Raw genomic sequence first — 62142 nt, 5'->3', positions numbered from 1 at the left:
GCTGAAGAGCCCCAGCCTGGCGAAAACTCTGTCAGACCGATTATACTGACGCAGTATTATAGTATAATAGCATTACAACATTGATAGCATTTGATATTGATTACCCTGACGCAAACGCACACTATTCCACTCCTTTGACGCCGATATCTACGTCCGTGAAGAACAAACTGCTGCTCTAGACGACATTATTATTAAAAAACACACGAATTGAAACGTGTTCAAATCGCGGTTGACCTGTGGCTTCAGCTAGGCGACGCAGAGACATGAGGGCGGGAAAGAAGAAAGCTTGTATATTCTAATAAAAAGCTGACTAAAACCAATTATTAATGATAAAATAAGGTCAAACTCGGGAAACCGCGGCGGGGCAGGAGCCCTCACGGCGGGAAAGGCGGGAAGCGCGACCGTTAGGAATTCAAACTTCAAACGAGACGCGCACCTGCCCCGAGTTCTCGCAGGGACCGCCCCCCTGTCCCCTCTCAGCCAATGGGCTTCCACCTCGGTGGAGTGACGTCCCGCCTCTGCCCTCTCCTCCAATGGACATAAGGGACACTCGAGTGACGCTCTCGTTAGCCCTCCTCCCCGGGCAGGGTTGTTATAAGCCCTCTGAGTGACTGACCCGGGGTTCACAAGCTGCCCAGGAGGCTCTACTGTACACAGAGAGGGGTAGGAGGGGGGAACAAGCCGATACCCTGGCTCCTCTCAGGAAACTGCTGATGAAGCCGGGATGAATTAACAACCGACTAATTAACGAGCGAGTTGAACCCTGTGGGTGTCATTCCCAGCATGTCCCAACAGCAGAGTGAAGGGCTGCAGGTGACGGCACCCCATATCCCCCCTCAGTAAAATGACACCTGACCCCCCCGTCTCTGCCCACCTACTGTGTGTGCTTTCAGGAACAGTGACCCAGTTCTGACCCGGTTTAAATCTGGCCGATCCAGCTCGTGGCTCCCTGGTTCGATACCGACAGAGTGGACCGGGTCGAGACAGCAGGACCGTCAGGCTGCGCTGTTGATCTCAAACCGTCAGGAAGGATAGCGGTCATTTCACACAGACTCCACACACACAGACACCAGCACCAGCAACTGCCAACAGAAACACGCAGACTCCACACACACAGACACCAGCACCAGCGACCCCCCAACCTACTGTTCGCTTCTTTAGAATGATACAGAAACGCTGTTGGAAAACAAAGGTGATTATGAGAGAAGTAGTTGAATAAAAATCGGAATCAAGCCCTGCAGGACTAAAGGGATCCTGCCTGTTGTAACAGAGCTGACTGACAGGAGCTGGTATTTCATACCAGACTGAGAGGATTATACTGGGGAGAATAACAGACAGTCAGGAGATCAAATATTGTAGGGTTACACGTTACAGGACTCCCGTCTCCTGTGGAGACACACCTGTGGGGTCGTGTCAGGGCAGAAGTCCCACATTGTAAACCAGTGTAAACTGGGACTGGGACCAACCCGGATCAAGACCAGACCTGAGAGCTTCAGGACTCTCTCCCACTGGTGTCCTTTTCTCTCTCTCTGTCCTGTGTCCTAACAAACCCCACTAATCCCCCGTGTGGGAAAGAGGACCCGCTCGTCCCTCTGTCCTGTCCCGGTGTCGCCGTCACTGGGACTGGAGCAGCCGGAGAGGAGACGCACTTCCAGAACTTTCCTTCCCGCTCGGCTCTTCCCCTCCTGAGGAAAGAGCATCTTCCCACACAAACAGCCCGTTTCTCTCGGAGACGCCCGCAGCACAGGGGGCCTTTTCCCAGGACACCAGGACTCCCCTCGTCTGCGGAAACACCCGGGAAGAGCCTCCCAGCCCACAGGAGGGGAGTCCCAGTCCTTCCCGGGATTTCCAGGACAGGAGCGGCTCCTCAGCTGGGAATAAAACCGCCCCGAGAGGAGCTCGAGCGCTCGGGCTCGGAGCGTCGCTTAGCAACCGGCGCCGCAGCGGCACCCGGAGGACGAGCCGGAAGCGGGTTTTGGCGCCAGTTCTGCTCTTTGATTACCGGCTCAGGAGAATAAAGTCGATATAAAAACATTAAAGTCCATTTCTCTCCCTCCTCTGTGGAAGCCGTGTCCGCCAGGGAGTGGAAAGAAAAAAAAACGCGCCGCGGTTTCTCGCCGTTTCGGCTTTAGATCTCGAAATTATGACTTTTCTGACTCGGAATTGCGAGATATAAAGTCCCAATGACCAGAAATAAAGTCGCGATTCTGAGATTGTAAGTCGCCGTTACGAGATATAAAGTCCCAGTTGCCGGACGAGCCGGTTCTGCTCTTTGATTATGGGCTCAGGAGAATAAAGTACACATATACACAGATACACATACTGTACTGTAATGGTACGGAGGAGGAAGCGCCCCTAGGCGCTCATAGTACCGCTGGGCATGCTGGGAGTTGTAGCCAGGGAGAGTCTGAGGGTCAGCACGATGACCAGCGGCTGACCCTACCTGTGTAAATAATGTCATAGTAGTGTCTTATAAGTGTACTGTATAGCTTGTTGTTAAGTCGTTAAGTAATTACCACCCTAAAGATGTGTGTGTGTTCCGTCATGTGTGTGTATATTCTGTGGTTGATAAAGAATAAAGCCTGGTTCGTTTATTGCGTCTCCACTGGTCCTTTGTCCTGAGAAGAACCTGTAAATGCTACAATATATTCTGTTACATACAAATATACAATGTCAGAATTATATCCAAAAGTATTCATGACATTTATATAGATACACAAAGAATAGCAAAATACAAACATGATCAAAATAGAACATTATTTAAAATTAGTTTTCTTCACATGGGACACTAAGGGCTGGTTTTCAGTGAGTCGGATCTCTTACGAGGAAGAGATCAGTGTTTCAGTGGAAAGTCCTCACTCTGTGTCCAGGAAGTATCTTCCTCTCCCGCTGGGAAAGACTGTGTGGATCAGTGACTGACCTGCGGCAGTGTCTCTGTGTCTCTCTGTCACTCGGATAACACTGCCTGAGCTCCTCCTCTCCCTCTCCTGCTCCTGTCTCAGTGTCTTCAGCTCTCTCTCAGCTCCTCGATCTCCTGTCTGTTTCTCTCTCCTGTCTGTGGGCTGTGTGTGTCTGCTCATTGTGTCTGTGGGCTGTGTGTGTCTGCTCATTGTGTCTGTGGGCTGTGTGTGTCTGCGGGCTGTGTGTGTCTGCTCATTGTGTGTGTTCTCTATGTGTCTGAGGGTTTTGTATTCTTGAGTGCCTTCAGGTTGTGTGTGAGACTATGTTGTGACTTCTTCTCGATGTGCTGCTTGTGGTCCTCAATCACTCTCCTGTATCTCCTGTGTGTCTCTGATGCCACACAGTGAGTCTGTCTATCACTGTGTTTTGTCTCTCTATTGTCTCTCTGTATCTCTCTACTGTCTCTCTCAGCTCCTCGATCTCCCTCCTGCAGCTCCTGTGCTCCTGTCCTGCTGGAGTGAACTGTGTTGTCAACACACTGACCTGCTGGAGAGTCTCTCTGTCTCTCTCTGCCTCCTCTCTGGCCTTTTCCTCATGGTGCTGCCTGAGCCCCTCCATCTCCCTTCTGTGTGTCTCCTCCCTCTCTCTCCTCTCCCTCTCCTGCTCCTCTCTCAGTTCCTCTACCTCTCTCTGCAGCCTCTCTCTCTCCACTCTCTCTCTCCTCAGCTCCTCCTCCAGCTCTCTCCTCCTCCCCTCATCCCTCTCCTCCCTCAGCCTCTCCTCCAGCTCTGCTATCTGCTCCTCCAGCGCTCTGATCTTCTCCTCTCGTGTCTGGATCTCCTCCTCCATCCTGCGGAGGTGGTTCTGCAGCTCCTTCTGGTGCTTCTCCCTCAGTCTCTCCTCCTCCCTCTGTTTGCTCTCCTCTCTGTCCCTCAGGATCTGCAGTTGCCTCTGTCTGATCTGGGACTCGGCCTCCTGGTACGTCTCAGTGCTGTAGTAGCTGCCCTTGTTTCCTGCTACCAGCTCCTCTATCTTCTCCAGCAGCTCTGTGACCTGAGTGCTGCCCCTGTCCTTGTTGTTGAGGGCGTGATACCTGTTCCCACACTTCTCCAGCAGCCACTGGAGCTCCCTGCTGCCTGTGTGCACAGACTCCTTCAGCGTCCTGCTAGTCAGCTCATCAGCGTGGGTGAACAGGACCATGGTGTGTCCCAGGGCCCTCTCCCCGAATATCTCCAGGACTGTCTCCAGTGTCCTCTTCTCCTCCCCTGAGGATCGGCCCAGCGGGGTCACCAGGAGATAGGCGTGGGGTCCCGGGGCAGACAGGTTAACACAGAGCCCCACATCCCGTCTCCTGTCCCCCTCAGACAGTCCGGCGTGGAGCCAGTCTGGAGTGTCCACCACAGTCACCCGTCTCCCGGACACTTGTCCTGTCCTCTTCCGGCTCTCCTGAGTGACCGCGGAGCTGCTGGCTTCAGAGGGAAACTCCTCTGAGCCCAGGATGGTGTTTCCTGCTGCGCTCTTCCCAGCACCAGTCCTGCCCAGCAGCACCAGTCTCAGCTCAGAGGGGTGGGGCTGGAGTCTGGGTTCGACTTCACTCACTGCAACAGGAGAAGAGACAGGAGCATCAGGGAGGTTACGCATGAGAGGAGACCAACCTCTCCACAGGTAAGAGGGGTTCAGTTTGCTCAAGAGACAAAACTTAAAAGTCATTATGAAGGAATCTTACAGAATGAACATCTGGGAATTAACCTTGAGTATCAGCTAACTACAGTTTTACCTGATGATCATGATTTTTCCTTGTGTCAGATCTATTTTTTCAAAGTGACTCAAGTTTCATCTGAAAAGTCTGTGTTTATATACTGGCCTCAAGCAACAACAGTCATGCTGCAGTACTGTACTGTTACAGGGGCAGAGTGTAGAAAGACATTAATTGAAGAAGGAGAGATAATCTCTTCACCCCAGTGAAGAACAGCACTCTAGGAGAGTGTGCAGTCCAGTGCAATCATCCTGCTGGTATTTCACTCTGTTCAGTAATTCTCCATCTCACCCTGTTTGACACAGATTCTACAACAGGCTGCTGCTGTTCAGTCACAGACTCGCTGATCTGTAGACAAGCTGTGACGAGTCCTTCAGACTGATGTACAGAAACAGCTCTTGTCTGGGGTTCTAATGATCTGCTGATGGGCTCTTTCACCCACTCCTGTCCTGCTGGACTTCAGAGCTGCCTTTGACACTAACAGATCATCTGAGGAGGCCATCGCCCCTGGTCTACACACTGCCCTCTCCCACCTGGACGAAAGAGAAACGTATGTGAGAATGTTGTTGTTGATTACAGCTCAGCATTCAACACCATCGTACCCTCAAGGTTCATCACCAAGCTCAGGGTCCTCCAGAGGGTGGTGACACTGGCTCAGAACACTAACGGCTGCGCTACTGAACACAGAGGATATCTACTGTGTTAATGCCTCAAGAAGGCCAGGTCCATCCTCAGGGACCCCAGTCACCCTAAACACAACTTGCTCTCTCTACTACCATCTGGAAAACGGTACTGAAGTATCAGACCAAGACCACCAGGTGTCAGAACAGCTTCTTCCCCCAGGCAGTAAGACTGCTGAACAGCCAACCACAGCAGACACCTGCAGTTACCTCCTTGAACTGACAGGGGGCACTGGCACTCTCAGGACACCTACGAAGAGCACTAAATACCTTCTGCCCTGTACCCTACTACTGTCAGGACACCCAAATACCTCAATACCTCCTACCCTGAACCCTACTACTGTCGGGACACCTCAATACCTCCTACCCTGTTCCCTACCACTGTCAGGACACCCAAATACCTCCTATCCTTGTGTTACTTCCCACACAATCTGTGAATTGCAATTGTGTAATCTGTTGTATCCCAATGTTAACCCCTATAAATTCCTGTCCTCCAACTCTTCTATCCCTCTTAACGAGCCTTTAACGAGCTCGCAGATTTCAATGCTGATAACACCGCTGTGTGCTGTACTGTTCGTGCATCGATCAATAAACCTTGATTGATTGAGTGTTGGTCCCACAGTCTTGAGGAACAGATTACAGAGACTGAGCTGCTGTGTGATGGATTAAATCTAATCTCCCTGAGAGAAAAGAGTTCAATTACAGCACAGAGGATTTAAACAGACACAGATCTGTGTGCCACTGTGTTAGTAACGCAGTACAGAGCGGAGGACAGTATGATTTTAATTCCTAACAGGACACAAGATGGTTGAATCTCTCAGTTTGGTGACCAGTAAGATCAGTGACTCAGTAATACAGCATCAATCACACTCACTGGCAGGAGGGGTGATGTCCAAACTGTTCCTCCTCTTGACAGGCAGTCTGGGCTCCTCTGTCTCTTTCTCCAGCTCCTCTTCCTTCAGTATCTTTCTCATCTTCTCCTTCAGCTCCTCTTCTCTCCTCCACTCCTCCTCCAACCTCTGTCTGAGCTCCTCTTCTCTCTCTCTCTCCCTTCTTTCATACTTCTGTCTCAGCTCCTCTGTCTCTCTCTGTCTCTCCTCCAACCTCTGTCTCAGCTCCTCTGTCTCTCTCTGTCTCTCCTCCAATCTCTGTCTCAGCTCCTCTGTCTCTCTCCGTCTCTTCTCCTCCCTCTGTCTCAGCTCCTCTGTCTCTCTCTGTCTCTCCTCCTCCCTCTGTCTCAGCTCCTCCGTCTCTCTCTGTCTCTCCTCCTCCCTCTGTCTCAGCTCCTCCGTCTCTCTCTGTCTCTCCTCAATCCTCTGTCTCAGCTCCTCTGTCTCTCTCTGTCTCTCCTTCAAACTCTGTCTCAGCTCCTCCGTCTCTCTCTGTCTGTCCTCCTCCCTCTGTCTCAGCTCCTCCGTCTCTCTCTGTCTCTCCTCCTCCCTCTGTCTCAGCTCCTCCGTCTCTCTCTGTCTCTCCTCCTCCCTCTGTCTCAGGTCCTCCGTCTCTCTCCGTCTCTCCTCCTCCCTCTGTCTCAGCTCCGCTGTCTCTCTCTGTCTCTCCTCCTCCCTCTGTCTCAGCACCTCTGTCTCTCTCTGTCTCTCCTTCAAACTCTGTCTCAGCTCCTCCGTCTCTCCCTGTCTGTCCTCCTCCCTCTGTCTCAGCTCCTCCGTCTCTCTCTGTCTCTCCTCCTCCCTCTGTCTCAGGTCCTCCGTCTCTCTCCGTCTCTCCTCCTCCCTCTGTCTCAGCTCATCTGTCTCTCTCTGTCTCTCCTCCTCCCTCTGTCTCAGCTCCTCTGTCTCTCTCTGTCTCTCCTCCTCCCTCTGTCTCATCTCCTTTGTCTCTCTCTGTCTCTCCTCCTCCCTCTGTCTCAGCTCCTCCGTCTCTCTCTGTCTCTCCTCCTCCCTCTGTCTCAGCTCCTCCGTCTCTCTGTCTCTCCTCCTCCCTCTGTCTCAGCTCCTCCGTCTCTCTCTGTCTCTCCTCCTCCCTCTGTCTCAGCTCCTCCGTCTCTCTCTGTCTCTCCTCCTCCCTCTGTCTCAGCTCCTCCGTCTCTCTCTGTCTCTCCTCCTCCCTCTGTCTCAGCTCCTCCGTCTCTCTCTGTCTCTCCTCCTCCCTCTGTCTCAGCTCCTCTGTCTGTCTCTGTCTCTCCTCCTCCCTCTGTCTCAGCTCCTCCGTCTCTCTCTGTCTCTCCTCCTCCCTCTGTCTCAGCTCCTCCGTCTCTCTCTGTCTCTCCTTCTCCCTCTGTCTCAGCTCCTCTGTCTCTATCTGTCTCTCCTCCTCCCTCTGTCTCAGCTCCTCTGTCTCTCTCTGTCTCTCCTCCAACCTCTGTCTCAGCTCCTCTATCTCTCTATTGTATGTCTCCAGTTCAGTGTATACTTGGTCAATGTCAGTGGTGAAGTACAGCCCATAGTTTCCTGCCACCATGTCCTCTATCTTCTCTAGCAGCTCTGTGACCTGAGTGCCGCCCCTATCCTTGTTGTTGAGAACATGATACCTGTTCCCACACTTCTTCACCAGACACTGGAGCTCCTTCCCTCCTCCCTCAATGTGTTGCTCAATGGTTGTGTGTGTCAGTGTGTCCCCACAGGTGAACAGCACTATTGTGTGTCTCCACACTCTCTCATTGAGAAGCTCCAGATATTCCTTCACTGATCTCCAGTCTGTGTTTGAGTCGAGATCAATCACCAGGAGGAGAGTGTGGGGTCCTGGGGGACACAGAGACACGCTGTACACAATCTCCTGTCTGATCTGCTGAGGATCATTCCTCATCAGCCACACATTCCAGCCTGGAGTGTTGACCACAGTGATCTGCCTCCCAGCTACTTCACCCTGTCTCTTCTCACACTCCTGAGGTTCTCCCTCAGTGTCAAACTCCTCTCTGCCCAGGATGGTGTTTCCCGCTGAGCTCTTCTCAGACCATCTCTTCCCCAGCAGCACGATCCTGATCTCTGAGAGACGCTGTGGTGCCTCATGGGATTCAGCCCGTCTCCTCCCTGTCAGGGAGAAAGATCACAGATTATTTACATGATTAAGTTCTCATCACAGATATCTTCACTCTTCATCCCATTTAAAATTCACGATAAAAACTCCTCTATATCTTTTCTATTGTCCCTGCCCTGTGAGAGGAAAATCACAGATTATTGAGATTATATTTCTGTGTATTCTCTGTGGTATACAAAAATGTTCTGTTAATGTTAATCAGACTGTATTCTTAAAACATTCTTATTCTGTATTATTACAATTTATATTAAATATTTGTTTATTTTAACTGTTATCTCAATAGTACATGTTTATTTTTCATCAGGATTTTTTTTCTTAGAATAATTTAACCTCACTGAAAGGTTAGATTTCTCTCATCTGATAAACAACACAGACATTTTTCCAATGTCTTCCTTGCTCATCTTTACCAAGGGCGCCAATACTTCTAGAGAGCCCTGTAGAGTCCCACTAACACTCTGAGTGTCCAATGGCAGTTCAGACACATATGGGACTCCTGTGTTCAGAATGAACCTTTATACCACCTTATTTTTAGATAAATGTAAAAAACTGTAAAATCATTCAGTCTGTCCCGATTCTTCAGTAGTGAGTCTAAAATGTCACATTTCATAAAAAATTTTTGGGACTCAGCCACCTGGCTGGGAAATCTCTGTGTTGTATAGTTTCAAACCGCTTAGAAACTAGCTACTGTGATGCACACTGAAGAGAACTAGCATGATATTAGTTTAAAAACAGTTAAACTGACAAGCTGGAGGAACTGAGTCTCTTTAGTCTGAAGGGAGTGTCCCACACTGACAGGGTGAAGATAGTGAGCCATATATATACAAAATATTCAACATCCTCAGTGACAGTCAGTCATCATTAAAGACCAGTTAGATATTGACACCTCAGAGTTCCTCAGAATTTAACACTGAAGCTCAAAGCAACACTAAGACTTAAAATCAGGAGTGGGAGGCTCTACTGTACACAGAGGGGGGTGGGGGAGGGGAACAAGCTGCCCAGCCCTGTTGTTGAAGATGATACCCTGGCTTCTCTCCAGACACAGCTGGATGAGCTCCTCCAGTCAGGACATGGGGCTCTACTGTACAGAGAGGGGTTGAGGGAGGGAACAAGCTGCCCAGTCAAGACAGTACAAACAGCTGCATGAGACCCTGGAATCATTACTAATTATGGGCCAAAAAAATTCCTCTGTTGTTCATCTGTACTGATTCCCCTCTGGTATTATCAGCTGTACAATAAACACGGCCCCTGAGCAACAAACAGGAAATGTGTCTGAGCATCATGAATACTAACACTGTGAATCCAATACCATCAGCACACAGTCAGGTTTTACATCAATCATTCTACCTTAAATAAACACCTTATATTTAGTGAATTTCAAACAGCTTGAGTTGACAGAACCGATCCCTGATCTCTGACAAGAGAAAGTGAAAGTAAAACAGTTCCTGTCTCTCTCCTAGTTCAGACCCTGTGTGTCTGAGAGACAGAACACACTCTCAGCAGACAGGAAGACACTTCTCCAGCTGCTGCTGTGCTCTGTGACAGAGAAGAGACCCTCAGTGACTCCCTTACCGACACTCTGACAGGCAGAACAAGAGAAAACTCACCAGGGCTGAGCGCTGCCATCTCTCTCTCTCTCCTTCTCTTCCTGCTGATGTGAGGTGGCGGGTTTCCTGTCCTCGCTGTGACGCTGCTCTGGCGCCACCTAGTGGATTCATAAAGTTAACCACGAACTGAACAGGTTCATCAGTAAGAGCAAAATAAAACACCAGAATACCCAGATCAACTCTTGCCAGCATCCTTGGACACTGGGGTCCACACCCCTACTCTCACACACAGTGTCCTGATCTGTACTGACCAGCAGACAGGACAGGAGGGACGAGCGGGTCCTCTTTCCCACACGGGGGATTAGTGGGGTTTGTTAGGACACAGGACAGAGAGATAGTGCTTCTAGATAGAGTGCTTCTGTACGGGTAATAATAATAATAATAATAATAATAATAATAATAATAATAATAATAATAATGCTATACGTCTCTCTCACCCGTGTCCTCCGGTCCTGAGGAGTTTTAGAAACTGTCCCATTAAGACCTACAGCAGAGAACATTCTTACTGGGAAGCATCTTCCCAAATTGTCCTGTACGTGCTGGTAAATCACCGAGTCATGAATCAGTGTTACTGAAGCACATATAGAGATGTATTTGATAAGCGCCGAAGAGCGTGTGATGAAAACTAAGAGGAAACACTGAGTCTGAGACGCTGAGGTGAGAAGCGGAGAGATACGGTGTGAAGAGTGTGACTTCCAGATCCAAATGTTATAATAATAATAATAGTAATAATAATAATAATAATAATAATAAAAATAATAATACATTTGAATGATCTCGCTGCTTCGGCGGACCGGCGCGCGCCGGCTGTTCGATTCTTAACGGTCGCCTGGAGCTCCGCGCGAGCGCGCCATTAAAAAACAAATAAAATAAAAATAAAACCAACTCCAAGCCGTGAATCTGCATCGTCTTCCTCTTCCAGCTCCTCCTCTCCTGAGGGGAAAGAGCGGCCTGCTGTCGACAGGAGGGTGGACACAGACGGGCCCGCTCCCGGAGAGACTCGGAGTGAAAGACCGTCTCTCAGAGAGACTCCAACTCCCCGGACCGGTGGACACGGGTGAGAGAGACGGCCGGGGTCGTCATTATTATTATTATTATTATTATTATTATTATTAGACCAGCAGGGGAGGGCAGTCGCGGGCAGTTCGGTCGGTCCGGTTTCCATGACCACGGGGCCGCTGACGATCCGGATTCATTCCGCTTCAGCCCGACAGCAGGTTCGACAGGTCCAGTTCGTGCGGGTCTGCGGGTCGAGCTGAGGACAGGAGACAGCTGTCGGTGCAGAAGCACACGGGTGTGCAAGAGCTGACATGAAAGCGCCGGGTCGTGTTTCTGTGAGTTTTATTATTATAATAATCTACTTTATTTTATTTTATATAGCACCTTTAAAGGTGGGTTCTCAAAGCACTTTACTGAATGACAACAATAAATAAAATATATGTACTGTATACAAGATAAAACAAGTAACAGGTTTCAGGTGTGAAGAAGGCCGAAACGTTGTGTTTTCTTTCTTCTTTCAGCCTGGAATAAACCTATTACTTGTTCTTTTATGAAATCGAGACTGTATTAAATGTGAGTGAACTTCATTATTGTGAACTGTTTTCTCATGTCACTTCCAGCTTCTCAAAGCTTCTTTGAGCCTGTAGTTTATATATAAATATTTATTAATACCGTAACACAAGCACAAGGACAGAAGAACAGGGGTTAACAGCACTGAGCTGGTCTCTATCACCTGATAGTGCCCAGTGTAGAGTCTCATTGCCCCTGACACTGGAGTCCAGCCTCTCTGATGAGTCTCTATCAGGCTTTACAGACTGCTGGGGTTAACAGCACTGAGCTGGTCTGTGTCACCTGATAGTGCCCAGTGTAGAGTCTCACTGCCCATGACTCTGGAGCCCAGCTTCTCTGATGAGTCTCTATCAGGCTTTACAGACTGCTGGGGTTAACAGCCCTGAGCTGGTCTGTATCACCTGATAGTGCCAAGTGTAGAGTCTCACTGCCCCTGACACTGGAGTCCAGCCTCTCTGATGAGTCTCTTAAGAATATTGGTCCATTAAACTGATAAGGTATAAAAACAGGAGAAAGATCTTTATACACAAATACTGTTTGATACACAGTGAAACATCTCAATAGTTTCTTCCAATTACTGTATATATACACATTAAATCTCAACATTTCAATGCAGCACATAAAGTAACACTATTGTACTGTCCCTTTTCTTGGTAATGTTCATCTCCCAACAGAGGATGATAAAGCTGGAATTCAGTTGACTAAAGTTAATAGAAAAACCTTCATCTGTAAACGTTCAAGGCACTTGTCAACTCAACAATCACATGTCATTACACAATAATGCTGGCAAAAGGAGCCTTCTTCAAGAGAAGTATTGAGATAAGATACCATCTCCACCATGTTGGAGTCTCCACAGGAACAGGAAGTGGGATGAGGGAAGAAGGAGGGGCTTCAGATGGGAGGCTGCTGTGATTGGATACAAGCTGGGATGGAGCAAAGCTGCTGTTATTGTTCTCTTTAAACATAATTCATTTCATTTAGGTTAAATACATCAGTTAGATATACATTCATATGATTAGAGAATGTTTTAAGTGAGCAACACCTTCTCTCAATCATCTTCTGTGGCCTCTCTCTCTTGTGCTGCTTCAGCTTCTCATTCACACTCCTGTATCTCTTGTATGTCTCTTCTGCTTCGGGGGACTGAAATACCAAACTACTTTACTGTATCTGTCTACAACTGAATTGAGTCTCTCTATTCTCTCTCTGTATCTCTCAACTGTCTCTCTCAGTTCCTCGATCTCCCTCCTGCAGCTCCTGTGCTCCTGTCCTGCTGGAGTGAACTGTGTTGTCGACACACTGACCTGCTGGAGAGTCTCTCCGTGTCTCTCTGCCTCCTCTCTGGCCTTTTCCTCATAGTGCTGCCTGAGCTCCTCCATCTCCCTCCTGTGTGTCTCCTCTCTCTCCTCTCCCTCTCCTGCTCCTCTCTCACTCCCTCCATCTCTCTCTGCAGCCTCTCTCTCCCCTCTCTCTCTCCTCAGCTCCTCCTCCAGCTCTCTCCTCCTCCCCTCATCCCTCTCCTCCCTCAGCCTCTCCTCCAGCGCTCTGATCTTCTCCTCTCGTGTCTGGATCTCCTCCTCCATCCTGCGGAGGTGGTTCTGCAGCTCCTTCTGGTGCTTCTCCCTCAGTCTCTGCGGAGGTTCGGTACCTTTTCAAATCCAGTGATCACATCTGCTGATTGGCTGCGACATCATCGGGTGTAGCTCTTCAGGCTCCTCATTGGCTGTTCGTCTTTCAGATGTTTGATCGGTTACCCTCAGCTAGAGCTCAACTCCAGAGGAGACCCGTCACCCCACCAGCATGGGTCCACATGAGTATTTCCTGTCACGGGAGATGTCAAAATGGACCCCCTGGTTTGTGTTATGGGTCAGGACCTGATGCTCATCAGAGAAACCCACCTTGGACACACTCCCAGGGGCTGGACTCAGCAGAGCTGGACTGTTGTTCACTCAAGGGCAGAGATTATTGGTAAATGTTTATGATACGCCTTGGTGCTACAGAAGTTTCATCTGAAGTGCAGCACCTCCAACAGCACAGTGTCACAGAGCTCCAGAGGGAACAGCGCCACCTGCTGGTCCACAACCTCCACACACAGCAGCAGCGTCCTGGTTTCCTTACAGTCTCCCAGCCTTGCTGAGCTCCGAGCTCTGAGGGCATCACGCTACAGAGTGGCAGCTCTGCTGTGTTCATGGGCTGGATCAGTGCAGGCTCAGAGGAGCCTGTGTGACCTTTGTCATGGAAATATAACTATCAAGGAAGCCACAAGAGAGAGTTCTCACCTGAGTAAGGTCTTTATTTCAATATTGCAATATTGGGAGCCCTGCTGCCACTTCGCAAAGTGCAACCAGAGACTCAATTTGTTACAAGCAGTACAGGGTTTTTATAAGACGTTGCGCTGTAAAAAAGTTCAGCACTTGGTCCCTTCTAAAACTTCCCCTTTCTCTAAGAGAAAACAGATTACATCATAGAGCGAGAGAAGAAAAACTAGATTTGTTATTCAAAGCTTATCAGTTACTTTCAGCTAATTCTAATGACCCAGACAGCATATATTGTTTTGGTACATTGTCTTCTAAACTAACCTAAACAGTGTACTTTGTTGACGAACTGTTTTCTAAAATTCTGCACGTACTGTAGCACAGCAGTTACATCCTTGAAATATATTATCTAAAAGCACCAATATATTTTTTTCAAAGCTCTCTACATTTTTAAGAATCAATTTACTTATTAGATTTCCACTTCAGCTTCCTCACGCTCTCTGTGTGGCTCAGGGGCGTTGCTGTGAGCCAAGAGAGGACGACTGTGTGTCCCTCAGGAGTGACTCCCTCATGGTGAAACACTGTAGTCCTACAGGGTGTCCTTACGCTCCTTCTCTATCTCAGCTGCTCCACAAAGGGCTTCAGTAATCCTTGTATCACTGGGTCGTTCCGAGGAATGCTGGCCATGGCTTCCTTAACGACGTGAACAGACACCTCCGTTCCGAAGTGGGAGACGATCCTGTGGGCCAGGTCCTGCTTCTCGGTGTCTTCAAGTATACCCCGGGGCATCCCCTTCTGGTGCAGAATGTTCTTCAGCTTCTTGTACTCGTTTGCTTCCAGCTCCTCGATCACTTCATTCAAGGCTCCTGCCCACCCTTCGCTGCTGGTGAGCGCGATTCCTGAAACAAACACAGACACCCTTCTACTGGCTGCTCCTACACAACCAGCTGAGGAACCAGCTCTAGATACTCAAAGAGGACAGAGGGACTCACTCTGAGGGGCAGAAGTATTTGGGGTCCTGGTCTCAACAGCAGGGACTGCAGAGAGAGAAAGAGACAGAGCCATGTTCACCCTGACCAGCACAGCACCCACAGGACACAGTATAAAGACACTACTCACCCACAGGACACACAAGATGCATCTCAAGTCAGCTATTGCCTGGCATGATTGTCACACTCACTAGCAGGCCATACTGACCTCTAACCCACCATGTTCTCAGTAGATCTGTTACCTGGCAGCTGCACAATGCGGCTCCACACCCTCTTTTCTCCGTCCTTTGTGGCGCATTTCAGCAACACCAGGTCCAGTCTCATCGCACCGTGGGCCAGGAACACCTCGAATGTGGGGTGGAAATTCGGGCCATAACTGCAGTAAAAGCACTCGGACTGGAAGAACAACAGTAACGCTGTGTTAAAGAGCTAGCAGTCTGTCACACAGGCAAATCCTTTTTGAGCATGAAGTCAGCTGGACTCCCTCTACAGACTCTGTGACTCTGCTTTCTGCTTCTCTCTCCACTATCCCAATTCTCCTTGACCTCTGACATGACTGGCCACATCCTCTTCCTGTCCTGGGTATTTCAGGTGCTGCTCTTGGCTGGTTCTCTTCTTGTCCCTTGAACTGCTCTTTCCAAGTGTCCTGGTGAGGCTCTGGCCTTCTCCCCCCCTGGTGTTCTTCACGTGTCAGAACTCGGGCCCCTTCCTTTCTCTGTGTATCTGCTGGATGGGTCCACCTGTTTCATTGCTTCGATGATACTGATGATACTCAGATCATCCTTTCATGACCCGAGTCTTTCCTGCTTCTCTCTCTCTAGATCTTTCAGTCTCTCCCTCATGCTCTCTCAGCAGTTTGGGTCATAAAGGCCAGTGATCTCCGTCTGTGTCACAGGCGAACCATTACCTCAGGCTGGATTATCTCAGTCTTCTTGCTGCTGCTGGACACTCTGTACATCGCCTGCGGTGTCAGTTTACAGCTTGAGCTCGTCTGAATGAGGGTGCTGCTGCAGTCCTGCTGCTCGGTGACCTGTGGAGGAGAGGAGAGGACAGGGTGACACTGCTGGGAATGGGGGAACAGAAACATGCCACGACGTCGTGCTGGAGAAACAGACGGACAGAGACAGGAAGTGCTGGAGAGACAGACAGAGGGACAGGAAGTGCTGGAGAGGTAGACAGGCATAGAGACGGGAAGTGTTGGGAGAGAAAGACAAATAGAGACAAGAAGTGCTGGAGAGGTAGACAGGCAGAGAGACGGGAAGTGTTGGGGAGGTAGACAGACAGAGAGACAGGAAGTCCCCTGTACCTGGCTGAGAAGTACGTTCTCAGGGAGCACAAACACATTCAACTTGGGCAGCAGGTTCACGCCATCCCCCGGCCGCAGGAACAGCAGCACCTGTCCCTTGACATTGAATCTGAACACGCTCTTCACGAGGCCCCACAGGGACAGGCCGGCGATGGACACCCTCACATGGGTCTGTGTCACCTCCAGGGGCGACAGCACCTCAAGATTACCACAGCTCACATGGGCCACCGACAGGAAGTCACTCCTGCCTGCAGGAAGACACTGAGTGAGTCATGATTCCTTTGGCTGTTTGTTGTAAGACTGCTCACATCTTCACAGCTTCCATTCCAGTAGAAGAGCCCCACGATTCAGTTACACCCCTAGACTCCACCCCAGCTGTTCCCTGTTTGTTCCAAGGACTCATCCCTCTCAGCTATAAGACTTTGGGCTCAGAGCAGTGGGTGCAGCACCTTTGTGGAGTTGGACCACCTTGGTTAGTATTTGCCAGTTAGGCCTCAAGTGCCGGGTCAGTGAGATGGGTTTGTAAACCAGAGACCATCAACTCAATGCTGGAGGAGCTTGTCTTGATTAAACCTGAGGACGTTGGCTCCAGTGTGATTCGACAATCAGTCACGTCCACAGTAGAGGACTGCCGGAATGGAGAGGCTCACAAGAGCCAGCTCTGCTCCTCATTGACTTCCATTCCAGCTCATCTTTCAACCTACTGACATGACACGACACTTAGGGCTGAAGATCACTGATTATTTCTGTTAACAATGTGACATGGACTTCGGTGGCCATGAATAACTGAATTAAAGTAATGAAGCCTTTAACTGAGATTAATTAAGGGCCAGTAATGAAGCCCTGGGATTGAGGTTCAGTAATGGATTGGAACAGATTTCAGAGGCTGGAGAGAGGGATGAGTCCAGCATATCCCAGAAGCAACCTCATCTTCATTCACACTGTTACACAGAGGGCAAATTGTCACCAGACTCTGTGGTAGAGGGTAGAGTCTCCTGCTGTAGCTGAGCTGAAGCTGTACTCACTGTCAATACAGAAACTGTTAACATCGCCTGAGACTCACGGCCATCGATCTCGCAGTGAGGTAGCTGCAGTTCCGTCAGCGCCCCCTGGGGGCAGCGGATGTCAAACAGGGGTCCTGCAGGAAGCTGGCCAGTGGGGGACAGGAGCCCCATGTCCCAGTGTGTGGTCTGATACTCCAGTTCGCCCCCCGACGCCATCACAAACACCAGCCCAGTGACACGGCACCAGAACTGACCCGCGGACGGGCAGAGATACCTGCACAGAACAGGACAGCACACTGTCAACACACTGCACAGAGGCAGAGGACACCACACTTTCAACACTCCACAGAGACAGGGGACACCACAGACATCAGGGCATTGACACTGGAGACAAAATAAAGAAATTCTACGCTTGCAGTATAGTGACACAAAGAGAGAACTGAGGCAGGACTGTGTGACAAAGACACAGCACTGACACTGGAGACACAGAAATATTGAGGTTCCACACTTCCCTACTGCAGTCTGGCATGTTTATCCTTATTAATTATTATTATTATTATTATTATTGCTTACACTTATATAGCGCTTTTCTGGACACTCCACTCAAAGCACTTTACAGGTAATGGGGAGTCCCCTCCACCACCACCAATGTGCAGCCCCACCTGGATGATGCGACAGCAGCCATAGTGTGCCAGAACGCTCACCACACACCAGCTCTCAGTGGGGAGGAGAGCAGAGTGATGTACTGTAGCCAATTCATAGATTCATAGGGAATTATTAGGAGGCCATGATTGGTAAGGGCCAATGGGAAATTTGGCCAGGACACCGGGGTTACACCCCTACTCTTTTTGAGAAACACTCTGGGATTTTTAATGACCACGGAGAGTCAGGACCTCGGTTTTACGTCTCATTCGAAGGACAGCGCCCGTTTACAGTACAGTGTCCCTGTCACTATAGTTGGGCATTAGGACCCACATGGACCGCAGGGTGAGAGCGCCCCCTGCTGGCCCCACTAACCTCTTCCTTAGCTAAGAAGAAACTACTAAATTCCTCTCATTATTGTTTTAAGGACTAATGATACGTGATATGAGTGCTCCAAGTGTTTAAGTTTCAGTCTGGTGTGAAAGTACACAGGAGACCGTAGTGATGGGCGAGACTGAAGCAATGTATCTATTTTAGTGTCATTTCTCCGTGAAGCTGTCAGGTTGCAGGAGAGCGAGTCTCTGGAAAAAGAGGTGACTGTGAAAATCCCTTCTGCTGACTTTTATTCATACAGATAAACTGCGAGTCCACTGCCATGGCAACTGAGCGCTTCCGCTGAGATACTGCAAGATACTTGGCTGGACCAGGATGACATTATGATTGACGGGCAGCTTAGAGAGTCAGAGGGAGGAGTGGCACAGGAAGTAGACCAGTGGCCTTGTGGGAAATGGAGTTTACCTAGACCGCTGTCATGCAAGTGAGCAGAACAGACATCTGGCAGCTCCTCACTGGGAGCACAGGAAACTGTGCATTTAAAATAACGAGACAAACAAGGGGTCTGTATGTAGCATCGAGCAGTGTGTTCTGGAATTCTGTTTGTCCTGAAGGTCTTTCGGCCTCAAAATATGCCTTTTAGTGATGTTCAGGACTTCTTATGTTTTAATCTCATTTTTGCTTGTTAAGCAAAGGATGGCAAAAAAGACCAAAATATCAGGTACCTGTAGGTTTCCTTCCTGTTCTGAAATTTTATTTCAGGAGTGAATTCAGTCACGTTCCCTGGGACCTGAAAACGAATTGAGATGTCACAGGTGTGGAGGTAAAGATACAGGTGTGTCTCCAGTGTGGGAGAGGAGATGTCACAGGTGTGGAGGTAAAGACTCAGGTGCATCTCCAGTGTGGGAGAGGAGATGTCACAGGTGTGGAGGTAAAGATACAGGTGTCTCTCCAGTGTGGGAGAGGAGATGTCACATGTGTGGAGGTAAAGAATCAGGTGTCTCTCCAGTGTGGGAGAGGAGATGTCACAGGTGTGGAGGTAAAGATACAGGTGTGTCTCCAGTGTGGGAGAGGAGATGTCACATGTGTGGAGGTAAAGAATCAGGTGTCTCTCCAGTGTGGGAGAGGAGATGTCACAGGTGTGGAGGTAAAGAATCAGGTGTCTCTCCAGTGTGGGAGAGGAGATGTCACAGGTGTGGAGGTAAAGATACAGGCAGGTGTGTCTCCAGTGTGGGAGATGAGATCTCACAGGTGGGGAGTTAAAGACTCAGGTGTGTCTCCAGTGGGGGAGAGGAGATCTCACACGTGTGGAGGTAAAGACTCAGGTGTTTCTCCAGTGTGGGAGATGAGATGTCACAAGTGTGGAGGTAAAGACTTTTCCTGGAGGTACAAACACTTACTTTGGTTCTGCTAACTTCATCAGGCTTATCTCCCACAGACAGTGAGCCCTCAGTCTCACGTGCCCCAGGTGAATATTCCTCAGCTGCTGGACCTGTTGAAAGAAAGAGCTGGGCATCACAGAGTGACAGGCGTGAGTCTGTCTCGGTATCTCAGTTGCTACAAACTGTTGAATACAGCTGTCTGATCTTCTGAGACGACCTGGCTGCTGTTTTGACACCATCATCATGATAATGGGCTCGTTATGGATCTGGTGTGATGCTGCTCACTGTGTTTAGAGTCCACTGTGATTCTCGCGCTGTGCAGACATCTGGGTTCCTCTGCGTGTTCAGGATCCCTCTGTTTCCTGTATTTTAGAATACTTACTTCATATCGAAGTCTAATCACACTCCTAGAGAAAGTGTGGATCATCCTGGATCAGAAGGGACAGTCAGTGAATCCAAGCAAACTCTCTTCCTGTTGTGAACTCGTGACTCGCACTAATATTCTTACAGGACCTTGAGAGAGAGGGTCAGTGATGTAGGAGAGAGAGCTGTGTATCAGTGTGCCATACAGAGAGTCAGTGATGTAGGAGAGAGAGCTGTGTGTCAGTGTGTCATAGACAGAGGCTCAGTGATGTAGGAGAGAGAGCTGTGTGTCAGTGTGCTGTACAGAGAGAGTACTGTACTTCCTCTTCTCTATCTTCTGCAGAAGTTTTCTGTCCATCATGTAAGGAAAGACACTCATTTCTGCCACCATGTCCTCTATCTTCTCCAGCAGCTCTGTGACCTGAGTGCAGTCACCCCTGTTCTTGTTGTTGAGAACATGATACCTGTTCCCACACTTCTCCACCAGATACTGGAGCTTCTTCCCTCCTCTCTCAATGTGCTGCTCAATGGTTGTGTCTCCCAGTGTGTCCCCCCAGATGAACAGCACTATTGGGTCTCTCCAGACTCTCTCACTGAGGAGTTCCAGATGTTCTCTCATCTGATAAACAACACAGACATTTTTCCAATGTCTTCCTTGCTCATCTTTACCAAGGGCGCCAATACTTCAGGAGGGCCCTGTAGAGTCCCACTAACACTCTGAGTGTCCAGTGGCAGTTCAGACACATATGGGACTCCTGTGTTCAGAATGAACCTTTATACCACCTTATTTTAAAAATACATGTAAAAAACTGTAAAATCATTCAGTCCGTCCTGATTCTTCAGTAGTGAGTCTAAAATGTCACACTTCATACAGAAATGTTTGGGACTCAGCGACCTGGCTGGGAAATCTGTGTGTTGTATAGTTTCAAACCGCTTAGAAACTAACTACTGTGATGCACACTGAAGAGAACTAGCATGATGTTAGTTTAAAAACAGTGAAGCTGACAAGCTGGAGGAACTGAGTCTCTTTAGTCTGAAGGGAGTGTCCCACACTGACAGGGTGAAGATAGGGAACCACGTACAAAGAAAATATTCAACATCCTCAGTGACAGTCAGTCATCATTAAAGACCAGTTAGATATTGACACCTCAAAGTTACTCAGAATTAACACTGAGGCTCAAAGCAACACTAAGACTTAAAATCAGGAGTGGGAGGCTCTACTGTACACAGAGGGGGTGGGAGAGGGGAACAAGCTGCCCAGCCCTGTTGTTGAAGATGATACCCTGGCTTCTCTCCAGACACAGCTGGATGAGCTCCTCCAGTCAGGACATGGGACTCTACTGTACACAGAGAGGGGTTGAGGAAGGGAACAAGCTGCCCCGTCAAGACAGGAGAAACAGCTGCATGAGACCCTGGAATCATTACTAATTATGGGCCAAATAAATTCCTCTGTTGTTCATCTGTACTGATTCCTCTCTGGTATTATCAACTGTACAATAAACATAGCCTCTGAGCAACAAACAGGAATCGATCATATCCGAGCGTGTCTGAGCATCATGAATACTAACAGTGTGAATCCAATACCATCAGCACACAGTCAGGTTTAACATATATCATTCTACCTTAAATAAACACCTTATTAAAATATTTAGTGAATCCCAAACAGCTTGAGTTTACACTACCGATCTCTGATCGCTAACAAGAGAAAGTGAAAGTAAAACAGTTTCTGTCTCTCTCCTTGTTCAGAACCCGTGTGTCTGACACACAGAACACACTCTCAGCAGACAGGAAGACACTTCTCCAGCTGCTGCTGTGCTCTGTGACAGAGAAGAGACCCTCAGTGTCTCCCTTACCGACACTCTGACAGGTAGAACAAGAGAAAACTCACCAGGGCTGGGCACTAAGCACCTAAACTCTGCCATCTCTCTCTCTCCGTCTCTTCCTGGTGATCTGAAGGGCAGGACTTTGTCCTTTCAGTGGCCCTTGATAAATTTACTGGGTTCAGTTAATGATTAACTCACCAGAGCAGAATGAAGTCTTGGGCACTGCCTGATATGAACTTTTCTGGTATATCTCATCACTTAGGAATTTAAAAATACTTTTAAAATTATTTTTCATAAGCAAACTCTCTTGTTTGGGGTTCTGGAAAGTTGATCTAAAAGGATCTCCAAAGCACTTTACAGTCAGGGACCCCACTTCATCCCACCTGCAAACAACTGAGGAGAGGGAATTTGGGGAGTACAGACCGAACCCCGACTAAGCAACACCCCTGACCAGCAGTGGGGTCACTGGGGTCACACCCCTACTCTCACACCCAGTGTCCTGATCTGTAATGACCAGCAGTCGGGACACTGGGGTCCACAACCCCAACTCTCACACACAGTGTCCTGGGATCTGTACTGACCAGCAGTCGGGACACTGGGGTCCACACCCGTCTGGATCTATGAAGTCAATGAGGCGCTGCAGTACTGCACTGTCCCCGCCAGGGGGAGACAAGGCACCAGAAGTCAGAGGCCCGAGCTGAACTGCTTCAGGAGAGAGACAGATCGGGAAAACAGCAGGCCAGAGAGAGAAGGAGAGCAGACAGTAGATAACAGACCTGAGGATTTCATCGGCTTGTTCCCCCCTCCCACCCCTCTCTGTGTACAGACCCTCTCTTAACCGCAGATGCCTGAGCGCAGATTGACCCCGACCTCCCCCCACCCCCCTTGTCTGAGCTGCCCCCCCAGAGCCCGTGACTGTCTGGGGACGAGTACAGTTTGAGGACAATCTCCTCTCTTCCACCGGCTCCAACGCAGACTCTCAGTCGGCTCTTCTGCAGCGTCAATCCCTCCCCAGAACAAGCACAAACCACACCGCTGCTTCTCCGTTTTTATTCATCTGTTCACAGAACGTACAGCAACCGGGGGCTCCCTCCCTCACGAGGAACCCCAGGCCACGGCCAGGCGGAGAAAGGAGAGCGATCCGGTGGGGTCTGGGGATTTCGGACCAAGGGGCGGTCAGTCTTAGTCCTCTGGGCGTTACTGTGGCGAAATACTCCCTCCTGTCCTGCTTTTAAGGTCCAATTTCCTTTTTTATTGAAATAAATAAATTATCTTTTTTTTTAAAGCGTTTTGTTGGGGAGTTCTCTCTGCTGTCGAAATAAAGACTTAGGAAACACAAACAAAGACCTCAGTCGGTTTCAGGAGCGTGGGTGTTGTTGTTCTTGTGGGGGTGGGAGAAGGGAGTGAAACACGGATCGTTCCCCGCCCACCCCACGATCATTTCGCTCACTGTCATCGACCGATCGATTATACAACGACAAATCATAGAGAAACGTTCCAGTTCCTCACGGTGAAGGAAGAGTAGCACCACCTCCGCTCTCACTGAAATACTCTCTTAGGGAAACTTAGGGACTTAGGAAACACAAACAAAGACCTCAGTCAGTTTCAGAGGAGAAACCGCCCTCCTCCCCTCCCCTCACTCACGATGAACGCAAGAAGGTTAAAAATGAAGACGACCCGCGACCTCACAGGCGTGTCCGTGGGAGTCTGCTTGAGCCACGCAGAAACACATCCACGCCTGGGGCTCGCCTGCCATTCCCACACAAGAGAGCAACAGGAACCGGAAGTCCAGGGCTCCGTCTCTCGCCGGGGAGCGTGGGTGGTGTTGTTTTTGTGGGTGGGGGTGGGAGAAGGGAGTGAAACACGCGTCGTTCCCCACCCACCCCACGATCATTTCACTCGCTGCCATCGACCGATCGATTATACAATGACAAATCATGGAGAACCGTTCCATTTCCTCACGGTGAAGGAAGAGTAGCACCACCTCCGCTCTCACTGAAATACTCTCCATCAATAAGACACATGAGTCTCTCCGTCAATAAGATAGATAGATAAATAAGCCATGCAGGAAATCAATCAATAAACAAACAGAGCGATAAGGCGCCACGGGCGTCTCCGCCCACGAGTCCCGGACTCCCCTCTCCGGGCGCTAGCGGTCCGGGTCCGAGCTCGGGTTCGGGTCCGGCTGGCCGGTATGGGTATCGGTATCGGGCCGGACTCGAGGGCCTCTCCCGTCACGGTCGGACTCCATCCAGAAGGGGGGCGGAGGGGGTTACAGGTCACAGGTCACAGGTCGGAGCTGCAGCTGAGGTACTGAGAGACGCCAACCAGGAGCAGCACCTCCCCGGTCTTCGTCACTTCGGCCCCCGCCCCCTCTTCCACCCCCGCCCTCCCTGCCCCTGCCCCTCGGGGGGAAAGCTGGCGGCGGGCAGCGCCAGTTCGGACCTGGGCTCCTCGGAGACGTAGATCTGGAGACACAGCGCGGCCACCAGCAGCAGGAGCAGCTGCTGAGCGGAGCCGCGGGGCTCGGCCGCCGGGGGGCGCTTCTCCACCTGGGGGAGAGAGAGAGAGAGGTCAGGGTCAGGGAGTCACGCTCGATGGGGTTCGGGCTGGATGATATTAATAATAATAATACACTTCTATAGCTCTTTCCTGGACACTCCACTCAGAGCTCTTTACAGGTCATGGGGATCCCACTACCGCCACCAGTGTGCAGCTCTTTACAGGTCCTGGGGATCCCACTACCGCCACCAGTGTGCAGCTCTTTACAGGTCATGGGGATCCCACTACCGCCACCAGTGTGCAGCTCTTTATAGGACATGGGGATCCCACTACCACCACCAGTGTGCAGCCCCAACTGGATGACCCCCTAACACTAATAATACCACTGCTAACAACAGTACTACTACTAACACTAACACTAATACTGCTAACAACAGTACTACTACTAACACTAATACTACTTCTGATAACAATAGTACTACTACTAACACTAATACTACTTCTGATAACAATAGTACTACTACTAACACTTAAAATACTACTGATAACAATAGTACTACTACTAACACTTAAAATACTACTGATAACAATAGTACTACTACTAATACTACTATTACTAATAATACTAATAATTATTAGTATTATTATAAATTACTAATACTAATAAGTATTAATACTAATAATACTACTGCTACTACTACTGGCAACACTAATAATACTACTAATACTACTGATAATACTAATACTCTACTAATACTACTGATAACAATGATAATAGTAGTAATACTACTAAGTAATACTACTAATACTAGTAACAATCTACTTCACACAAGAACTGCACACACGGTGTACAAATCAGCTGACTGGAGAGTAATTTCCGACGGTGATAAACACAAGAAATAGAACTGACCTTGTTGGTTTCTCTAAAAACACTACAAGTCCTGTCAAAGACAGGATATGCGCCACTAGAATTGTTGTCTCTGACCGGTGAGTAATTTTGTTTGTTGTGCGAAGGACTCAGCAAGAAGAGATGTGTCAATTCAGGTGCAGTTGTTTATCGTGAGGGAAAGCACAGATAATATGGGCTTTAATGAATTAACAGTGAAAGTGTAGCAGGGGGCCTCGTATGGACTGCGGTTGTGTCTAGTTTTTGTTATTTGCATTTAAAGATTTTGCTTGTCTTTTGCAAACAAAATCTAAGCTAAGACTTTTACATGAAACATAATGCAGGATCAGCTGCAGCCTAGGTAGACGTGCCGAAAACCACGTTACGTTGTTATTATTTACTTTATTATTTATTATTTCTCACTGAACACTAGCGCCCCTCTATGATCACACACTAAACACACTACTGTGCCACTGTGACCACACACTGAACACAGTACTGTACCACTGTGATCACACACTGAACACAGTACTGTACCACTGTGATCACACACTGAACACAGTACTGTGCCACTGTGATCATACACTGAACACAGTACTGTCGCACTGTGATTTCTCACTGAACACACTACTGTCGCACTGTAATTACTCACCGAACACACTACTGTCCCACTCAGATGACACACTGAACACAGTACTGTGCCACTCTGATGACACACTGAACAGACTACTGTACCACTCTGATCACACACACCGAACACACAACTGTCCTACTGTGATCACTCCCTGAACACAGTACTGTGCCACTGTGATCACACACTGAATACACTACTGTGCCACTGTGATCACACTATGAGCACTGTATTGTCCCATTATGATAACTCACTGAACACACTACTGTACCACTCTGATCACACACTGAACACTGTACTGTGCCACTGTGATCACACAGTGAACACTGTACTGTGCCACTGTGATCACTCACTAAACACTACTGTCCCACTGTGATTACTCACTGAACACACTACTGTGCCACTTTGATCACACAGTGAACACTACTATACCACTGTGATTACTCACTGAACACACTACTGTGCCACTTTGATCACACAGTGAACACACTACTGTCCTACTGGGATCACACACCAAACACAGTACTGTGCCACTGTGATCACACACTGAACACAGTACTGTCCCATTTAGTTGACACACTGAACACAGTACTGTGCCACTGGGATCACACAGTGAACACTGTACTGTGCCACTGGGATCATACAGTAAACACTGTACTGTCCCACTGTGATCACACAGTGAACACTGTACTGTCCCACTGTGATCACAGTGAACACTGTACTGTCCCACTGTGATCACAGTGAACACTGTACTGTCCCACTGTGATCACACAGTGAACACTGTACTGTCCCACTGTGACCACACAGTGAACACTGTACTGTCCCACTGTGACCACGCACTGAACACTGTACTGTCCCACTGTGACCACGCACTGAACACAGTACTGTACCACTGTGATCACACACTGAACACAGTACTGTACCACTGTGATCACACACTGAACACAGTACTGTCGCACTGTGATTTCTCACTGAACACACTACTGTCGCACTGTAATTACTCACCGAACACACTACTGTACCACTCTGATGACACACTGAACACAGAACTGTGCCTCTCAGATGCCACACTAAAAACACTACTATGCCACTGTGATTACTCACTGAACACAGTTCTGTCCAACAATTATCACACTCCGAACACACTACTGTCCTACTGTGATCACACTCCGAACACACTACTGTGCCACTGTGATCACACACTGAACACAGTCCTGTGCCACTGTGATTTCTCACTGAACACTAGCGCCCCACTTTGATCACAGTACTGTCCCACTGTGACAACACGCTAAACACAGTACTGTCCCACAGTGTCTGTATGAACCCCTCTCTCTCTCAGGTCTCTCGCTCTCTCTCTCGCTCTCTCAATTCAATTCAAGGTGCTTTATTAGCATGACCGATGGGTACAATCAGTGTTGCCAAAGCAAATAAAAATAATAAAATTAACATGGAACAAAACAAAAAATAGAAGTAAAATAAAATCTACAGACATTTACAACAAAGACATATTATAAAATACTGACATATACTGTTGGCGGCTGGTGCATTATTGGGAGACAGACTCACTGTTCCTCAGGCTGTGACAGGAGATCACACACTGTGCTGCCAGATCAACTGAGTTCCCTCCTCCCTCTCCCAGTAGGATTGGGACCTGTTGTGGTTTTGGCAGGTGTGGGAACTCTGGGATTAGATTTCTGAATTTCGGGAAGAATGTTTCTCTAATCCCAGAGTATCTGTCACAGTGCAGTAGGAAGTGCACCTCTGTCTCTATTTCTCCCCGCTGGCAGTGGGAGCACAGCCTGTCCTCTCTGGACAGCCAGGTCTGCCTGTGTCGCCCAGTTTCTATGGCCAGGTTGTGGTCACTGAACCTGTACTTTGTCAGGGTCTGTTTCTGTTTGTTATTTTTTATTTTGGTCAAATATTCAGCTAGTGTGTATTGTCTGTTTAGGGTTCTGTAGCATTCCAGTTTATGTTGTGTTTGTGTGTGTGTGTCCCAGTGTGTGAGATATTGCTGTTTGATCTGTGCAGTGATGTGCTTGAGTCTGGGTTGTGGTGCTCTAGCAGTGCTGTCCTGAGGCTGGTTAGTGTCGGTGTGGCTCAGGTTAGTGAGCCTCAGGACCAGCTGGCTCAGGGGGCTCTGCTTTGGGCTCAGCAGGGCTTTGTGGTGGTAGGAATTTTGGTCGCTGTTTTTTAGGTGTAGCCAATACTTTAATATTATTTTCTGGATGTTTATCAATAGTGGGTCCTGGCCTAATTCGGCCCTGCACCCGTTGTTAGGAGTTTTTCTCTGCACACGGAGGATGTTTCAACAGTTTCTGTGGGGTGTTTGTCCCATTGGGTGTAATCCTGGTCTGTGAGGGGACCCCACACTTCACTGCCGTATAGGGCAATGGGTTGGATTACACTTTCAAATATTTGGAGCCAGATTCTTGTTGGTGGGTTGATGTTGAAGAGCCTCCTTCTTATTGCGTAGAAAGCCCTGAGTGCCTTCTCCCTCAGTGCCTTCACTGCCAGGTCAAAACTCCCGGAAGAGCTGATGGTGAGACCGAGATATGTGTAGCTGGATGTGTGCTCCAATGTGTTGTTGTTCAGTGTGAATTTGTACCTGTTTCTCTCTTTGTTTCTCGCGAGACTGAGTGAGTGAGTGGGCGGAGCTTCGGTGGGTTTGATCGTGTGGCGGTGTTTCTTCACTGGTTTTGTGTTTTTCTGTCTTTTTTTGGGGAAAAGCGAGGTTTATTTTCTCATCATGGCCGGTTCTGGAGGCTCTGATCCTCCAGACCTCTCCTTTGAGAAACTAACTTGACGCCATGGTGTGAAAATCTCCCCTGCGGAGTTCTGTCCGCTTGAGAGGTGCGTTCTTGCGGTCGGGGAGGTCGTGGGCTGCAGGAACATCAGGTCCGCTTCCCGCATGAGTGGAGGTATAGTCATTTTCCTGCAATCTACCGATCTGGCAAACACCCTGGTGGAGAAGGGAGTCGTCCTGGACGGCACCTTCACCCCGGTACTGCCTCTCGCGGCCCCGGCTCGAAAGATCACCCTCTCCAACGTGCCTCCGTTCATGAGAAATGAGTTGCTGAAGAGGGAGCTGTCCTGGTACGGACAGGTGGTCTCTCCGATCAGGAGGGTCCCTCTGGGCTGCAGGGCACCGCAGCTGAAGCACGTCATCTTAAAAAACCCCACAGAAGAGATCAATGTGGCCCTTAAATTTCGAATTGACAGCTGTGACTACGTTGTATTCGTGACTTCGGAATCGATGAAGTGCTTCAGGTGCAGGAGCGAGGGGCATGTGGTGAAGAACTGCCCAGAGGTGGAGGAAGAGACGGGCAGGGAGCCTCAGCCCCAGGGCGCACAGGAGGCTAGCCGACAGCGGGGAGCGGAGCAGCGCAGGGAGGCAGCGGGGAGTCAGAGCCCACGGCCGGGGTGCAGGAGAGGAGATCGCTGGAGGGAGCAGGTGAGCCCGAGCCAGTGGCGTCCCAAGCAGGAGAGCAGACAGTAAAGAGTGGACCACCGCAGCCCTCAGAAGAGCAGGGAGCCCCCCACACCGGAGAGGGGCTCGGGTGCGAATTACTTCAGTGATCAGGAGAGATGGCGCCTGAAGAGCCTTTTAGGTAAGATCAAGGCAGGACCGCGAAACGCACCTCAGCACGAATGAGTCCTGTCCCTCACATCACATCACTATCCGTCTGCGTGCTACATGTCTGTTCGTGTTTTATGTTTTTTCTTTTCCGCAAACATGGGTGACATTAGAATAGGGAGTTTGAACACCAATGGGTGCAGGAGGGCTTTGAAGCGAGCTGCGGTGTTGGAGATTATCAAAGAAAAGAGCCTGCAGGTGACTTTCCTGCAGGAGACCCACACCGACAGCTCCAACATCGTCGCCTGGCAGCGGGAGTGGCAGGGGGACATCGTGTACAGTCACGGGTCCCTGTGAACGCGGGGGTCACGATGCTGCTCTCTGTGGGGTTCAAGCCCCTCTCTATCGCCGCCCAGGAGGTGGTGAAGGGTCGCCTACTACTCGTGCGAGTAGTTCTTGGGAAGAAAACCTTTGTTTTTATTAACGTTTACGCACCCACCAACGGCGGGGAGAGGGTCACCCTCTTCAGGGAGCTTGAGACTGCACTGGCGACCTGCCAGCCTGAAGAGCTGGTCTTCCTGGGGGGGGATTTCAACTGCACAGAGAGCAGCACACTGGACAGGAATCACGCAGAGCCACATGGCCCATCGGCCAGGGAGCTGGGCAGGATCCTCGTCAAGTCTGACCTCACTGACATCTGGAGGAGATGTCATGGGGACACGAGGCAGTACACCTGGGCTCAGGTCAGGGGGAATACCCTCTCTCTGGCCAGGCTAGACCGACTTTACTGCCGTAAACATCATTACAGCATCGTCAAGCAGTGCTCCATTTGTCCAGTGGGCCTGTCGGACCACTGCCTCACTGTCTGCACAGTCGTTGTGCCATCAGTGAGGTCCCGCAGTGCCTACTGGCACTTTAATACCCAGCTGCTTGACGATGCTCACTTCTGTGACTGCTTCTTGTTCTTCGGGCAGCAATGGAGGAGTCAGAAAGCCCACTTTGTCTCCCTGAGGCAGTGGTGGGATATTGGCAAGGTGCAGATTCGCCAGTTCTGCCAGCAGTACACCGGAAGTGTCACGAGAGGTATCCGTGAGTCCATGAAGGCTCTGGAGAGAGACATTCTGGAGCTGCACAAGGCTCTGGAGTGTCGTGCAGACAGGAGGCTAATTGATGACCTCCGCACCCAAAAAGAATCACTCATTGGCCTGCTGGACACAAAAGTACAAAGAGCTCTAATAAATTCTAGGGTTCAGAGTGCATCAAAGGTAGACACCCCGACTCGCTACTTCTTCAGCCTAGAGAAGAAACCGGGCCAGAGCCGGCAGATCCACTGCCTGCGCTCGGAGACAGGGCAGCAGCTGCACGAGGCCGGGCAGATCCAGGAGAGGACCATGCAGTTCTACAAAGCACTCTTCTCCAGCGAGGCTAGTGAGGACTCGGTCCGCACACGTAGGTTCCTTGAAGACCTTCCACAGGTTCCCGAAGACAAGAGGGCAGGGCTGGAGAGGCCTCTCTTCCTGGAGGAGCTCTCCACCGCACTCAGTGGCTTGAGCAATGGCAAGACCCCAGGTCTCGATGGCCTGCCAGCCGAATTCTATCGTGCCTTCTGGGCTGTGCTGGGACCTGACCTGCTCGATGTATATTTGGAAAGTCTGGAGCAGGGGGACCTGCCACTGAGCTGCAGGAGAGCTGTTGTCACCCTGCTGCCTAAGAAAGGGGACTTGTGTGACATTAAGAACTGGAGACCTGTTGCTCTGCTGTGTGTGGATTATAAAATCCTGTCCAAGGCTCTGGCCAACAGGCTGAGGGTGGTGCTGGGGTCCGTGGTGCACTCCGACCAATCGTACTGCGTGCCCGGAAGGTCAATCTTTGATAACATATTTCTGATTCGAGATGTTTTGGCCACCTCCAGACTATTGGGTTTAGATACTGGTCTCATTTCGTTAGACCAGGAAAGGGCAAAGGCTATATCAAAGGATAGGGTTGAACATCAGTATTTGTGGAGGACCATGAGGTCTTCGGGGTTCAGCCCCGTCTTTGTTGCCATGATTCAGGTGCTGTACAGTGACATCTTCAGTGTGCTAAAGGTCAACGGAGGGCTGAGTGCTCTGTTTCCAGTGCGGAGGGGAGTCAGGCAGGCCTGTGCACTCTCAGGAATGCTCTACTCCCTTGCCATTGAGCCTCTGCTACATCAGCTGCGCCGGGTCATCAGGGGCCTGTCCATCCCGGGCTGCCCCGATTCCACTGTCAAAATCTCGGCGTACGCTGATGACATCATGGTCGTGGTCAGAGGAGAACAGGATGTCAGGGCGCTACAGACAACTTTGAATGATTTCCAGTGGCTATCATCAGCCAAAGTAAACTGGGCCAAGAGTAGCGTCCTACTCCTGGGGGAGTGGAGCGAGATGGGTCCCCCAGTCTTGCCAGAGAGGCTCAGCTGGACCAGAGGGGGACTCAAATACCTGGGGGTACACCTGGGGGATGAGGCCAGTGTGAAAAAGAACTGGGAGGGGCTCCTTGAAAAAGTGAAAGGTCGTCTGGACCGCTGGCGCTGGCTGCTCCCCCAGATCTCCTACAGAGGCCGGCTTCTGATTGTCAACACCCTGGTGGCTTTGATGTTTTGGCATCGCCTGGTGTGTCTGGAGCCACCAGCCGGACTGGTCGAGGAGCTGCAGGCCACGCTCCTCGACTTCTTCTGGGACGGACTGCACTGGCTGCGGAGGGGCGTCTTCTATCTGCCCAGAGAGGACGGAGGGCAAGGACTTATCGACATCCGGAGCCGGGTGGACGCCTTTCGCTTGCAGGCAGTGCAGAAGCTGCTGTTCGGCCCGGCCTCGCTATCCTGGAGGGAGCTGACCTTCACCCTGCTGCGTCGAGCAGGACACCTCGTACTCGACTGTGTGCTCTTCCTGATGGACACCAGCAGGGTTGACCTGTCTCCACTGCCGCCTTTCCAGCGCAGTCTCCTGGAGACCTGGCGGCATCTGCGCGTGCAGAGAGAAGAGGAGCGGCCCAGTCTATACTGGACACTCAGAGAACCATTAATACACAATCCACGAATGGACATAGAACCGGGCCGCTCCTTGGACTTCACCAGCAGACTGGTCCACGCCAACGTCACACAGCTCCACCACCTGCTGGACGTGGATCAGGGCTGCTGGCGCAGTGTGGAGTGGGCGTGTGACGTGCTGGGACTACACTCACGGTGGTGTGTAGACAGGTTTCTTAGTCAGCTTCGCTCTGCTCTGCCTCTCGAGGAGATGCTGCTGATCCAGGGCCTGTTTGAGGATCATCGCCTTCCAACCACACAGCCTCCTTTCCCTGGTCTGCTAGTGTCTCCTGCGCTCAGTCCCGGACCGACGGGATCTCTCCTTGAGCCCCTTGCCTCAGAGGAGAGGTCTCTAGCTGGTGTTGGGGGGAAATGTCTGTACAGACTAGTCGTAACATCTAGGCACCAGGCCCAGCTGTCCGTGCTCCCTGACACTCCCTGGAGGGCTCGTCTGGGAGTGCTGGATGACGTCCGGCCTGCCTGGGGTAGCCTCTACAGATTTCCCCTCAACAAGAGGGCTGGTGATCTGCAGTGGAGGGTCCTGCACACCATCCTGGGGGTCAACTCGTTTGTGTCGGTTCTGGACCCGGCGGTGTCTGACGCCTGTCCCTTCTGCGCTCAGAGGGAGACGGTGTTCCACTGCTACAGCGCCTGCCCCCGCCTGTCGCCCATGTTTGCCGTACTGATCCGGCTCTTCACCAACCTTGGCCTGGCCTTCAACGATGTTATTTACGTGTTTGGGGTGGGTCATACAAAAAAACGGAAAAACTCAGACCCTCCTGGCTCATTTTGTGCTGGGCCAGGCCAAACTCACCATCTATAAAACTCGAAAAAATAAGATCTCTGGTTGAGACTTGGTGAGGATGCTTGAATGGTTGGTGAAGAGCAGGATATCGTTAGAATTTTTGTTTGATAAATCTCATAATGACCTCGGAACCCCATGTGTCTGTGTCCCCAGGGGAAGTTTACCACAGCCAGCGATGTGTGGGCGTTTGGGGTGACCCTCTGGGAGATGCTGAGGCTGTGTAAGGAGCAGCCCTACGCCTCCATGACAGATGAGCTGGTGATCGAGAACGCTGGAGAGTTCTTCAGAGACCAGGGCAAGCAGGTAACAGCCACACCTGGCCAGGAGTACCTGTACCTGTCTCTCTCTCTCCTGTCCTGCAGGCTCACCCGTCTCTCTCTCCTGTCCTGCAGGCTCACGCGTCTCTCTCCTCTCTCCTGTCTCACAGACTGACCCGTCTCACTCCTGTCTCCTGTCTCACAGACTGACCCGTCTCACTCCTGTCTCCCGTCCTGCAGGCTCACCCGTCTCTCTCCTGTCTCCTGTCCTGCAGGCTGACCTGTCTCTCTCCTCTCTCCTGTCCTGCAGGCTCACCCGTCTCTCTGCTCTCTCCTGTCCCCAGGTGTACCTGTCCCGGCCGGAGGTGTGTCCGCAGGGCCTGTACGAGCTGATGCTGAGCTGCTGGAGCCGGGAGTCCAGGTAGCGGCCGTAATTCCCAGCAATCCACCGCTTCCTGCTGGAGGACGCCATGAACATGGTGTAGCAGGAGCAGCTCCGGCCTGCGGACTCTCGCGGTGCAGAATGTCCTCTGTGGGCTCGGAGGGCGGCGGCCCTGAGGGCTGAGCCTCTTGTGCGCCCCCTGGTGGCGTTCAATTCACTGTGACTGGCCCTGGTCAGTATCTCCATGTGATCGATCACTCCTGATCCATTCACTGTGACTGTGACACTGTCCAGTCCTGTTAGACCAGGAGGACAGCTGGTCTGGTGGTTCAGGTCCAGTGGTTCAGGTCCGGTCCTGTTAGACCAGGAGGACAGTTTTGGGGTACCGGCTCCTCGTCTCTGCGCCCCGGTGTGCAGGAGAGACACGTCAAACACTGTCCACAGGGGGCGCCGCTGTGCTGTATCGCACCTCCAGCTACAGGGGGCGCTGCTGTGTAGAGCAGGACAGGAGCAGGTGGAGTCAGTCCAGGGTGTTCTGGGGGACGGGGGGCTCGGCCGGCCAGCGTTGAGGTTTAGGGGTGAGGGCGGCGGGGCGGGGGTGTGAATACTACCCCAGAGGCGTGGGCGCTGTAGGTACTGCTGTCGTGACACACTGGATGTCTTTGTGTTTTTTTCCTTCTTCTTCGCCGACTACTAATGTTGTACATAGCGTACGGGACAGATTGCTACACTAATATATGGAGACGTTGGTGCGTTCCCCGTCTGCGGTCCTCGCGCTGCCTCTGGGCGGCGCTGGCGTGTCGAAGGCTCTCGGGTTCGTCTGGTTCTTGTCGTGAATCTTTTTGTAGAAGTTTTAATAAAGTAACATTTTCAGATAACTGGGTGTCCTGTTCTGCTTTCTGCATCCCGAGTGATCGATTGCCCCTGCTGCTGACTGGAAGTCATCAGTTAAAGGGTATCGACTTCAACAACAGGGCTGTGCGGCTTGTTCCCCCCTCCAACCCCTCTCTGTGTACAGCAGTGTCTCCGGTATCAGCTTCAACACTGGCTGGGTACAGAGAAGGGAGAGCTGGCGAGGAGCGTGGCTCCGATCCTATCCTTGATCCGATCATGGCTCTAATTCCTATGGGAATTTATGAGAGACTTGTTTTCTATCTTCTGTGAGAGAGCACAATCACAAAGCGTCTAAAACTGTACAACTCCAAGGTTTAGAAAACGTTTTTACAGAAGCTATCCAGACAGTTTGGGGTCATGCGTTCGTTTGATCCAGCTGGGGATTCTGTATGACCCTGACACACTGATTCCAGGTGAGAGATTCACACTGAGGTGACCTGTCTCCAGCTGTATGACCCTGACAGACACACTGATTCCAGGTGAGAGACTCACACTGAGGTGACCTGTCTTTCAGCTCTATGACAGATTCAGGTGAGAGCTATACTGAGCTGAGCTGTATGAGCCCTCTTTAGATTCTGATAAGTTTTCTCTACACAAAGACGGAGCTCCTTCAATGTCTCCCTCTCCACACTCTGCAGAACGCTACTGAATCCTATTGGTTGCCATGCTGCCTGGTAGTCTGGCTCCTTCCTAGGACTTTGTCCCTCCCTGGAGGCCCGGCACAACTGAGCTCCTCTTGCGTCATCAAGCACTGTACCCCCACGTTCACAGTCCTTGGTGTTCCCAGAGACAAAGTGTCAATGATGAGGTCACTTCCTCCCCAGCTTCCAGTCATACCCATCTGCCTCCAGTCTGGTGCAGTGTCGTCCCCTAGCGTTAACCCACAGTGGACGCTCCATCTGGCTCCAGTCTGGTGCACTGTCGTCCCCTAGCGTTAACCCACAGTGGACGCTCCATCTGGCTCCAGTCTGGTGCACTGTCGTCCCCTAGCGTTAACCCACAGTGGACACTCCATCTGGCTCCAGTCTGGTGCAGTGTCGTCCCCTCGCGTTAACCCACAGTGGAAACTCCATCTGGCTCCAGTCTGGTGCAGTGTCGTCCCCTAGCTTTAACCCACAGTGGACACTCCATCTGGCTCCAGTCTGGTGCAGTGTCGTCCCCTCGCGTTAACCCACAGTGGAAACTCCATCTGGCTCCAGTCTGGTGCAGTGTCGTCCCCTAGCGTTAACCCACAGCGGACACTCCATCTGGCTCCAGTCTGTTGCAGTGTCGTCCCCTAGCGTTAACCCACAGTGGACACTCCATCTGGCTCCAGTCTGGTGCAGTGTCGTCCCCTAGCGTTAACCCACAGTGGACACTCCATCTGGCTCCAGTCTGGTGCAGTGTCGTCCCCTAGCGTTAACCCACAGTGGACACTCCATCTGGCTCCAGTCTGGTGCAGTGTCGTCCCCTAGCGTTAACCCACAGTGGACGCTCCATCTGGCTCCAGTCTGGTGCAGTGTCGTCCCCTAGCGTTAACCCACAGTGGACACTCCATCTGGGTCCGTTCTGGTGCAGTGTCGTCCCCTAGTGTTAACCCACATTGGAACCTCCATCTGGCTCCAGTCTGGTGGCGTGTCGCCCCCTAGCATTAACCCACAGTGGACACTCCATCTGGCTCCACTCTGGTGCCTTGTCGTCCCCTAGCGTTAACCCACAGTGGAACCTCCATCTGGGTCCGTTCTGGTGCCGTGTCATCCCCTAGCGTTAACCCACAGTGGACACTCCGACTTGTTCCCATCGCTCTGGCTGGCGTTTGTTTTTCATCCTCATTGTTTCAGTCGTGACAAAAGGACCAGAAGAACTGGACGCTTGCATTGAAGCCCGATCCCACTGAAACTGCTCCGAGTTCCTCATTCTTATCACTCACTATTAAATCCTTCTGTTCACCACGTGGAATCAGCAAGCAGTCACCCGTCATCTGTTCCTATGTCTGGCGTCGGGCAGCCCAAATCTCCCGTCTGCCCTTCAGGGAATGTGAATCTCAGACACTCCCATCAAACCTCGATCAGTGATCAGTGATTAAATGCTTGTGAATAACCCAACGGGCCTGTTGAACCAAAATCTCTCACTGGAGGGCTGCATCAGTGGTGGGGCTTCAGCCTCATCCTTGTGGTCAGGATGCCTCACCTTGCACTTATATCTGTCGTATTGATTATGATTTATAATAATGTGATCATGTCAATAATGTTGCTTTATTGGCCCTATACAATTTCTTGCATTAGGAATTTGTCTTTTCACAGACCCCAGCTTGCCCTCCAGGAGACAGACACACAGACAGGGAGAGAAGCTGGGGGTCGGAGTGCAGGCTCAGACATTGGACAGCGCCCCTGGAGCAGTTGGGGTGAAGGGCCTTGCTCATGGGCCCAACAGAGTCAGATTCCTCTGCTGGCTGCGGGATTTGAACCAGCAACCTTCCAGCCACAGGAACAGATCCTGAGCCACAGAGCCACCGCTCCGCCCCAGAAGAGTATTGACATTCCCTGACCGGGAATCGAACCCGGGCCGCGGCAGTGAGAGCGCCGAATCCTGACCTCTAGACCACCAGGGACGCTACAGCTACACTTGACAGCACAGCTGAAAGATCACTCCCTGTAGTGCGACAAGCTTGCAAAGCCCCATGAACACAAGGTCTATTCATCTCTCCCACACCTGCTTGGAAAAGACGGAGAGCACGCCGTGCCCATGAAAGTCTGGCTTTACCCACTGACAAAGCCCCATGAACACCTCTTCTATTTCTTGTCTCCCTGCAGGAATCACGTTATTCTGAGCGACGTCACCGTGGCCCCCTCCAGCAGTGACCTGGACCAAGTCGTGCTCGATTCGGCGAATGAGTACGTGGTGTGCTTTGCGTTTACATCGCTGAGGCAAAGGGAGCAATACCTAAACATCTTGGAAAGCTATCTGACCTCCCCCGAACGAGGGACGGGTGAAGAGCTAGCTCCTTATCTCGAGCCAGAGGGAAGACGGGGAAAATGGTTCAGGTCAGGGGAAGTCACAGCACTGACGCGGGAGAACATCAGACTATTCCTAGACTTCAAGAGAGAGAACAAAGGCAGACCAAACAAGTTCTGTGTGGCGTCAATCGACGACGAGGTCCACATCGGATCTTCCGTTTCCCTCTTCGAAAGGGGGGCTCTGGCCAGCAAGCACTTCGAGCTGCCTTCCCAGCCGGGGGTACCGGTCGTGCTGACAACTCTGCACGACTCCGTCCAGCTGGTGTTCCGCAAAGAAGGCAAGAGTCCACCGAGCCCCGAGACTCCAATAACAATCCCGAAGGACAGCAGAGTCAAGTCAGGGGACGTCAGTCGTGTTAAAGTACAGAGCGACCACTTCCTAAACTTCTCCACTTTGATAGAGCGCGGGCAGCCTTCCTTATACAGGCTGTCGCAGGAACAGGAGCCCACCGACGAGCAGCATTTCCAGCGCTTCGCGTTCGGCAGGAAAGTAGAAGAAGGGAACAATAAGGTCATCATCCTTCTGGGGGCCACGGGGGCAGGGAAGACCACCCTCATCAACGCGATGATCAATTACATCCTGGGCGTGCAGTGGGAGGATCGGTTTCGATTCAAGCTGATCCACAAGGAGACCAACCGCTCGCAGGCGGAGAGTCAGACCTCCATCGTGACGTCCTACGAGCTCCACAACCAGAAGGGATTCGTCGTCCCCTACTCCCTCACGGTCATCGACACCCCGGGGTTCGGAGACACGCGGGGACTCTCTCGGGACAAGCTGATCACAGAGCAGGTGAAGCGCTTCTTTACCAGCCCCGGCAGTGTGGACCACATCGACGCCGTGTGCTTCGTGGTTCAGGCATCTCTGGCACGGCTGACCTCCATCCAGCAGTACGTCTTCGACTCCATCCTCTCCATCTTCGGGAAGGAAATCGCCGAGAACATCCTCGTCCTCGTCACGTTTGTGGACGGGAAGGACATCCCCGTCCGGGGCGCCATCGAAGCCGCGGACCTACCTGCTGCAAGAACCGGAAGGGCAAAGCGACGCACTTCGAATTTAACAACTCCGCCCTTTACACACAAAATGAGAGGCCCGACACCGATTCCAACGGGGAGGGCTCCGGGAGTGACGACGAGGAAGAGGACGACAACAAGCTGGAGAAAATTGTCTGGACGAACAACGTGAAGCAGCTGAAGAGGTTTTTCCAAAGGTTGGAGAAGACAGAGGGGAAGGACTTGGCGCTGACGAAGAAAGTCCTGGAGGAGCACGAGAGGCTGGAGATGGCGATGGCGATGGCGAGCCTGCTGCCTCAGATCTCGGCCGGGCTGGCGAAGCTGAGCGAAATGAAGAAGATCAGGGCATGTCTGGAAAACGAGCAGGCCAACATGGAGCAGAACAAAAACTTCGAGACAGAGATCGAGGAGCTGGTCCCGAAACGGAAGAACACCAAGCATCTATCAACAAACTGCAACAACTGTCTGGTTTCGTGCCATTCAGGATGTTTCCTTCCCACGCCAGGAGAAATCAATCTCTGCGCCGTCATGGATGACGCTGGACACTGATCTGTCCAGGTAACTGCCACTACTCCGCTCACATATCCGAGATGACGATGTGGGAGTACGAAGTGGTGAAGGTCATGAAAACAGTCAAAGAACTCAAGGACAACTTTGTGAAGGCTTCTGGCAAGTTCATGTCGACGAAGGAGATGCTCGAGAAAATCGAAATGGACTTCGAGACGATCGAGGACCGGATCATGCAGCTGATCAGGCTGTCCTCCAACTGCCTGGCGCGGCTGGAGGAGATCGCCCTGAAGCCCAACGCTCTGTCCACGGCCGCCTACATCGAACTGCTCATCCGCAATGAGGAAGAGGAAGCCCGCCCGGGCTTTGAGGACCGCATCGCCGACCTGCGCAAGATGAAACAGGCACGCCGAGATCCTCGCCAAGATCGCCAACAACGAGAAACTGCTGCCGGAGGAGCGCAGGATCGTGAGGGAGAGAAACGAGAGGCTGAGAAAAATCGCTCAAGACGTCAAACTGGTGAGCTCCGCAGTGAGAGTCTGGACTGCAGGACAGTGAACACGTTCCACACCGCCCGAGAACTCCTGCAGGACACTGAACACGTTCCACACCGCCCGAGAACTCCTGCAGGACACTGAACACGTTCCACACCGCCCGAGAACTCCTGCAGGAAACTCCATCTTGCGTTAAATCTCGAGTAAACCAAAACACAGAAAAATGTTCGGGTTTCGTAAAATAACTGTTCCTAAAAGTTCAACTGAAATAAAATAACTTAGTTCTACTTAGTTTTAAAATCTACAAAAATCATTTTAAATTCTCTAAATTCAAAGCTTTCCTTTCACCAGACCTCCAGCCAGACTGATGTTGGCCTCTCTCTCATACTGTCGAGATAAAGCTGCCTTTCAAATCAATCGGCATCCTGCTGCGACAGATGATCTACAGTATGTAACGTCCACAGGGGAAAGTGTGGTTATAGATTATAAAGACCGCAGGACACCTCAGGGTTTGCAGACAACGGTCAGACGAGAGAAGGCGTCTCTGCCTTTCCTGACCACATCTCCTTAGCAGAAGATCTGAACACAGATCAAACGCTTCTAAGGAACAGTTCTCAACACGTCAGTGTGAATTTCAAATTGCATTTCAATGTTTTTTGTCTGGCGTCTGTACTTGGTAGATCCATACGCCGGTGAAAAATGAAAAATACCTTTCCTCCGAGTGACCTGTCGTGCTCTATTTCTGGGTGACCTTGGACATCATCCATCTCTAACGAACGGTGTTGACTTCTGACGATTCTTGTGCACTCTCTCTCACCTGTATATAAAAGCACACTTCAGTCACCTGCAGGCGCGAGGCCCTGCTGACGAGAGACGCTCTGGTCCTCAGGTACGGGGCTGTGAAAGAGCGCTCACAGGGTCGGTCTCTCTGAACGTGCCGAAGACGGGCGGAACTCAACACCCCTGCCTGGACGATGAGAGGAATAACAGGCGATCAAAACACTTAAGGACACCGACCGACTGACCTTGCCGAGAGCGTTCATGAGGTTTCAAACCGAAGTTCGGGAGGAAGGCGAGAGCCGCCGCTCGCCTGCGCTCGTCAGTCTCACACTCGGCACATCTCACACTCCTTCACCGCAGCAGCTCAATCCTCTCCAGCGCACACTTTACAGTCCAGCTGCACCACGGAGAGGAGACCCAGGAACGCCTGAGGGGCGGCGGAGAGGAATCCACTGTCACACACAGCAGTGACACGGGCACACGCAGTCACATGGGGACACCACAAGGGAACTCACAGCAGATGATCGCTCGACGGCATCGCAGCCGAAACACGGGGTCGAGCCCCGAGAATTTCACAAGGCACTCAAAGCCAATCGATCACTCTCTTTTCTTGAGATCACATGTTAATGGAGGTTCCAGGAGAGAACATCAGAGCAGGAACAGGATACCCCCGTCCCCACAGTGTGACTGTTCCCGCCAGAGCCCACAGACCACACTCATTCCCCAGCACAAGTCCTGAACTGGAAGACAAGAACCGGGGCAAACCAGTAAGTTACTGCTGATCACTACTTAATAAACTTCAAGGTTTAACAGACAACCTGCAGATCTCCTGTTTTCGGTTTTTATATCGTTGTTTTTGAGTCAAACATCCAGAACACCCTTTCATAACGCATCTGTACGCCCTGTTCTTGCATTTCTTTGGTTTAGTTTCTGCTCACTTCCCCTGGAGTGAAACACACCTCCGAAATAAGTGTTTATAAAACTTTCATTTCTCTTTACCTGAACTCAAATAAACCTGCAAGAACACGTCATCATACAGAGCTTCAGCACAGCGTATTTCCTGTCACTTATTTTTATACTGTATTACTGTATTTGAGGTGTCATCTGAACCGAAGCAAACCTCGAAAACACGTCATTACAACATTGTTTCTGTCGATTTTAGCAGTGGTGATGCAAACCTCCAATATAGACGGTTTGAAAACGTCCTCTCTGTTCAGCTGAAGTGCAGCAAATGTGTCAATCTGTTTTTAGTTCATTTATTGATCAAACTGTTTCTATCAGCCCTGGATCTGACATGAGCCGCAGCGAAACCGGAGCCACTTCGACACACCGGTATCCTACAATTTCATTAAAAAAACACTTGATATTTACTTCAGAAGGAGGAAATACAAATATCAACTAAACAAGCCAGCTAGTCAAAGAAACAGCACATTTAAAATAGCAGAACTACAATTTCACTTTAAATGTCAGACGCCAACTGAAATTAAAGTGGCCTTCGAGATCAGTTCAGTGAGCTCAATAATAAACTTTCACACCAACAGACCCACAATTTCACCACAAACACATGGAGCTTGTGTCTGTGAAGGTGAAGTGTGAGACGATTCTGTCATCAGGAGGGAGGGCCACAGCAGTACAGCAGAGAGAGCCATCACTGTTACCCACATACTCTCACACCGGTCCCATGTAGAACTGCTGTATTAAACTGTCTGGTGAAGAGACGCGTCTGAGACTTCTCATGATCAGGACAGGTCACGGTAAACATGCAGAAAGTGATGGTGAATTCTCGTTTCACCTGTGTCTTATTTACTCGTTGTCAAACATACCAGTCTGTGTTATTGTGCGTTTTGAAAAGTGGTTGTCGATTTCTTTAAATGTTTCATACAAAAATGCTATTTGGAGAGTAACTAATTAGATATTCCCCTTGACTGAGGATGTGTACAGTCATCCATCAGGACTGGTACATTTAAAAATGACTGGACAGAGCGCCACCTACAGGCGAAAGGCCAAATCACAGCAGCAACGTGTGAACAATAAGTCTTTTACACCCAAAAACGACAATATCTCCACAACCCCATAAGCACAATCATAAAAAGACTTCTACACAATTTCACCACAAACCCTCCCTGAGCACAATGATAAAAAGACACTTACACAATTTCACAACAAACCCCCAAGCTCAGTGATAAAAAGACACGTTTACACAATTCTACCTCAAACACCCCGAGTTCTATGATAGACACTTTCACACAATTTCACCTCAAACCCCCCGAGCTCAATGATAAAAAGACACTTTTACACAATTTCACCACAAAGCCCCCGAGCTTAATGATATACATTTTTACACAACTTTATCACAAACACCGCGAGCTCAATGATAAAAAGTATTTTACACAATTTTACCTCAATGATAAACAGACACTTTTATACAATTTTACCTCAAACAGCCCAAGCACAATAATAAAGACACTTTTACACAATTTTTATTCAATGATAAAGACACTTTTACAAAATTTCTCCACAAACCCCCGAGCTCAATGATAAAAATACACTTTTGCACAATTTCACCACAAAGCCCCCGAGCTCAATGATAGACACTTTTACACAATTTTACCTCAATGATAAAAAGACACTTTTACACAATTTCACCACAAAGCCCCCGAGCTCAATGACAGACACTTTTACACAATTTCACCACAAACCCCCCGAGCTCAATGATAAAAAGACACTTTTACACAATTTTACCTCATTGATAGACACATTTACACGATTTCACCTCAAACAGCCCGAGCTCAATAAGACTTTTACACAAATTCACCACAAACCCCTGGAGCACAATGATAAAAAGACACTTTTACACAATTTCACAACTAATCCCCCGAACACAATGATAAAAAGACACTTTTACACAATTTCACCTCAAACCCACCGAGCTCAATGATAAAAAGACACTTTACCCAATGACCTCAAACCCGTCAAGCTCAATGATAAACACTTTCATCACAAACCCCCAGAGCTCAATGATAAAAACACTTGTACACAATGATAAACAGACACTTTTACACAATTTCACCTCAAACCCACCGAGCTCAATGATAAAAAGACACTTTTACACAATTTCACCACAAACCCCCTGAGCTCAATGATTAAACGATTTTTGCAAAATTTTATCTTCAACACGCACATCACATTCTCTCCACTGCACATATCGTTTCCATACCTCCTCCCTCCTCATCCAACTTCTCTGGTTCCCTTCTCTCCAGCTTCTCTCTTCTTGACTCAGCATCCCTCAACAAACTAGTTACACGCATGAAACCCACCACATCTATTTTAGATCCCATTCCCAACACTTTATTCCAGTCCTGTTTCTCTTCTCTCTGTCCCATTGTCCTCAATATTATACATGAATCCATGAGCACTGGTGTTATACCAACGGTCCTCAAAACTGCTGCCATTACCCCCGTGCTAAAAAAGCCTAACATGGCTCTCGACAATCTTAATTTTCACCCCATCTCCAACTGACCCTTTCTTCCTAAAAGTCTAGAACGTGCTGTCACACTCCAGTTACATCACCACCGATCATCTAATAGCTTCTGATTCTGGTTCTCTCTCTATACTCATCCTTCTTGATCTCAGTGCTGCTTCTGACACTGTTGACCATGACATCTTACTTTCTCGTCCTGAGACTGTGTTTGGAGTTTCTGACACTGCCCTCAAATGGTTCAAATCTTACCTCACCGATCGCTGTCACTTTGTCTCTCTCAATGGGTACAGGTCTGAAATTGGTCTTGTCAAGTCTGGTGTTCCTCAGGGCTCAATACGGGGCCCCTTGCTCTTCAGCATTTACATGTTCCTACTTGGTCAGCTTTTAAGATCACATGGCCTCAGCTTTCATTTTTACGCTGATGATACTCAACTGTCCATCCATACCAAACCTGACACTGATGTGGCTGTCTCTATTCAATCTAATTGCATCTCCGACGTAAAAAGTTGGATGACTCAAAGCGTCCTTCATCTTAACTGCAACAAGACTGAAGTCATGCTTATTGGCACCCCCCATCAACTTCGTAAAGCCAGTCCTGTAACCCTGTCTGTAGATGGCTCTGTACTTCAGCTTCAATCGAAATTGAAAACCTTGGAGTTATATTCGATTCTGGCTTAGCATTTGACCCACATGTGCAGCATATCGTCAAAACGTTTTTTTTTTCACCTTAGAAATATCGCTAGACTACCCCCTATGCTATCACTAACTGTGGCTGAAAAGCTGATCAACACATTTGTATTCTCTCAAATTCACTACTGTAATGCTCTACCTGCAGGGGCATCAAAATCTACTCTGAACAAACTGCAGTCTGTTCAAACCTCAGCAGCCAGAATCCTGACCAAATCTGGTGCAAGTGACCACATCACTCCTATCCTGGAGTCCCTGCACTGGCATCCAGTTAAATTCTGTGTGGACTTTAAAATCCTCATGCTCACCTGTAAGGCTCTGCATGGCTTGGCACCTCAGTACCTGTCTGAACTATTATCGCCCTACTCCCCACCTCACAACCTTCGCTCTGCTAATTCTGCTCTCCTTACTGTCCCCCAAGCCCCTCTACATTCTTGGGGCGACAGGGCCTTCTCCTGTTCTGCCCCCAAGCTCTGGAACTCTCTCCCCAAGGATATCAGAGGGTCACCTTCTCTAAACTCCTTCAGATCCAGACTCCAAACCCTCTTCTTCAGAAAAGCCTTTACTGAACTGGTTCCATTCTTCACCCCTCTGCTCTTCTTAGTACCACCTTCCAAAGTCTCCTCTGTGTATTGTAATTGTGTTTTATCTTGTGTATTCTTCTTATTTATTATTGTCATCCTGTAAAGAGCTTTGAGAAGCCACCTTTAAAGGCACTATATAAAATAAAGTTTAACACCCCGAGCTCAATGATAAAGACAATTTTTACACAATTTCACCTCAAACCCATCGAGCTCAATGATAAAAAGACATGTTTACAATGATAAACCGACATTTTACAGTTTCACCACAAACCCGTCAAGCTCAATGATAAAAAGACACTTTTGACCCAATTTTACCTCAAACCCGTCGAGCTCAATGATAAAGACACACTTTTACACAATTTCACCACAGACATTTTCTCACTCCTATGACTGTTTTCTCATCAGCCTGAGGACTGAACGATTTCAATGAAGAAACGGAGGGACAAGTCGCCACTCACCGCCACAGCCCGGGAAACATCTTCCGTCTCCAACACGAACAGCAAACGTCCTCTCGGTGCGCAGAAACGTCCAGAAACGCGTTGACTTTGGACTCAGTCAAGTTTAACAGGTGTATAAACGTGCTGAAGAGCCCCAGCCTGGCGAAAACTCTGTCAGACCGATTATACTGACGCAGTATTATATTATATTAGCGTTACAATACTGATATCATATGATATTGATGACACTGACGCAAACGCACACTTTTCCACTCCTTTGACGCCGATATCTACGTCCGTGAAGAACAAACTGCTGCTCTAGACGACATTATATTTAAAACACACGAATTGAGTGATTGAAACGTGTTCAAACCTGTGGCTTCAGCTCGGCGACGCAGAGACACGGCGTCCATAAAGGCGGGAAAGAAGAAAGCTTGTGTATTCTAATAAAAAGCTGACTAAAACCAATTATTAATGATAAAATAAGGTCAAACTCGGGGAAACCGCGGCGGGGCAGGAGCCCTCACGGCGGGAAAGGCGGGAAGCGCGACCGTTAGGAATTCAAACTTCAAACGAGACGCGCACCTGCCCCGAGTTCTCGCAGGGACCGCCCCCCTGTCCCCTCTCAGCCAATGGGCTTCCACCTCGGTGGAGTGACGCCCCGCCTCAGCCCTCTCCTCCAATGGACATAAGGGACACTCGAGTGAGGCTCACAAGAGCCCTCCTCGGGCAGGGCTGTTATAAGCCCTCTGAGTGACTGACCCAGGGTTCACAAGCTGCCCAGGAGGCTCTACTGCACACAGAGAGGGGTGGGAGGGGGGAACAAGCCGATACCCTGGCTCCTCTCAGGAAACTGCTGATGAAGCCGGGATCAATTAACGACCGACTAATTAACGAGCGAGTTGAACCCTGGGGGTGTCATTCCCACTGTGGCCCAGAGCAGCACCAACAGTGAGTCACTGGGGAAAAGAGAGACTCTTTCTCTGAGGAGCAGGGCGGTATTGGCTTCGACAGGCTCGCTGGAGGTGCTGTGGTTCCAGTTTGCGATGTGATGAGAACAGAGATTCGTCCAGCAGTTTCAGGACTAAAAAGTGACTTTTTAGCTGATGTGACAGAGGACCAGCCTAGAGGACCAGGTATTGAAGAGAAACACAGCCCGGCCGCCTCACGCCTGTCCTGGCCCACCCTGCCTGGCGCCCGCCGGAAACAGCTGCTCGCCATCTCGGCCACAACCGGCCACTTTCCCACCGCGGAGTCCCGGTCAGCGACACTGTGCTCTTATACCGGGCGGGACACCGCCAGACCCACAGCTGGATAAAAACTCACTGTTCCACTGTTACAATTATACACATGTAGTGTGCTCTCTGAAGGCACCAGTTCTGTAGGGTTTGGGCATTTACTGGGACAATTATTAATTGTAGCAGTAAATCACAAAATGATTCTTTTGATGGCCTTAGAATCCAACCATGCGATATAACTCAAACAACGCACACACACACAGGTACTATATACACGAGGATACATTTATTAATACATAGAATATGCATATAAACCTAACAGATCTTATCGAGAGGGTTATCAGAATACAAAAGATATATATTCAGTCAGTTACGAAGAGTTACACATATCAAGAGGACATACGTTCAGTATGTCATTCATTTAGACCGTTTCGTAAATGAACTTGGTTATAACTTCTACATTAGATACTCAAAACAAGTACATAACTCTTAGGAATTAAATTGATATCAACTGGTTGGGATACCAATTGAATTCTCGAGCTGTAATGCATTGAAGTTGAATACTCATCCAATCTCTGGGGATTCAGATCTCCTGCGGGCACAAAGAAACAGTTGCAGGCTGTTGCTGTCCAATCCGCGCTCTCTGGCTCGGTGCCAGGCTGTGCTGTGCGGCTTGCGACGGTGCGCTGCTGATGCTCACTGACCGGCTAGTTAGTGTTGGTTTAACTAGCACAGTATGTGCACAGGAGAAAAGATGACTGTGGATCCCAGCAAGTCAGGAAGAAGACCGGTTCGTTCCTGATGAAGCGCTAGTTCTGAATAGTGATTCAGCTGTCCACAGTTCTGACCTGTTCACGAGGCCTGCTGCTGATGCTAACCTCAGGTGGATCCTCTGGTTACTCTCTGCCAACCTCCACTCTAGACTCTTAGAACAAAGGAAAGTTCTGGCACTCGGACACACTGGCCGTTCCGTGGTTGTCCGGGCTGAGTCTCAGGATGGTCAGGAGGCGCTCTGCGAGAATGTCCTGCCCTTGGGAGCCTTCTGCTCCTGGGCCGTCCTGCCCTGGAATTCTCCTTTGAGATTCTCCCTTTAGAATTGTCCACAGAATCTCTCAGAATCTCTCAGGCTCTCTGTGTTGCCTGTTTTTACCTGGAGGAACTTCAGCTCGTTCATTGGCTGAAAGTTCCATTGGCATCAGAGTCCCACGTGGGTTACTCGGCCCTACCAGTCCCTGATTGGTTGATCAAGGTGAGATATGAGTCACTTACTCCTGACTCCTGACACCTAGGAATGCGGTCCAGATGTCCATCTGGCACTCCCTAGACAGATAGGCGCCAATGGATGACCACTGATCATGATAGCCAGGCTTAGCTAAGTGCATCCCCCTTTGGGAGCTGTCCCTTATCAAAAGAAAACATCTTTAAATCAGCCTTTAAATCAGCCTGCGATCGGCCGGCCTGATGCGCGCAGTGTGGCTGACCGTCGCGCTGAAGCGCCTCTGTCTCTTCCTCAAGACCCCTCATGAGCAGCCCCTCGGACACCCACACCAGACGCGCTGTGAGGAGGAGGCACACGCCCCCGCTGGGATCGCAGACACAGCCCGGCCGCCTCACGCCTGTCCTGGCCCACCCTGCCTGGCGCCCGCCGGAAACAGCTGCTCGCCATCTCGGCCACAACCGGCCACTTTCCCACCGCGGAGTCCCGGTCAGCGACACTGTGCTCTTATACCGGGTGGGACACCGCCAGACCCACGGGCTGTGTGTGTTCTCTATGTGTCTGAGGGTTATGTATTCTTGAGTGCCTTCAGGTTGTGTGTGAGACTACGTTGTGACTACTGTGTGCGCTCTTGTGTGTCTGCGGGCTGTGTGTGCTCTTGTCTCAGTCATCTTCTGTGACCTTCTTCTCGATGTGCTGCTTGTGGTCCTCAATCACTCTCCTGTATCTCCTGTGTGTCTCTGATGCCACACAGTGAGTCTGTCTATCACTGTGTTTTGTCTCTCTATTGTCTCTCTGTATCTCTCTACTGCGTCTCTCAGCTCCTCGATCTCCCTCCTGCAGCTCCTGTGCTCCTGTCCTGCTGGAGTGAACTGTGTTGTCGACACGCTGACCTGCTGGAGAGTCTCTCCGTGTCTCTCTGCCTCCTCTCTGGCCTTTTCCTCATAGTGCTGCCTGAGCTCCTCCATCTCACTCCTGTGTGTCTCCTCTCTCTCTCTCCTCTCCCTCTCCTGCTCCTCTCTCACCTCCCCCATCTCTGTCTGCAGCCTCTCTCTCTCCCCTCTCTCTCTCCTCAGTTCCTCCTCCAGCTCTCTCCTCCTCCCCTCATCCCTCTCCTCCCTCAGCCTCTCCTCCAGCTCTGCTATCTGCTCCTCCAGCGCTCTGATCTTCTCCTCTCGTGTCTGGATCTCCTCCTCCATCCTGCTGAGGTGGTTAAGCAGCTCCTTCTGGTGCTTCTCCCTCAGTCTCTCCTCCTCCCTCTCCCTCAGGATCTGCAGTTGCCTCTGTCTGATCTGGGGCTCGGCCTCCTGGTACGTCTCAGTGCTGTAGTAGCTGCCCTTGTTTCCTGCTACCAGCTCCTCTATCTTCTCCAGCAGCTCTGTGACCTGAGTGCTGCCCCTGTCCTTGTTGTTGAGGGCGTGATACCTGTTCCCACACTTCTCCAGCAGCCACAGGAGCTCCCTGCTGCCTGTGTGCACAGACTCCTCCAGCGTCCTGCTGGTCAGCTCATCAGCATGGGTGAGCAGGACCATGGTGTGTCCCAGGGCCCTCTCCCCGAATATCTCCAGGACAGTCTCCAGTGTCCTCCTCTCCTCCCCTGTGGATCGGCCCAGCGGGGTCACCAGGAGGAAGGCGTGGGGTCCCGGGGCAGACAGGTTAACACAGAGCCCCACATCCCGTCTCCTGTCCCCCTCAGACAGTCCGGCGTGGAGCCAGTCTGGAGTGTCCACCACAGTCACCCGTCTCCCGGACACATGTCCTGTCCTCTTCCGGCTCTCCTGAGTGACTGCGGAGCTGCTGGCTTCAGAGGGAAACTCCTCTGAGCCCAGGATGGTGTTTCCTGCTGCGCTCTTCCCAGCACCAGTCCTGCCCAGCAGCACCAGTCTCAGCTCAGAGGGGCGGGGCTGGAGTCTGGGTTTGACTGCAGGGTCCCCTTCACTCACTGCAACAGGAGGAGAGACAGGAGCATCAGGGAGGTCAGACATGAGAGTAGACCAACCTCTCCACATATAAGAAGGGTTCAGTTTGTTCAAAAGTCAAAATTTAAAAGTCATTATGAAGGAAACTTACAGAATGAACATCTGGGAATTAACCTTGAGTATCAACTAACTACATAGTTTTACCTGATGTTCATGATTTTTCCTTGTGTCAGATCTATTTTTTCAAAGTGACTCAAGTTTCATCTGAAAAGTCTGTGTTTATATACTGGCCTCAAGCAACAACAGTCATGCTGCAGTACTGTACTGTTACAGGGGCAGAGTGTAGAAGGACATTAATTGAAGAAGGAGAGATAATCTCTTCACCCCAGTGAAGAACAGCACTCTAGGAGAGTGTGCAGTCCAGTGCAATCATCCTGCTGGTATTTCACTCTGTTCAGTAATTCTCCATCTCACCCTGTTTGACACAGATTCTACAACAGGCTGCTGCTGTTCAGTCACAGACTCGCTGATCTATAGACAAGCTGTGACGAGTCCTTCAGACTGATGTACAGAAACAGCTCTTGTCTGGGGTTCTAATGATCTGCTGATGGGCTCTTTCACCCACTCCTGTCCTGCTGGACTTCAGAGCTGCCTTTGACACTAACAGATCAACTGAGGAGGCCATCGCCCCTGGTCTACACACTGCCCTCTCACACCTGGACGAGAGAGAAACGTATGTGAGAATGTTGTTGTTGATTACAGCTCAGCATTCAACACCATCGTACCCTCAAGGCTCGTCACCAAGCTCCGGGACGATCAGACCTGGACCCACCACACCAACCCCGTAGACAAGACAGCGCCTGTTCTTTCTCCCCAGACTGAAGAAGTTCAGCCTGCCTTCACACATCCTGACCAGCTTCTACAGCTGCACCACTGAGAGCATCCTAACCGGCTGCACCACTGCCTGGTGTGGTAACTGCTCCGCCCACGAGCTCAGGGTCCTCCAGAGGGTGGTGACACTGGCTCAGAACACTACCGGCTGCGCTACTGAACACAGAGGATATCTACTGTGTTAGATGCCTCAAGAAGGCCAGGTCCATCCTCAGGGACCCCAGTCACCCTAAACACAACTTGCTCTCTCTACTACCATCTGGAAAACGGTACTGAAGTATCAGACCAAGACCACCAGGTGTCAGAACAGCTTCTTCCCCCAGGCAGTAAGACTGCTGAACAGGCAACCACAGCAGACACCTGCAGTTACCTCCTTGAACTGACAGGGGGCACTGGCACTCTCAGGACACCTACGAAGAGCACTAAATACCTCCTACCCTGTACCCTACTACTGTCAGGACACCTCAATACCTCCTATCCTTGTGTTACTTCCGCACAATCTGTGAATTGCAATTGTGTAATCTGTTGTATCCCAATGTTAACCCCTATAAATTCCTGTCCTCCAGCTCTTCTATCCCTATTAACAAGCCTTTAACGAGCTCACACAACACCGCTGTGTGCTGTACTGTTCATGCATTGATCAATAAACCTTGATTGATTGAGTGTTGGTCCGACAGTCTTGAGGAACTGATTACAGAGACTGAGCTGCTGTGTGATGGATTAAATCTCATCTCCCTGAGAGAAAACAGTTCAATTACAGCACAGAGGACTTAAACAGACACAGATCTGTGTGCCACTGTGTTAGTAACGCAGTACAGAGCGGAGCACAGTATGATTTTAATTCCTAACAGGACACAAGATGGTTGAATCTCTCAGTCTGATGAGCAGTAAGATCAGTGACTCAGTAATACAGCATCAATCACACTCACTGTTGAGAGGGTTGATGTCTCTACTGTTCCTCCTCCTGACAGGCAGTCTGGGCTCCTCTGTCTCTTTCTCCAGCTCCTCTTCCTCCAGTGTCTTTCTCATCTTCTCCTTCAGCTCCTCTTCTCTCCTGCTCCACTCCTCCTCCAACTTCTGTCTGAGCTCCTCTTCTCTCTCTCTCTCCCTTCTTTCATACTTCTGTCTCAGCTCCTCCGTCTCTCTCTGTCTCTCCTCCTCCCTCTGTCCCAGCTCCTCTCTCTCTCTCTGTCTCTCCTCCAACCTCTGTCTCAGCTCCTCCGTCTCTCTCTGTCTCTCCTCCTCCCTCTGTCTCAGCTCCTCTGTCTCTCTCTGTCTCTCCTCCTCCCTCTGTCTCAGCTCCTCTGTCTCTCTCTGTCTCTCCTCCAACCTCTGTCTCAGCTTCTCTATCTCTCTATCGTATGTCTCCAGTTCAGTATATACTTGGTCAATGTCAGTGGTGAAGTACAGCCCATAGTTTCCTCTCACCATGTCCTCTGTCTTCTCCAGCAGCTCTGTGACCTGAGTGCGGTCGCCCCTGTTCTTGTTGTTGAGAACATGATACCTGTTCCCACACTTCTCCACCAGCCACTGGAGCTTCTTCCCTCCTCTCTCAATGCGCTGCTCAATGGTTGTGTCTGTCAGCTCATCCCCCCAGGTGAACAGCACTATTGTGTGTCTCCAGACTCTCTCACTGAGAAGCTCCAGATGTTCCTTCTCTACTCTCCTCTGTTTCTCTCTCAGTGTGATGAGAGGGATCACCAGGAGGAGAGCGTGGGGTCCTGGGGGACACAGAGACACACTGCGCACAACCTCCTGTCTGACACGCTGTGGATCAGTACTTATTATCCATGGAAAAGAGGAGTACCCTGGAGTGTCGACCACAGTGATCTTCCTCCCAGCTACTTCACCCTGTCTCTTCTCACACTCCTCAGTTACTCCCTCAGTGTCAAACTCCTCTCTGCCCAGGATGGTGTTTCCTGCTGAGCTTTTCCCAGCTACTCTCTGGCCCAGCAGCACGATCCTGATCTCTGAGAGACGCTGTGGTGCCTCATGGGAATCAGCCCGTCTCCTCCCTGTCAGAGAGAAAGATCACAGATTATTTACATTATAAAGTTCTCATCACAGATATCTTCACTCTTCATCCCATTTAAAATTTATGATAAAAACGTCTCTATATCTTTCCTATTGTCCCTGCCCTGTGAGAGAGGAAAATCACAGATTATTGAGATTATTTTTCTGTGTATTCTCTGTGGTATACAAACATATTCTGTTAATGTTAGTCAAACTGTATTCTTACAACATTCTTATTCTGTATTCTTACAATTTATATAAAATATATATTTTTTTATTTTTAACTGTTCTCTCAATAGTACATGTTAATTTTTCATCAGGATTTTGTTTCTTAGAATAATTTAACCTCACTGAAAGGTCAGATTTCTCTCATCTGATAAACAACACAGACGTTTTTTCCAATGCCTTCCTTGCTCATCTTTACCAAGTGTGCCAATACTTCTGGAGGGCCCTGTAGAGTCCCACTAACACTCTGAGTGTCCAGTGGCAGTTCAGACACATATGGGACTCCTGTGTTCAGAATGAACCTTTATACCACCTTATTTTAAAAATACATGTAAAAAACTGTAAAATCATTCAGTCTGTCCTGATTCTTCAATAGTGAGTCTTAAATATCACATTTCATAAAGACATGTTTGGGACTCAGACACCTGGCTGGGAAATCCGTGTGTTGTATAGTTTCAAACCGCTTAGAAACTATCTACTGTGATGCACACTGAAGAGAACTAGCATGATGTTAGTTTAAAAACAGTGAAACTGACAAGCTGGAGGAACTGAGTCTCTTTAGTCTGAAGGGAGTGTCCCACACTGACAGGGTGAAGATAGTGAACCACATATATACAAAATATTCAACATCCTCAGTGACAGTCAGTCATCATTAAAGACCACTTAGATATTGACACCTCAGAGTTCCTCAGAATTAACACTGAAACTCAAAGCAACACTAAGACTTAAAATCAGGAGTGGGAGGCTCTACTGTACACAGAGAGGGGTGGGAGAGGGGAACAAGCTGCCAAGTCAAGACAGGAGAAACAGCTGCACGAGAACCTGGAATCACTACTAATTATGGGCCAAATAAATTCCTCTGTTGTTCATCTGTACTGATTCCTCTCTGGTATTATCAACTGTACAATAAACATGGCCTCTGAGCAACAAACAGGAAATGTTCATATCTGAGCGTGTCTGAGCATCATGAATACTAACACTGTGAATCCAATACCATCAGCAAACAGTCAGGTTTTACATCAATCATTTTACCTTAAATAAACACCTTATTAAAATATTTAGTGAATTCCAAACAGCTTGAGTTGACAGTACCGATCTCTGATCACTGTCAAGAGAAAGTGAAAGTAAAATCAGTTCCTATCTCTCTCCTAGTTCAGACCCTGTGTATCTGACAGACAGAACACACTCTCAGCAGACAGGAAGACACTTCTCCAGCTGCTGCTGTGCTCTGTGACAGAGAAGAGACCCTCAGTGACTCCCTTACCGACACTCTGACAGGCAGAACAAGAGAAAACTCACCAGGGCTGAGCGCTGAGCTCCTACACGCTGCCATCTCTCTCTCTCCTTCTCTTCCTGCTGATGTGAGGTGGCGGGTTTCCTGTCCTCGCTGTGACGCTGCTCTGGCGTCACCTAGTGGATTCATAAAGTTAATCACCAACTGAACAGGTTCATCAGTAAGAGCAAAATAAAACACCAGAATACCCAGATCAACTCTTACCAGCATCCTTGGACACTGGGGTCCACACCCCTACTCTCACACACAGTGTCCTGATCTGTACTGACCAGCAGTCGGGACACTGGGGTCACACCCCTACTCTCACACACAGTGTCCTGATCTGTACTGACCAGCAGTCGGGACACTGGGGTCACACCCCTACTCTCACACACAGTGTCCTGATCTGTACTGACCAGCAGTCGGGACACTGAGGTCCACACCCCTACTCTCACACACAGTGTCCTGATCTGTACTGACCAGCAGTCGGGACACTGGGGTCCACACCCGTCTGGATCTATGAAGTCAATGAGGCGCTGCAGTACTGCACTGTCCCCGCCAGGGGGAGACAAGGCACCAGAAGTCAGAGGCCAGAGCTGAACTGCTTCAGGAGAGAGACAAATCGGGGAAACAGCAGGCCAGAGAGAGCAGGAGAGCAGACAGGAGTCAGACAGTAGATAACGGACCTGAGCAGCTCATCGGCTTGTTCGCCCCTCCCCCAGCTGTGTCTGGAGAGAAGCCAGGGTATCGGCTTGTTCCCCCCTCCCACCCCTCTCTGTGTACAGTAGAGCCCCCTGTCCTGACTGGAGGAGCTCACCCAGCTGTGTCTGGAGAGAAGCCAGGGTATCAGCTTGTTCCCCCCTCCCACCCCTCTCTGTGTACAGTAGAGCCCCCTGTCCTGACTGGAGCAGGTCACCCAGCTGTGTCTGGAGAGAAGCCAGGGTATCAGCTTGTTCCCCCCTCCCACCCCTCTCTGTGTACAGTAGAGCCTCCTGTCCTGACTGGAGGAGCTCACCCAGCTGTGTCTGGAGAGAAGCCAGGGTCTCAGCTTCAACAACACACCTGGGCAGCTTGTCCCCCACCCCTACCCCTCTCTGCCTACAGACCCCCTCTTAACCGCAGATGCCTGAGCGCAGATTGACCCCGACCTCCCCCCCCCCTTGTCTGAGCCGCCCCACCAGAGCCCGTGACTGTCTGGGGACGAGTACAGTTTGAGGACAATCTCCTCTCTTCCACCAGCTCCTCCAACGCAGACTCTCAGTCGGCTCTTCTACAGCGTCAATCCCTCCCCAGAACAAACAAAAACCACACCGCTGCTTCTCCGTTTTTATTCATCTGCTCACAGAACATACAGCGACCGGGGGCTCCCTCCCTCACGAGGAACCCCAGGCCACGGCCAGGCGGAGAAAGGAGAGCGATCCGGTGGGGTCTGGGGATTTCGGACCAAGGGGCGGTCAGTCTTAGTCCTCTGGGCGTTACTGTGGCGAAATATTCCCTCCTGTCCTGCTTTTGAGGTCGAATTTCCTTTTTCATTTAAATAAATAAATTATCTTTTTTTTTAAAGCGTTTTGTTGGGGAGTTCTCTCTGCTGTCGAAATAAAGACTTAGGAAACACAAACAAAGACCTCAGTCGGTTTCAGGAGCGTGGGTGTTGTTGTTCTTGTGGGGGTGGGAGAAGGGAGTGAAACACGGATCGTTCCCCGCCCACCCCACGATCATTTCGCTCACTGTCATCGACCGATCGATTATACAACGACAAATCATAGAGAAACGTTCCAGTTCCTCACGGTGAAGGAAGAGTAGCACCACCTCCGCTCTCACTGAAATACTCTCCATCAATAAGACGCACGAGTCTCTCCGTCAATAAGATAGATAAATAAATAAGCCACGCAGGAAATCAATCAATAAACAAACAGAGCGATAAGGCGCCACGGGCGTCTCCGCCCACGAGTCCCGGACTCCCCTCTCCGGGCGGCAGCGGTCCGGGTCCGAGCTCGGGTCCGGCTGGCCGGTATGGGTATCGGTATTGGGCCGGACTCGAGGGCCTCTCCCGTCACGGTTGGACTCCACCCAGAAGGGGGGCGGGGGGGGTTACAGGTCACAGGTCACAGGTCACAGGTCAGAGCTGCTGCTGAGGTACTGAGAGGCGCCGACCAGGAGCAGCACCTCCCTGGTCTTCATCGCCTCGGCCACCGCCCCCTCTTCCTCCCCAGCCAGGAGGGGCGATGGCGGTGGGGGTGGGTGGGGCAACAGCAGCCCCGGCCCTTCCTCCTGCCCCTCGGGGGGAAAGCTGGCGGCGGGCAGCGCCAGTTCGGACCTGGGCTCCTCGGAGGCGTAGATCTGGAGACACAGCGCGGCCACCAGCAGCAGGAGCAGCCGCTGAGTGGAGCCGCGGGGCTCGGCCGCCGGGGGGCGCTTCTGCACCTGGGGGAGAGAGAGGTCAGGGTCAGGGAGTCACGCTCGCTGGGGTTCGGGCTGGATGATATTAATAATAATAATACACTTCTATAGCTCTTTCCTGGACACTCCACTCAGAGCTCTTTACAGGTCATGGGGATCCCACTACCGCCACCAGTGTGCAGCTCTTTACGGATCCTGGGGATCCCACTACCGCCACCAGTGTGCAGCCCCACCTGGGTGATGCTCCAGTCCTCTCCCCACATACCAGCTCTCAGTGGGGAGGAGAGCAGAGGGATGGAGCCAGTTCAGAGAGGGGGGTTATTAGGAGGCCATGACTGGTAAGGGCCAATGGGAAATTTGGCCAGGACACCGGGGTAACACCCCTACTCTTCTCGAGAGACACCCTGGGATTGTTAATGACCACAGAGAGTCAGGACCTCGGTTTGACGTCTCATCCGCAGGACGGCACCTGTTTACAGTCCAGTGTCCCCGTCCCTATACTGGGGCATCAGGACCCACACAGACCGCAGGGTGAGAGCGCCCCCTGCTGGCTCCACTCACACCTCTCCCAGCAGCAGCCTCAGTGTTTTCCCAGGAGTCTCCCCTCCAGGTACTGGCCAGGCTCACCCCTGCTGGGCTCCAGTGGGGCTGTTTAAGTGTCACACTTCAAAAAGAACATTGAAAAGCAGGCAGGAGACACACCTGCACCCACACACGGCACCACACATAAAAACAGCTAAGAATTGTTTGGCTTGATGATCTCAAATACTTAAATGTACAGGATATAGTATTAGTTCCCACTACCAAGGCTTCATTGACTGGCAGTGTCAGCTAAGCCACAAATTGATCAGGTTGATGTACAGACAAAGGTTTGGGCTTTTTGTACATAGCAGTTGAAGTAAGAGACAAGATGTAAAAAGGGTTAATAACTTAAGTCAGTTCTGCCTGAAAATTAGACTTCTAAGCAACAGGGGTTTATGGCAGGAAAGGGAGTTAACTGATAAGGATTCCAGATGCGAGCTAGGAACCCCCTGGGGGCGTAATCTTAAACTGACCATTTGGCCAGGGTTTCTTAACTAGCCAAATACCATGACCCCCTCTTTACCATAACACCGAATGAAGTCCGAAGCAGCAAGGAAGGACTTTTAACCAAAAAGTTTGTACCGGCACATCGAACAATACTTCGGTTTTGTTGTTTCTTGCGGGAAACAAGACTTCGGCTTTGTTGTTCCTTGCACGCAATAAACTCATCCGTTTAACTTCGTCTCGGGATCCAGAACCTTATTCTTTCTGTTACAACACAGTGTACAAAGGTTGGGAAAAGCTCGCAAGGGCTTTTTGTACATAGCAGTGATTCATGTGGCCGTTTCCAGACCAGACCACCATAAGCACGAGTCCCGCCAACCCTCTGGATGTGTACACTTGGTGGGTCACACTGGTAGGGCAGTATCCTTGTTTCCAATTCCAGGTCATTACACACGACACCACACCGGCGAGCCGGTACTCACCGCGTCGGGGTACAGCGCGTGGCGGGCCGGCCGGGGCGCCCCCAGCGCGCGCAGGGACAGCGGGCGGCTCGCGGGCTCCGGGAGGGGCTCGAAGGTGAAGACGGGGGGGGTCGCGCGGGCGCCCTCCTCGTGCAGCAGCTGTAGCACATCCCGAGCCGAGGGGGGGGAGGGCTGGAGAAATCGCGTGGTCGTCCGGCGTCCGGGGAAGCAGCCGCAGTCTGAGGAGCGGGAGGCGCCCAGAGTCGTGTTTATACCCCCCCCAGGAGGAAGAGGAGGGGGGGGGCGCGCGGTTGTGCGAATTTCCACCGACTCACTGCTGCCGCGTGGTGCTCGAGGTTTCAGAGAACTGTGTTTGTTTCTAGGAAAAAACAGGCCGCTGCTCCCCGGGAGGAACTACTGATAATAATAATACTACTGATAACAACAGTACTACTACTAATACTAATACTACTACTGATAACAATAGTACTACTACTAACACTAAACTACCACTGATAACAATAGTACTACTACTAACACTAATACTACTAATACTAACAATAGTACTACTACTAATACTAATGATACTACTACTGATAACAATAGTACTACTACTAACACTAATAATACTACTGATAACAACAGTACTACTACTAACACTAATACTACTACTACTAACAATAGTACTACTACTAATACTAATGATACTACTACTGATAACAACAGTACTACTACTAACACTAATACTACTACTGCTAACAACAGTACTACTACTAACACTAATACTACTACTACTAACAATAGTACTACTACTAATACTAATAATACTACTACTGATAACAACAGTACTACTACTAACACTAATAATACTACCACTGATAACAACAGTACTACTACTAACACTAATAATACTACAGCTGATAACAACAGTACTATTACTAACACTAATACTACTACTGATAACAATTGTACTACTACTAACACTAATAATACTACTGATAACAATAGTACAATAGTGTGATCACACACTGAACACAGTACTGTCCCACTGTGATTACTCACTGAACACAATACTGTGCCACCGTGATATCTCACACAAATCAGGCTCTCAGATTGTACCAGATTACCCTGATCTCACTGGGCTGTACTGCACTGTCCTGTGTTTTTACTCCAATCTCACTGGGCTCTACTGCGCTGTCCTGTGCTTTTACCCCAATCTCACTGGGCTGTACTGTGCTGTCCTGTGTTTTTACCCTGATCTCACTGGGCTGTACTGCGCTGTCCTGTGTTTTTACCCTGATCCCACTGCACTGTCCTGTGTTTTGACGCTTTATTGATCTCTGTACATGGAAAAACGAAAAAAAGCGTTTGTGTGTGAGTGCTTGTGAGACGGAGTATAAGATTAGAGAAATTAGATCCTAATTAGGGATTAGAGAAACATTCTTCCCTAAATTCAGAAATCTAATCCCAGAATTCCCACACCTGCCAGAATCACAACGGGTCCCAAATCTACTGGGAGAGGGAGGAGGGAACTCAGTTGAACTGGCAGCCCAGTATGTGATCTCCTGTCCCAGCCTGAGGAACAGTGAGCCTGTCTCTCAATAATAACACAGTGTGTGATCTTCTGTCCCAGCCTGAAGAACAGACAGAGAGCCTGTCTCTCAATAATAATAATAATACAGTGTGTGATCTCCTGTCCCAGCCTGAGGAACAGACAGTGAACCTGTCTCTCAATGATAATACAGTGTGTGAACTCCTGTCCCACCTGAGGAACAATGAGCCTATCTTTCAATAATAATAATTATAATCCAGTGTGTGATCTCCTGTCCCAGCCTGAGGAACAGACAGTGAGCATGTCTCTCAATAATAATAATAATACAGTGTGACCTCCTGTCCCAGCCTGTGGAACAGACAATGAGCCCGTCTCTCAATAATAATAATACAGTGTGTGATCTCCTGTCCCAGCCTGAGGAACAGACAGTGAGCCTGTCTCTCAATAATAATAATACAGTGTGTGATCTCCTGTCCCAGCCTGGGGAACAGACAGTGAGCCTGTCTCTCAATAATAATAATACAGTGTGTGATCTCCTGTCCCAGCCTTAGGAACAGTGAGCCTGTCTCTCAATAATAATAATACAGTGTGTGATCTCCTGTCCCAGCCTGAGGAACAGACAGTGAGCCTGTCTCTCAATAATAATAATACAGTGTGTGATCTCCTGTCCCAGCCTGAGGAACAGTGAGTCTGTCTCCCAATAATAATAATACAGTGTGTGATCTCCTGTCCCAGCCTGAGGAACAGTGAGTCTGTCTCCCAATAATGCTCCAGCCGCTTACAGTCTATGTCAATATTGTATGACATCTCTGTTGTAAATGTCTGTAGATTTTATATTATTTTATTTTTTGTTTTGTGCTAATTTTATTTTTATTTGCTTTGGCAACACTGATTGTACCCATCGGTCATGCTAATAAAGCACCTTGAATTGAATTGAGCTAAGTATAAGAGATATATATATATATCTGATTATATATAAGAGAGAGAAGGTGTTTCTACATGGCAGAGCTGGTGTCGAGACAGACGGAGGACACTGGAGATCATGAAACAGGGGGCCTGCAGGATTGTCGCAGGTGGAAGTTGCTTCACTTGAACGACAGCGGGACGACCCGTGACCTTCCGACTCCACTTTCACAGAGCGCACTTGCCCCAGCAGCAGGTCAGCGTGAAGAGGGCAGGCCCAGCCCAGGCTCGGGCCCCGGCCTCCCCCCCTCGCCGACCGCATCTCACATCCTGCTGGGGGAGGGTGTGACTCGGCTTCCGGAGGAAGCCTCTGGTGTGGCGTGTGCGTCAGGCTGGCTGGCTGAGGCGGAAGTTCATTGTGGGTTCGCATCTTAACGAGGGCACCGGCCAATCGCGGCGTGGTGCAGGGAGGAAGGGGTGGGGCTTGGGCCCCCACAGGGAGGGACACACGCGTGTGATCTGCACCTGTGGTGGGACGACAAGAGGCCGACACACACACACACACCAGGCAAACAGCGGCTCCACTCCTCGCCCCCCAGGGGCTTCCTGCGCAGGAACGGGCTGCTTCCTCCTCACGAGCAGCGGATCTGCCGCAGATCTTCCTGTTGTGCGAGGAAACACTCCGCCCGGCCGTCGTCATCCGTGGCCCAGGAGTGTCCCATCGTATGACAAAACGCCCCTTTTCGCGCCCACACACACACACCATTAGCACCCCTCCATGCTGAATTTGCCCCCATCTACAGTTGATTCGAACCCCCTTCACAGATTTTGCACCCTTCTAGATACGACTTGCACACATTCACACAATTTGTACCCATCTACATATACATCTTGTTCCCCCCTCCCGCCCCTCTCTGTGTACAGTAGAGCCTCCTGTCCTGACTGGAGGAGCTCACCCAGCTGTGTCTGGAGAGAAGCCAGGGTATCAGCTTGTTCCCCCCTCCCGCCCCTCTCTGTGTACAGTAGAGCCTCCTGTCCTGACTGGAGGAGCTCACCCAGCTGTGTCTGGAGAGAAGCCAGGGTATCAGCTTGTTACCCCCTCCCACCCCTCTCTGTGTACAGTAGAGCCCCCTGTCCTGACTGGAGGAGCTCACCCAGCTGTGTCTGGAGAGAAGCCAGGGTATCGGCTTGTTCCCCCCTCCCGCCCCTCTCTGTGTACAGTAGAGCCCCCTGTCCTGACTGGAGGAGCTCACCCAGCTGTGTCTGGAGAGAAGCCAGGGTATCGGCTTGTTCCCCCCTCCTACCCCCCTCTGTGTACAGAAGACCCCCCCGCTGACACAATAAGACGACAACAGATCGAGTAACTGTGTATATATATTCTCACAAGGTATATTCATCACATTCCTCAGTAACAAAGTGGACGACGACAGAGGTTCGCAGTAACACTAACACACAGAGAACAGGGGT

At 50.2% G+C, this 62142-nt stretch overlaps 2 protein-coding genes and 1 non-coding gene across 3 annotated transcripts; all 3 read right to left on the bottom strand.

Moving 5' to 3' along the window:
• Positions 1–2702: 2702 nt before the first annotated feature.
• On the bottom strand, positions 2703–7325 carry LOC138243452 (trichohyalin-like). Its single transcript, XM_069199081.1, has 2 exons — positions 6212–7325; positions 2703–4499 (listed from the first exon to the last, which is right to left on the bottom strand). Exons 1-2 carry the CDS (start codon positions 7164–7166, stop codon positions 3265–3267), a joined length of 2190 nt encoding a protein of 729 aa, XP_069055182.1. The 5' UTR covers positions 7167–7325; the 3' UTR covers positions 2703–3264.
• Positions 7326–13858: 6533 nt separating this feature from the next.
• On the bottom strand, positions 13859–21734 carry LOC138242726 (NACHT, LRR and PYD domains-containing protein 1-like). Its single transcript, XM_069198280.1, has 9 exons — positions 21667–21734; positions 19434–19525; positions 18759–18823; positions 17118–17332; positions 16055–16302; positions 15656–15778; positions 14991–15144; positions 14752–14796; positions 13859–14658 (listed from the first exon to the last, which is right to left on the bottom strand). The coding sequence occupies exons 1-9, from the start codon at positions 21698–21700 to the stop codon at positions 14375–14377; spliced, it is 1260 nt and encodes a 419-aa protein (XP_069054381.1). The 5' UTR covers positions 21701–21734; the 3' UTR covers positions 13859–14374.
• A 15365-nt stretch (positions 21735–37099) lies between these two features.
• Positions 37100–37171, bottom strand: trnae-cuc (transfer RNA glutamic acid (anticodon CUC)). The gene has a single exon. It is a non-coding gene; the product is annotated as a tRNA-Glu (tRNA).
• Positions 37172–62142: the final 24971 nt, after the last annotated feature.

This window comes from Lepisosteus oculatus, chromosome 14 (assembly GCF_040954835.1).
Source record: "Lepisosteus oculatus isolate fLepOcu1 chromosome 14, fLepOcu1.hap2, whole genome shotgun sequence".
NCBI classification, from domain to species: domain Eukaryota; kingdom Metazoa; phylum Chordata; class Actinopteri; order Semionotiformes; family Lepisosteidae; genus Lepisosteus; species Lepisosteus oculatus.
The sequence above is the reverse complement of the archived record's forward strand: the minus strand, read 5'-3'. Positions and strand labels throughout refer to the sequence as shown.

Coding starts and splice junctions, on each gene's coding strand:
- LOC138243452 (XM_069199081.1), bottom strand. CDS start 7,166: ATGAGACAGAGGGAGGAGGAGAGACAGAGAGAGACAGAGGAGCTGAGA. Junction 4,500..6,211: donor GGACATCACCCCTCCTGCCA/GTGAGTGTGATT, acceptor CTCCTGTTGCAG/TGAGTGAAGTCGAACCCAGA.
- LOC138242726 (XM_069198280.1), bottom strand. CDS start 21,700: ATGGCAGAGTTTAGGTGCTTAGTGCCCAGCCCTG. Junction 19,526..21,666: donor GTGCTTAGTGCCCAGCCCTG/GTGAGTTTTCTC, acceptor TTCTTTCAACAG/GTCCAGCAGCTGAGGAATAT. Junction 17,333..18,758: donor AACAGGAAGGAAACCTACAG/GTACCTGATATT, acceptor TGTTCTGTGCAG/GTATCTCTGCCCGTCCGCGG.